At 32.9% G+C, this 72089-nt stretch overlaps 4 protein-coding genes across 9 annotated transcripts; 1 reads left to right on the top strand and 3 right to left on the bottom strand.

Moving 5' to 3' along the window:
• Positions 1–17953: 17953 nt before the first annotated feature.
• On the top strand, positions 17954–23925 carry LOC114719415 (pyrophosphate-energized vacuolar membrane proton pump-like). 2 transcript variants are annotated; one of them, XM_028904908.1, is made up of 8 exons: positions 17954–18243; positions 20130–20704; positions 20805–21184; positions 21688–21774; positions 21863–22193; positions 22285–22695; positions 23307–23366; positions 23461–23925. In XM_028904908.1, the coding sequence occupies exons 1-8, from the start codon at positions 17991–17993 to the stop codon at positions 23662–23664; spliced, it is 2301 nt and encodes a 766-aa protein (XP_028760741.1). In that variant the 5' UTR covers positions 17954–17990; the 3' UTR covers positions 23665–23925. The 2 variants fall into 2 exon arrangements, with proteins under 2 accessions (XP_028760741.1, XP_028760742.1); XM_028904909.1 differs by lacking the exon at positions 17954–18243 and adding an exon at positions 19063–19217 and having other exon boundaries at positions 23461–23819.
• Positions 23926–26473: 2548 nt separating this feature from the next.
• LOC114719425 (codeine O-demethylase) lies at positions 26474–28525 on the bottom strand. Its single transcript, XM_028904927.1, has 4 exons — positions 28287–28525; positions 27718–27965; positions 27297–27621; positions 26474–27009 (listed from the first exon to the last, which is right to left on the bottom strand). Exons 1-4 carry the CDS (start codon positions 28506–28508, stop codon positions 26764–26766), a joined length of 1041 nt encoding a protein of 346 aa, XP_028760760.1. The 5' UTR covers positions 28509–28525; the 3' UTR covers positions 26474–26763.
• Positions 28526–31079: 2554 nt separating this feature from the next.
• LOC114719435 (probable 2-oxoglutarate-dependent dioxygenase ANS) lies at positions 31080–33821 on the bottom strand. Of its 2 annotated transcripts, XM_028904939.1 has the most exons (5): positions 33745–33821; positions 33317–33617; positions 32753–33000; positions 31911–32241; positions 31080–31526 (listed from the first exon to the last, which is right to left on the bottom strand). In XM_028904939.1, exons 2-5 carry the CDS (start codon positions 33557–33559, stop codon positions 31281–31283), a joined length of 1068 nt encoding a protein of 355 aa, XP_028760772.1. In that variant the 5' UTR covers positions 33560–33617; positions 33745–33821; the 3' UTR covers positions 31080–31280. The 2 variants fall into 2 exon arrangements, with proteins under 2 accessions (XP_028760772.1, XP_028760773.1); XM_028904940.1 differs by having other exon boundaries at positions 32879–33000; positions 33317–33772.
• Positions 33822–37895: 4074 nt separating this feature from the next.
• Positions 37896–47645, bottom strand: LOC114719410 (protein S-acyltransferase 24). Of its 4 annotated transcripts, none has more exons than XM_028904898.1 (14): positions 47505–47644; positions 47099–47420; positions 46234–46374; positions 45545–45657; positions 44494–44573; positions 44190–44353; positions 42702–42840; positions 42505–42604; positions 40542–40599; positions 40320–40397; positions 40068–40166; positions 39314–39392; positions 39071–39219; positions 37896–38479 (listed from the first exon to the last, which is right to left on the bottom strand). In XM_028904898.1, the coding sequence occupies exons 2-14, from the start codon at positions 47366–47368 to the stop codon at positions 38015–38017; spliced, it is 1935 nt and encodes a 644-aa protein (XP_028760731.1). In that variant the 5' UTR covers positions 47369–47420; positions 47505–47644; the 3' UTR covers positions 37896–38014. The 4 variants fall into 4 exon arrangements, with proteins under 4 accessions (XP_028760731.1, XP_028760730.1, XP_028760732.1 ...); XM_028904897.1 differs by having other exon boundaries at positions 47099–47423; XM_028904899.1 differs by having other exon boundaries at positions 42505–42550; positions 47099–47645.
• Between the last annotated feature and the right edge of the window lie 24444 nt (positions 47646–72089).

A 72089-nucleotide genomic window follows, 5' to 3' on the forward strand; every position in this document is an offset into this window, starting at 1 on the left:
TTAACTCAAAAATTATTAATTTCAACTTGGGATCTTCGTTATTTTAAAATTTCATTAAAAAAATCAAAAGTCTTTTTTTTTTTTGCCAGAGAAATTCAAATTCTTTGATTATAAGTAATGTTACTACGGAGTCCTAAAATATTATTTAGCCTATGAAAAAGACTACAAAATAAGTGGTCGCTTTTGGAACGAACCATATCTGTGGAATCTTACTTTTGGTTCCTGGCCCCAAAAAAAAAAAGAAAAAAGAAAATCTTACTTCTGGGGGAAAACTCAAAACCTCAACAACATGATATCATTTTGAGTTTGAAAAAAAACAATATATCATATTTATACTTTAACAATTATATTTTATTACTCCTAAAACCCTTATACTAGTGTACATAAGGATCTTATATTTAGGACCAGAGGAGTAGATTTTTTTGGCCAAAATATTTTATTAGATTATATGTAATTTATGCATAAATATTTTATATACTTATGAATTAATTTTTTTAATTTAAATATTATTTTAATTATAATCAATCTAATTAAATTACTAGTCCTTAAATTACTGTCTGAACTGGTTTATTCAACTATCCACTTTCAATTTGGCCAACAAAAAAAAAAAAACTATCCGCTTTCAATACCAAAGGAATATTGGATATGACACACTAGCCATCCGACAAATTTATTCATATCTCTTAAAACAAAATGGAGAATAGGGATCTTTATCAAAAAGGAAAAAATGGAGAATAGGGATCCAATTACATACTTGTCCATAATACTCCCTCCCCTCGTGTTCAAAATATGACATTGGAGTTCATATTATTTGTCACTTGTAGGAAGAGATTTTGCTCACTTTTATTTGTCATTTGTATCTTTTTTAATGCTTTTTTTAATTATACTCCTATTAATTACAACAAAGGGAAAGAGAGAAGGAATGTGTGAGAAAAAATATATTAGTATTTAATACTTTTTTAAATAAGGGCAAAAGTGAAAGATTTTATCCATTGCTCTCATTTATATGTGAAAAGCTCCTATAAGTAACAATGCCTAGTATCCATCGTTTACAGCTAGGACTACTGCGGTATCTAATAATAAGGACCATAGTGGTAAACATTATTTAACCGATTTATGTTTATCAATAAATTCATTAAATTAATTTAAAATAATAAATATGTAAGGCATATTAAAGAAGTAATAAGTGAAAAAAAAAAGAGGGAAAAATATATAGGAGACAAAAGTAACGATAGAGAAAGTGCTAGAGAAAGAGCTAGAGGTAAAATTTTAAAAAAAACTCATTAAATGATTAGATAAAATTGAAATGTATTTTTTTAAAAAAATAAATCCTTGCAGCAAAATGTATCTTATATTTTGAATGGGAGGAAGTATAAGTCATTTGTTTATTAAATAATGTTTTAAATTATGAGATTATAAATAAGAGAAAAATATAAAAAATTATATTTAAGCATGAGTAGTTGGAATGGAGACAATAGTTTATTACCCCAGGCGGGATAAGAAATGCAACCGGACCCATTTAAGTAGCGTGAGGGAGAAGCATCGAAGCGTAACTGTTGAGCGCTGAGCTGGCGAAGACTGACAGCGTGGCAGAGCACAGTGGCATGCTTTGCCGGCCACTAAGTCACAAAGCAAAGCAGACACATAGCGTGACGTTACCCTACTTTGGTCCTTTCATATCTCACGGCGCAAACATAGACCTATTCACATTTCGTTATCATTGACCCCACTCTACTTTTTTCCAGCGACAATGCTCCTGCCATCCTCTTCATTCGCACTTATGCATAAAAATTCCTTATATAATACTCTTCTAATATTAAATATAAAATTTATTTTATAATATAATTTATATTATAAAATAAGTCTTATATTTAAAACTATATGTATTTTATTTATAGATATGTATATTTCATTTGCTAAACTTGTACAGCACAAATATATCCTTTTCTTTTTTGGATTTAGTATATATAGATATCTTTGAATTAAAGAACAATTTTAATGAGTTCAATTTTTAAAATTAGAAAAGTAAAAATATAAGATTTTAATAAAGAGAATATGTAAAATAACAGAGTAAGAAAAGCTAATTAAAAACTTTTAACTTTATTTTTGCAGTTTTTTAATTCGAATTCATTAAAAAAAATTTTCACTTCTTCCCATCCATTTTATTTCTATTTCCATCGCGCCAAACTGACCATCACTGTACGACCATCAGTGATTATTAGAATAATAAAACTATCATCCCTTATTTTGCAGATATGACATGTTCACTCTCATTTAATTTTGGTTTCAAGTTAAACCAAGCCGATTAATCTAGCCAGCTTTTTTTTTTTGGACAAATAACCAGACCTTATTATTCTTTATTTTATTTTTATTTGTGGATTTGAATATGTCGCATAATGAAAAGGGGTCATTCCAGTATATCTAAATAGATGCTATGTTTACATATAGATCCTGCGTCGTTCCATTCCGTTCCATTCCATTTAGGATTAGGAATAGGCGTAATTGGACCTGTTTTTTTTACATATCTTTCGTTATTTGGTCTAAAATTTGATCATGAAATTTTTGAATTGGGATATGGTTATTTCTATTTTATAATTTTTTATCAATCTATTTGCAAGACAAGCCCACTTTTGGATTGATAAAACTAGGTTAGTCCAATTGGACCTCTTTTTTCTTAGCTGTATGCACTGTGCTTCGCTTCTTGACTTCCTTCTCTTTTTTTTTGGTTGCCCATCCAATTCATCAGAGCTTTACTCTGATTATATCTGAATTCGACCCGCGTCGCGCATTTGGTTGTGGTGGGTGAGTCTCCCAACAAGGATTTTTGCATACGCTGAGACTCGAACTCGAGACTTCACCTAAGCGGTACCAAACCGCTTACCACTTGGACCAACTCCTGTTAGTTCCTTGACTTCCTTCTGATTCCGTGCTCTAGCCTTATGGCGTTGGATCAGTTCCCTTTTTGTTCTTCAAATTACGTGTATCATCAAGCGTATATGCTTGGTTGTAAGTTGCAAGAATTTTGCAGGGGGTAAAAGTTGATTTCGTGTAATACTTCTTTTTTGTTTTTTGGGACAAAATTTTGTGTAACACTAACCCCAATCCTAAATATAAGATATAATTTGTAGTGCAATCTTAAAATCGGATTGTACTACAAACTATATCTCATATTTAGGATTGAAGGCAATATCAAGTTTAAGTCTCATAGAAGAAATTAATTTATTATAATATGAAAAAATAAAGTTCATATTCCTCTTAGAAGAGATACCTATATTTAGTGCTTAACATGTCTTAGGGTTTTGTAAACCCAAGAATTTCAAAATGTGGCTTTAGGTCTAGACTTTTGAAGAAATGACAAAAAAATACTTACTGAATTTGAAAATGACAAATAAGTAATTTTGATAGATTTTGAATAATAAAAATAATTATAACTGTAATGAAAACCATTACAATAGTACTCAACATAACCTATTTGTCTTTCTAAAATTTAATAGATATTTTTTTTTGGGGTGATTTTTCCGACAATTTTGGTGACTTTAATGCCAATCTGAACATAATTTTTAGGTCAAAATAGCTACGGGCTTTTAAACTGGTCTTTGAGAGACTTCTAGGATTACAAAAGCCAATACGAATGAAGCTTTTATATTTTTAGAATCTTTCCGATTAATGAAGAGTTAGCTTATATCCATAAAGTTATAAGTTTGATAAAACAACCTTCCTAAATAAACCGATAAACTTAATTTTTTCATAATAACTTTAAGAAATAACTTTTTATATCCAAGCCATGCTAAATACAAATCCAAATTATATTACATTCATCTACACTAACTAATTATATAATAATGTTATCTGTGATGGAAAAGAGCAGCATCCAATTATATATCCTATCATGGATAAAAGAACTTTTCTTAATTCATGCAAATACAAACTATGTAAAAAAGGATTAATCTCGTCTAATATGGTTATAAAACAACATATAATATAGCTCATAAATCAAAATATTAATAATTAAATCTTAATTCATATTTCATAATAAATTCATAAACAAATCATATGCGATCTTAGGCCTCAAGCCAACTACTAGCATGCATATCACAACAATACAAATCAAATGACATAAAATATAATAATGCATGAATCAATTAAACACATTTTATCCTAAGGTGACAATATACAGAAAACAACATAACTCATAAATCGAGGAGACGTTACAAGTCACTAATATAGCTTTACTCCTTCTAAGCCTTCTCTGACATCCCTCCACTAAAGCTTTTACCTAGAAAATGTTAAACAACAGAGATGAGACAATATCTCAGTAAGTCAATCCCTACCTATCACACACATTAGCATAGGCTAGCGAGATGTCAAGTGGAATACACCGAGTTAATAACAGTCAATAGATATTTATCTAACAGTCAAACTCACAATAACCATATAGGTTAGATATTTTTGCCAATCTCATGTAGCTGATAATTTCAAAAGAGATAACATACTTTTGATTTTACTCAAAAGATATCAATATCAAATGTAGATACCATGTCATATGCAATCCGTGAACCCCAAATCCACCCTTATATCCTCCTTATTTTGGCCGATTGGACCCATGGGCTAAGTTCTTTTCATTTGACTGGCTACTCTGACAAACTTACCACACGAGTGATATGGACCTGCTAAAGACCACAGGGCACTCAGTGGACTATGGGTCCCCCTCAAAGAACTAATAGGGTGTCGTAGTTCCTCAAAAAACTAGTGAGACAATAATAGTGGCCAACCATAGAGCTCTGTATGGAGGCCAATACCACGTGGCATGTATATATCTGTATGCTCCAATCATCTCCTCCCCCAACCAAACTAGATGTATAAGGTTCACAATAATATATTTACATGCAAAATCAAATAAATTTTAGAATAATATCTTATAGTCATAATCATTAATTTCTAATGATATAAATGGTGTCAATTCTTTTCAAAATAGTATCTCACAAGACTGGTCATACCAAAACATAACATATGCATACTTGGTTATAAAATCACTCACCAATCTCATACCAATACATGTAACAGATAAAAATTTAGTTACCTAGGCTATTAGCTAACAGTCAAATACAAACAAAGCTCGTACTTGAGAATATCATAGTAGTATTTACATCTAATAACTTGTAACAAAGAGATCATATTGACGGAATTGACTATTTAGATGTCCCAAATGGGCTGACCAAATTTTAGTCCGATCCAACGGTTAACAAACTCAAAACTAGTACTTTTCTGATACTACCTTAGATATGTGCGAAAATTATTTGCTTACTCCAAATTCCACCCATCACCTCTTATATATAGGCTCATCAAACTCCTTCACTCTAATAACTAGTCAGTGTGGGACTTTTCATATTGGTATTTTATCTATTTTCCCATCATTTAGTCAATGTGGGGCTTCTTAATATTGTTATTTTATTCATTTATATATATTTTTTATGCATATACACAAATACATATAATTTTAATTATTTTAATTGTTTATGTATATATTTAACCTCTACATATTCTATCTTAATAAAAATTTGTTTAAATCATAGAGATATGAAAATTAGGATGTTACATTTGAATTTTGCTACTGATGTGAGGGTCTTGCTAGTGAGCTATTTACAAGTATCTTTGGAAATACTTTCTGAGTTTGGAGGTGTATATTGACTCTATTAAGTTTCTGGGGCCCAACTCATCTACATTTTTTTTGGCTAAAAAAAGTCCTTCATTTTTTTGCCAACACTTTGAATTTTTGGGTGTTGCGTAATGGGGTAAGTCCATAATTGAGTCTTTGGGTCGCCTCTAATTCTCTTTATTGGGCCCGGTTCCCCATGAGACTTTGTTCAGTAGTTGGGTTCGGATTTGTCTTAATTTGGAGTCTAGCTAGGAAGCCCAATGCAGGCTTTCAATCCTCAACATTAATCCACTGCTTCGGTTATATGTTAAACCGTGTTGTTAATTAATTTATTTATTTTAGCTGTGGGTATGACGTGCTTTTCTACCTCTAACTATGTTTAGTTGTCGATTAGTTCTAATAACTAGCCATTCTTGGGGTTGAGGACGTTCATATTAGGCTTCTAGTTCTGTAGTAACTGTAACCAAGTCACTTAACTTCCATTTTAGTCAAAGCCCTTTTGCATGTTAGATCGGCCTTTTGTTTAAGAGGGTTTGGCCATGCAACTAAAAGATGGTTGTTACAAACCGGATCTAGTGGAGAGGACTAGTTCTTTACAATGTGGTGAACTAAAGATTAAATTTCTATTGAGAGATGTGCTCACATTCAGTGTCCGATAATTTTTTGAATAGGATTACTTCCAAAAGGAAAATATCAATGCCTAAGGAAAAAAAGTTGGTTGTTGTCTTTGTCTTTAATCTCATGCAGCTTCTAGTTTGTCATTATGTACATTTGGTATGTTCATGCTCTGCTACATAATAAGTTAGCTTGCTTATATTTCTTTTCTTTCTTTTTTTAAATATGTTTCTGTTTAATTGGGGTAAATATATTACTAGTATAACTTTTTTTTGAAAAAATATGTTAAAAATGACTTTTAAAAGAATCGGTTTAGATAAAGACAATTTAGGGGGGAAAATTCTAAACCAGTTCTTAGAGACCAGTCTGAAAGGCGTCCATAAGAAAGGGGAAAAATTGGCTTCCTAGACTACTGTCATTAGAAAATGGTTATTTTTTTAAATTGGTTGTTGTCATAATGAATTTAGATGGTATACGTTCTAAATCAATTGTTGTCATAAATGTCTATGAATGATCCAAATTTATTATAATCTAATTTCTAATATCTAATTATTTTAACTAGAAAGACACCAATATAAGATAATAATTCGGATTATTAGATATACTGAGGACAAAGAGAATAAACATGTCCATCATACAATATTCCGACCCGAATCCGACCCATGACTGATATTGGGAGAATAATAACACGTGGGATAAACGGGATATTCGATTATTCCTGAATGCAACATGATCAACAACGTTGGCAGAAAAACCTCGCCCCAGTCCAACCCTACCCACCAAACATTAAAAATGACCATGATCTGAATTCCTGGATCCCACAAGAGTTTATAAACCAAACCGGGATTAGGATTATGAATCCAAATCCCCAAACAAAGCATACCAACCTGGGAGCTTTCACTAGCCAGCTAGCTTCACTAACCTCCTCTTCCCCATGACAGCACACTCCTCTCTTATTCTCAACCATATGCTCTCTCTCTCTCTCTCTCTCTCTCTAAGCTGCCACCATTATTAGTTGTTCTATCCTAAGTTTAATCACCAAATTACATCATTATTAATTCAATATCTTAAGGATTAGTGTATTATGAACTATTGGCCAAATTTTTTTTTATTGGATACGCACTATTAGTATTTCCTTTCCTATAAGAAAGTATAATAAAATTCTAGGGATGTATATATTGAGATAAATAGTTCGATCATTCTTATTTGATAGAATAGGTAAGTTATACATTATGTTGGTTTTTTTAATTCAAAATGTAGATAGATACTAATGGATTGATTTGACAAGGGAGATCAAACTCATGATTTTCTATTTATAAAGAAGCTTTCACATTATTTGACTAGGAGGAGATGGTGGGCATTATGTTGAATTTGATACCATAAGCGTTGTCATACCAAAACAGCCCAGAAGAATAATAAAAAGAAGAGAGAAGCAAGAAGAAAGAAAGGAAGTTGCTTAAGAGGAAAGTAAGAATATGTTACGTTTTCCAATACACCCTCATGCAAGAGACTTTGTCAACATCATCTAAAAATGAAGAACAAATGCTTTCTCCATCTGTTTTATTATGCTGATTCTCCTTCACATTTATATACAAGCAAAAAGAAAAAGAAAAAAGAATATACTCTTCCAGTCCTAAATATAAAATCTATTTGTAATATAAATTTATACTATAAAATATGTCTTATATTTAAAATTAGAGGAATATATATTATTTCTTTTTCATTATTTTTGAGTTTTTTTTATTTTTCTTAATAAATGATTAGCTACAAAAGGATTTTTTTAGTGAACGTCACAATCTATTACTCTTATTTTATTTTTGTAGAGACGAAGAAACAAATTTTATTTTCTCTACTCTACTGTTTACTACGGCAATGAAGAATCAAAATATTATTATATTTTTTTCCGTTTATGTAAGTTAGGAGGTGAGAACATATATAATTTGGTGGGAAGGCAGCAGTTTGGTTGAATTATTCAAACAGAATGACAGGGAAATGTCATCAATCTGAGTTGGCTTTTGGATTTGGGAATTAAAAAAAGCATTTGATAAGGTAAAGTGGAATTGAATGGAATGAACGTAACGTGGCACCAAATGCGTTTAAAACACGCTCTCTCACTCAGTGATACTAAATTTTCGGAATGGGACGCCAGCCCATCCTCCATTCACCTCCCATCGGGCGGCATTTTAGACTTCATTCCCTCTCTTCAACCCATTGCCAATTTTCTAATTAAAAAATTGACAACAAGTTTGTCTTTTGAAATCTGAATTATATCTTGGTCAAAAAAAAAAATCTAAATTATACATTACCTCCGCTTTTTAATTTAAAAGTTAGTTTAATTTTTAATTTGATCTTAAATATAAAATCATAATCTATTTTGTGCCTCATATTTATCTATTTTTTTAAGATAATCCTTTTAATAGTTACACATGTTTGATATTTCATCAAATAGTAGTTTTAACTAATATATATGATTAGCAAAGGTATTTTAAAAAATACATCACTTATTTATTAGAAATAACTAATTTAACTAATTTTTTTAATCTACTCAAATTAGTTAATTAGCTCTTATATTAAGAACTGAAAGTAATATTTAAGTAGAAAATTTTTTAACTAGTAACTTTGATCATTACTTATCGAGCACGTCTATGATAAGATTTAAGTAGAAATTTTTTAACCGGTAACTTTGTTCATTACTTATCTAGCACGTCTATGAAAGTATATAGTCTTATGGCACTACTTTCGATTCTTAATATAAATATAAAATCTCAATTTACTTTCTCTTCCAAATCCATAATGTTTTTATCTAAAAAATCCCTATTGACTATAATAATTCTCATTAAGAAATAGTTCTAGCATATATGATTAAAAATGATAGTTTAGGCGAATCAAAAAATATTTGTGATAAATAATCAATTTAACTAATTTCTTTAATATTTTTAAGTTAGTTACTTAACTCTTATATTAAGTACCGAAAGTAGTAAATAAACAATTCAAAGCCTGAAGAGATTATATATATATATATAATTAAAAGAGGCATATAATTGGTTATTGGGATTTATCAAGTTTAGTTGAATTGGTTATTTAATTATAAGAGTTATATTTGTACAAGATGCAAATATCACAAATTATTAAAGTTCAGTACATGTTTTAAATTGAATTTTTCACTTCTACTCATGCATCACCTTATTTGTTAGGTCACGTCACTTGGCTGAAGATAGGGAGAGGGAGAAGTCTAACCTTTTGTTTCTTTTAATACAACGAAAAGAAAGAGAAGTCTAACTTTTGCCTTTTAAATAAAAAAATAATATATATTTTTAAAACAAATAATTATTTATATATTGCAGTTGGCCTAAACTATTGTTTCATATAATTCCATACCCCTACTTGTTTTAGGGTGTGTTTGATACGACAGATTTAGGGTCTGTTTGGTTTGAGAGGAGGGAAGGGGAGGGAGGGGAGGGAGGGGGAGGGAAAGGGAGGGGGGGTTTTATCCTCACCTTGTTTGGTTTGATTAAAAAGGAGGGGAGGGGAGGGTATTTAATGATCCTTGTTTGGTTCAAGGAGGGGAGGGGAGGGATAGTAATAATCAATTTACCATTTTACCCTTACATATTAGTTTATGTTTTTTATTGATATATTATATAAATTAATTTACATCTTAATTTAAATTATATAATTTAATAAAAATTCAGTCTTATCATGTTAATATGTGTATTAAAAAATTGGTATAGTAATTTTTTATTCTAATTAATATAATAATATATTTAAAATAATCAAATTAACAAATTTTATATGCTCTAAGAAAATGAAATTTTATTTTCTTTAGGCTATCTTTTTTTCCATCTTTAAAATATATTTAATAAATAATATATTTATAAAAAACAATTAATTTTATATATTATAATTTTTTATTTAAATAATTTTTTATTTTTAAATAATTTTTATAATATATTTTTAATTATAATAATGTATATATTTTTTTTTTTTTACTTAGGATAATATATTTTTTATTTGAAATAAATATTATAATAATATATTTTATGGGCAGGAGTGGAATATTAAAAAAATCATAAGGGCATAATGGTCCAAAATTTTGGCTCCCCTCCAAAAACCCCCAATTTGGAGGGGAGCCAAAATGGGGGAGGGGAGGGGACATTTTAGCTCCCCTCCCCTCCAAAATTTTTAACCAAATGAGGGGAGGGGCTCATTTTTCCTCTCCTCCCCTCCTCTCCCCTCCAACCAAACACACCCTTAGGAGGGAGGGAGGGGAAGGTAGGTGAGGGGTTTTAATCATTTCTTCTTTTTTGGCAACACAAAAATTTTAGAAGGGGAGAGAAAATTTTTTAAAATTTTCCCTCCCCTCCCCTCCCCAACCTCCCCTCCAAAATTAGGAGGATTTGGAGGGAAAAGGCAATATTTTGTTATGTTGTCATCATTATGCCCATATTTTGTAATGTTGTGACTATTATGTCTATATTTTGTTATGTTGTGACTATTATACCCATATCTTAAATAAAATAAGAGCAAAATTATCCAAATTAAAATATTTTTTTCCTCCCCTCCCCTCTTTTTTTTATAAATCCAACAAGATAATATTAAAATCCTTCCACTCTTCTTCCCTTCCCTTCCCTCCATTAAAATCCCTTCCTTCCCCTTCCTCTCATTGAGCCAAACATACCCTTAAGTAAAGTCTCAAATTCAAGATTTAAATATGAAAAATAAATACCAATAGAAGATTTTTGAACTTGTCTGATTTAATATAAACTGATCAAATTAATCGATAATCAATAACTAATTTGATATCCCAAGACCCATACCTTTCTTTCTTTCTTTTCCAACTAGCTTTCTTGTTTCTTTCACACAATATATTTTAGATAAATTAAGGCTTGGAAATTTATTAAGTTAAGACGTATCACTTGTAAATATTTACCAAATTACTTACTAATAAAAAAACTGTGTAAAATATATGGACTAAAAATACTTATTCACTAAATCAACTTTTGCTGCCTAGTTGGGATGAAGTTACTTAACCTAATAATAATCCATAAATATGAATCCATTTGTAACTTACTTCAAAATAAAATGAAACAAACAAAAAATTACGAAGTGAAGAATATACTAAAGGATGAGAAATGACTGCTCTTAATTTTCTTGTATCTCATTTTGTGAATAAAAAATTATTATTTATTATAATTATACTCTATATATTAACCAAATTTAGAAAAAATATTATATTATTTATACGTCACAAATGTACAACTCACATTAAGCTTTATTTAAAATAGGAAAATTAGTATGAGGTCTGGAAAAAGATTTGATTATAAAAAAGTTCAAATAATAAATAAGCCATATAATTTTACTTTCCTTTTCTACACTTAAACTTGTCATTATATACCCACAATTGTTATCGAACTTTTGGATGATTAAATCTCTTCCTTAAAATCTTATAATAATTTTTGAAATACCGGTATAATAATATAACTAGCTAGCATGGATTTGGTAGATTACAGGAAAAAATATCTAACGAGTCATATTATTATAATACAAAAACGTGAGTTGGGTTTGAAGAATTTTTTTTAAAAAAAAATTGGGTTTGAAGATTTTTTTTAAAATTTATTTTTTGGGCGATGGAGTATGAAGATGAAAAACTGAAATAATAATCAAATAATAATAAGTAAATGAAGATGCAAGTATCATGAACGTGACAATTCACCGATGAGTTAACAGTGACGTGGATGTTAATCAAGTTGCCAACTGTCAGCAAGGAAGGTGGTAATCCCGTTTCACATTTGGTGGCCTTTACATTATTATTTATTATCAGATTAGATGCCCCTTTATTTTATTCTTTTTATTTTATGCATCCCTTTTACTTTCTTATTAAAAAATATAATATATATTTCTTCTTTCTCCATTATTTCACTTTTCTTTATTCACTTTTTTTTTTTAAAACTTCTATCACGACATGGCTCTTATACTAAAAAAGTTTATTAACCGCCGTAGAAGGGCGTGAAAAAAAACTAATCTAGAATGTGTAGGGATCTTATTTCAAGTAACACCTTATTAACCATTTAACTTCATGGTTAAGTTAAGAACTTTAATTGTTTAGCTCTAGTACTAAATTACCAATGACCACTAATAGTTGGAGGGTACAAGTCATTTCAATTAATTCATTAGTCATATTATGTAGCAATATGAACTACTTTAATATGTAGCAATATGAAGAACAAATTTAAATTAGACTGGTAAAAGGACATCCATAGTTAAATTTATTGGGGAAAAATAGTTCACTTCATTTTATCAACGTGATTGCAATTATATGGATGAAGGAGAAATTTACGTCTGGTATAATTTTGTCCATCTAAGGGCTTGTTTGAATCCATGTTGCAAAAATGCTTGTAAGCATTTTTACGCAAGTCAAGATAAAATTTCTCTCACATACTTACTTTGTATTCTGTAAATTACGTTTGAGAAGTTACTTATAAATCATTCCAAATAAGTCCTAAATATATATTATCGCTGGTCCTTAATATAAGACACTGTTTGACTTTTATTTTGATTCTAAATATAAGATCCTAATCTATTTTATCTCTCATACTTATTCATTTTTTTTCTAAGATAGTTTTTCTAATAATAATAGTTCTAGCTAATAAACTTGATTAGTAAAAATATTTTAGAAAAAATAACACTTATTTATTATAAATAATTAACTTAACTTATTTTCTTAATATATTTAAATTAGTCAATTAATTTTTATATTTAGAATCAGATGTAGTACTTGAGGGGACGGCAAAAAAAAATTCGAGGGAAAATTATAGAGTATCAAAATTTAAGTCTAGATGGGAATTTCGAAAATATAAATTATTTTATTATTAGTGTGTTTATCATGATAGCAAAAGCCGCAGGAATAACAGCCTTTTCAAAATAGGGTTAAAGTTAGATTCTCGATGTAAGCTAAAGGTATGATAGACTTCATTTTTTAAATTCATTAATTTTTTCTCACCAATTGACAAATCATTCAAACATCCATAGTTAGAATTTAGAAAGTTTACCTAATTATTTTAAAAATTTATACCCTTTTGAATTTTATTTTTGCATGCATTATTATGTGTAGATAAATCTCTTAAAGAGATTGGGTAAAAAAAATAAAGGTTAAAAGATTTTATATATTTTCATTTGTCATCTTTTTCATAATAATACTAAGTTGAGGATTTTATTAAAGTAGGTGGTAATAATGATATTAATTTCTTCATGATTTGTTGTTCTCAACTTTCAATAGTATGATTCCACTTGGAAGGAGTCTAGTTGGAAGATACAATAATTAGAAAGTATTTTAGGCTTTTAAAATTTCAAAATCCATGAACTTATTTTGATGAAATATTTTTACATGCGTATAAAGCACGTTTCACATTGTAATTAAACAGAAATTATTCTAGAAATATATTGATTAGGGAGTAGCCACTATTTAATTGCCAAAATAGAACATATTATATTGTCCAGCGAAAAAAAGAATATATGGAACAAACAATAAGATCACACTTGTATTATACAATCATGTCCTGTTAAACGAGCCACATTATTTTATAGGTAGGAATATATGCTATTCTAAAACAAATGATACAGCTCGTATCATTATTAAAGCAAACAACGAATAGTTGTTTGAGACCTACTGTTAATTAATGAATCGAATCAAATCCAATTATTTACATGTATTGATTACTTAGTTACACGAAAGGATGCCAATTATTCACAGACATGAATGTATGCAGCACATCCGAAGAAAATTTATAAATGAAAAGCTATGAGTGTAGATATGTGATGACTCCTACACACACACACATACAAGTACCTTGAATTCTTATTCGTATTCTTAGATTTTATGTTTTATCGGTAACAAAAATTGAAAACAAATTGTTTTGCAGGATATTTAGTATAATTAATTTTATCCTAATAAAAAAAGTTATTTAAATATATCTTCCAATTTTTTTAAAAATTAACTTAAGTTTTTTTGGCCAAAAAAGTTATTTTATTAATATAAAAAAAATCAATACAAACACTAATAGCCAAGAGGCCAAAGAAACGCTCAAAAAAACCTATCAGTACAAACTAACTCACACCTCACCCTTATAACAACTAAACAAAGACTAAAAAAGAAAACGAATTAAGTTATTTTGCATTATTTGCATTATAACTTGAGTTACTCGATTTTTGAGAAAATAAGAAGCCAATTGAAAGTTCTGTTTTGTGTTGTATTGAATTTCATAACTTGAGTCATCTTTCTTGATAATTCCAATCAATGTTTGTCAATCCATGTCTTATTTCACATAATTTAAGATCATTTTTCAAATAACTCAAGTTAAAGTCATCAATGGGTTGATTTTACCTAAAATTTGGCTCACTATAAATTACTTAGGGTTGAGTCTTCGGTTATCAAGTTATTTGGTTCGGTTATTAATGATAGCCGAACAACCAAAGTGTGAATATTTACAAAACTGAACCGAAACTGAAATGTAACAACCAACCGAACCGAATTAACCAAAATAAATTTAGTTAGGTTAGACAGTTTAATCAGTTAGTAGTCTTTTTTGGGCTTTTTCCGTTCCAAACAATATAAGAGTAGCCTGTACAATATAATGGAAGTCCAAACAAAAATCCAAACACTAATAATCTATTTGAATTTTGAAGGCATACAAGATCCAAAAGAAGATACGAATTGATGACAAATTTAAATTCAAACATAATAAAAGTCTAATCGGATAACATATAGATATCGTTTACTTTAGATTATTTTAAATCCAAACGCAAGATTTATACAAGATAACATATAGAGATAATTTATTTCAGATTATGTAATATACTTAATATTAATATATCGATAAAATTTAATATAAAAATTACAATTATAAATGGAATCTAAAAACAAAAAGTTTAGGAGAAGGATATTAAACACAGGGGAGGCTGGTCAAAGAAAAAAGAAAATAAGGAGAAAGACTAAAAAAATAGTTTTTTTCCAATAATTTTCAGTTATTTGGTTATAATTGAAATATTTTAAGGCGCATCAAACTGAACACCGATAACCAAAATAACCAAAAAAATTAAAAACTGAATTAATTGAATTGAAAAAATCGAATTGAGTTCGATTACGGTTCGGTTTTACTTACTCTAAAATTACTATCTTTTACCTCAACATAACTAGAAGTTATATCTTGATAACTCAAGTCAGTCTGAGTGTGGTCTTTTTAGGATATTTATAACTTCTTGTTATTCTACATACAACTTAAATCCTGTTTTTCTTTTAGAAATCCTATGCTGATGACTTGAGTCTTGAAACCTATAATTGGTTGTTATACATTTTTAAGTCAGATAATTAATTAGAAGTTATTTTTCTCACAACCAAGTTGAGTTCTACTCATTTTTAAGAAGTCTCACCATAATAATTCAATTTGTGGCAACTATAACTGAAAGTTGTTCTACCTGGAGTGAGAAAATTGAAAGTTATACTTGAGTCACACCTCATGCCAGTTTAATTAGAAATATTGTGCTATCTTACTCAAAGCTAGGGTATGTCTATCCTCCTCATCTATGGTAATACTAACTCAAGTCTATCTTTTGAAATCTTCTAAATTCACTGCCTGTGTTTTTGAATAACTTGAGTCAAACATTTATATAACTCGAGTCTTTATGGTCTGTATTCCAAACAACGCTTTGGACTTTCCAAAATAATTTCGAATACCTTCATACTTATTTAAATCTTTTGGAACTTCACTCTAAACATGTTTTAACTTAGAAGAGCCACAAAAACAAGTTTTGCGATGTAGAAAGCAACATTTAGTTACAAAATACTTCTCAACTACTTAAGATGCTTTTGGAAACTCAATAACTATTTGCTATCTCTAATGGATATACTACGTTCAGTCTTGATAATAAGATCTCGTTTTTAGATTATAAATAATGTCTTATAATTATGGCTGGAGGTAATATTAACTTTTCTAATAGGTATCGAGTTTTATCAATAGAGACGCATGCAACAATCAACTAATACCATCCAACATCTACTGACCTATGCAAAAATCTGTTGCATTCATTACTCGAAGGAGTCTCAACAGTATACATACTCTCTGTACTTAGTGTTAAGCATTTGCTTTATTTGTGAAAGCCTTGAAATGCACTTTTATTCATTATTTTGAGTTTGATTCATGAGTTTATGTGCTGGAGATGCATTGAGCGGCCAAAAATCCGAATCAATCTCAAAAAATATATGACCAATAAAGATTAGATCTAACATAATGAGCTAGTTTCCATGACGTGGTGAACAAAAGTTCAGAGAAATATCCACATTCAATGTCTGACAGTGTCTTTAATAGGATTGTCTTTAATAGGAAAATACTTATACCTATATATCAAAAAAAAAAAAGATTGGATATACTTATATATCAATATATAATACAAAAGTTTTAACAAGTAACATGAACCGTGAACCATAAGTAGTTTGGCTTTTGTCACCAAAAAAACAAAAGTTTGGCTTATCATTATTTATATTTTGGGCAACAGACTAAGCCTCCACACTACTTGATAAAAATTAAAAAAAAAAATCTATATCTATAGATCTATATAATATATAAAATCTAAAAAAAGTATTATTCACAAAGAATAAACAATACAAATATTTTTGGAACTTTATGCAACGTACAAGGCTCAAACTAATTTGAAGGTAAATAAATATACTCTTTCAGTCCTTAATATAGGATCAGATTGTTAAGTTAATTTTTGTTCCAAAAATATAAGACGTATCTCTCATACTTATCAATTTTTTAAAATTACCTTTATAGATACTTTCTCAACTATAATTAAGTAAATGAAGGAGGAAGGATATTAAAAAAGATGATTATGATGTTTTAGAAAAAATATATCATATTTCTTGTAATTAACTAACTTATCTAACTTCCGTAATCTAATTAAATTAATTAAATAGATCTTATATAGATGAGTATATTATAAAAAAAACCACCAAAGAAAAAAAAACCTAAAACAATTTATATTTGTTCAAATATTAAATAAAGTTTGAGAAATGAGATGCATTACTTATAATTTGCAAATATTTAATTGATTACATATTTTATGGTACCTTAATATAAATATATATATTTCTTCATACATTGAAAATTAAAGAAAGTTTGATATGTTGATGGGAGATATTTTGGTGACATTATATTATAATGGTGGAATATAGTACTCTACTGTTAGGCAAGAAAAAGAAATGCAACTAATTTCAGATCTAGCAATTATAAGAATCAATTTCAATACTCACCATATTCTAAAAACTCATCAGATGTGTATAGTCTATATCTAATTTGAACAATTTAGATTTAAAATATTTAATTAATTATTTTTAAATAGAAAAAATTATTTTTTTAAAAGAATAATATTTAAGAAATTATCTCTATCTTAGATTCTATACATATTAAAATAATTATTTTAAATAAATAAAAATTAAACCTAATTATTTAAATAAGATATGAATATTTCAAATCTGTCAAGTTTAGAGCAGTAAATCGTCTCCTGTTTTATGTAATATGATAACAATATTGGCCACTTCGCACCTTCCTCTGAATTCAGTTTTATTTTATATATAAATGCCACGACCAGCTCGCTCAAATCTCGTTCAATTTTACTCTCTTTTTCTCTTTCCCTCCTTTCTTTTTCTGTACAGTGATTCACCGCCATGGGGGCGTCCTTGCTCCCAGATCTTGGGACTGAGATTTTGATTCCGGTATGTGCCCTCATCGGAATCGGCTTCGCCTTGTTTCAGTGGCTGCTTGTTTCCAGAGTGAAGCTCACTGCCGAGAGGGATAGTTCTCCCTCCAACAACGGCGCCAAGAATGGTTACAATGATTCACTCATCGAAGAAGAGGAGGGTATTAACGATCACAACGTCGTCATTAAGTGCGCCGAAATTCAGAACGCCATCTCTGAAGGTATCTCTTTCTTTCCTCAATGGGTCATCAAGTGCTGCACCTGAAACTCGAAAATATGCATTTTTGATAAGTTTTTTTCAAGTTATAGTTCAGTCAATGGATTTTCCAGGTGCCTGAGCGAACAATAGGTCCGTTTCTAGATTTCAATGTATGATTTTCGTACTCTGAAAGCTACCTTCTTGCTCTTTGCATCTTTCATTCCTGTTTGTGTTCTGTTATTACTAAATCTTACGGGGTTTGTTGTGATCCTTTATTGCTCGTTGGAATTTGTATCTTTGAAGCTGTAGATTAAATTTTCCTTCTGCAGTTTTCCCTGACTGAAGCTTTTTCTTTTCTTCGGTTTCTGAACTTATTTTGGTCGTACGGTTTAGGGTGAAACAACAGCATGTTAACCAAATTGACTGTATCCATTAAGTTGGAATGCCATGATTTAATTCGCGCGGTGCGATCTCCCCCGCCGGCGAGGGAAAGAGCGATGTTTTCCCCGTTGAACTTGGTGCATATTATAATACTTTACCGTAACTTATGGTTCTGGGCGATATCTTTTAAATTAAAGTGTAAAACTGCTTTTTTTTCCCCCCCTTCCCAATACATGTTATTTTTCTCAATTGTCACTTATAAAATTATTCTCTCAGTCTGGTCCTTACTAATAAAGTATCTCAATCTGTCCTTTTATAAGTTTGATTTCTCAACTTGCCTTCCATTGGTGGACTTTTTTTTTTGGTTCTTCCTTGCTTTATCTGGCTGCTCATATATAGAAGTGTTGTCAATAAATTTTACTTTATCAAACTGGGAGATGCCTGTATTTGGGAAAGCGCTGTTCAGTTTTCCCCCCCTTCCCTTTCTTTGGGTGGGCGATTAAATTGCGCAATACTTAATATGCTATAAATCAAACTAAGAAGATGATTTTCTAAGAGAGAGACTAAATTGAGATGGTACTTCTGTGAAGAATTAAATTGAGAAATATCTCATCTGTAAGGGATCAAAATAAGCTTTTTATTCGTATGTTAAATATTTATTGTTTTGACGTATTAATTGACGATAGCAGAAACCAAGCCAATGAAATATGTTTGGTTTTCGTTTTAGATTCCGAAGTATGAACCATCGAGGGAGGTTGGTTGGTTGGTTGGTTGGTTGGTTCAAGGTTAACCTTGATCCGAGAGAGGCTAGTATGAAAACCCTTATTTGCAACGTTCTGCTTGGCTTGTTTTTTCGTCATTACTAATGCCAGTACTCTACCTGGCTTGACACATGTTTTCTAGACTGAAGTTGATTATTATTTTGACATATGCTATTTTTTTTTTTTCAATCTTTTTAATCCATGAAATCTGAAACATTCTAGAGCTCACTTGATATCTATTGCCCCTCCCATAAATTTTCAAAGACTTGCCGATGAAAAATTCTTTATTAAAAGAATGATGCCTATTTACTGGTTTTTTATTTTTTCAACAGCTTCTGGAAGCAATTTTAGGAAGGATTTTCTCGTCAGATTTTGCAAAATAGAAGTATTCTACTATTTATATATGACATCTTATTTTTTGTTACATCGCTGCATGCTTTTATTGATTTAATCTTACATTCTGGTTGTTAGTTTCGTTGCTCAGTTATCTGACGTTTCATGTTACTTTGGTTGTGATTTTTGTTTACATAATCTAGCCTTTAGTCTGTTGAACGTGAAATGTCAAACTGTTGGAATATGTTACATTTATACATAGCTTCGCTCTATTTTTTGATAGTTGGTTATTAAAGTCAGGGGTATCCTTGGACTTCTATGATATATTTTTTTAGCCACCGGTTCTGCTTCATTTTTCGAATTTTAAATTTATGCTTGTTGGTGGAAGCTTAAAGAATGGTTCAATTATTTCTTGTTGCTGGACGATTAACAGGAGCAACTTCTTTCCTTTTCACCGAATATAAGTATGTTGGAATCTTCATGGTGGCTTTTGCAATCTTGATATTCCTGTTCCTTGGTTCTGTTGAGGAATTCAGTACAAGCCACCAGCCTTGCACCTATGATCAAACTAAGATGTGTAAACCAGCCCTTGCTACAGCTTTGTTCAGCACTGTATCTTTCTTGCTTGGTGGCATTACATCAGTTGTTTCTGGTTTCCTTGGAATGAAAATTGCAACTTATGCAAATGCAAGAACTACACTGGAGGCCAGAAAGGGAGTTGGAAAGGCTTTCATTGCTGCATTCAGATCTGGTGCAGTTATGGGGTTTCTCCTTGCTGCAAATGGTCTTTTGGTTCTTTACATTGCCATTAATGTGTTTAAGATTTACTATGGTGATGACTGGGGAGGTCTTTTTGAGGCCATAACTGGTTATGGTCTTGGTGGGTCTTCTATGGCTTTGTTTGGAAGAGTTGGTGGAGGTATTTATACTAAGGCTGCTGATGTTGGTGCTGATCTTGTTGGAAAGGTTGAAAGAAACATTCCTGAGGATGACCCAAGGAATCCAGCTGTAAGGGATAACAGCCTGAAGCTAGTGCATTCTCCCCTTTTTGATCAAAATTTTACTTTGTTTATTTTGTATATACCTTACTGAATTGTTGTGTCCATAGGTGATAGCTGATAATGTTGGTGACAACGTTGGGGATATAGCTGGCATGGGATCTGATCTTTTTGGGTCATATGCTGAGTCGTCCTGTGCTGCTCTTGTTGTTGCTTCCATATCTTCATTTGGTGTGAACCATGAGTTTACAGCAATGCTTTATCCTCTCATCATCAGTTCAGTGGGCATCCTGGTCTGTTTGCTTACCACCTTATTTGCAACTGACTTCTTTGAGATCAAGGCTGTAAAGGAAATTGAGCCAGCATTGAAAAAGCAGCTTATCATTTCCACTGCTTTGATGACTGTTGGAATTGCAATTGCAACTTGGGTTGCACTTCCATCATCCTTCACTATCTTTAATTTTGGAGAGCAAAAAGTCGTCAAGAGTTGGTAAGCTTCATTCCTTTGTAGTTATGTTTCACCTTTTCAAGTGAAACTTCAGTTGAAATAATATAGCCCTTGTCGATTAGAAATCAATGAAATGATTAGAATGAGAAATATTTTATATTTGATTAAAAACAAAAAAGAAAAAAAAAAGATGTGAAATGATTAATTTTTTCTAGAAATAGCCTTTGATAAGACAACGGTTATAAAAATGGACTAAATTTGTTAAAATAACTTTATATGAGTTAGTGTAGTGAGCTACATTAATTTTATAATCTTTATTGAGGAAGGGTAATTTTGTAATATGTTTAGATATGGACATATTTAATGAGAATAACCAATTTTAACTAGTTTTCTTAATCTATGTGATAGCTGTTAAACATTTCTTGTAAAAAGGACTAGAGGGAGTATGCTTGAATGCCTGTTTTAATTTAGTCATCCTTGGCAGCCTGCTAATCTTAGTGCTTATTTTCCTATCTGAGGAGTTCTGGGATTGATTTCCTTTGCAGGCAGCTATTCTTGTGTGTTGCTGTTGGTCTGTGGGCAGGGCTTGTTATTGGATTTGTAACTGAGTACTATACCAGCAATGCTTATAGGTGAGCAAACTGGGGTCATTTTCCCCTTTCACCTCTTGGCATCTGGTTCGTATCTTGGACTTAAACTCTTTCTGTTGGCTTTTTGCAGCCCTGTACAAGATGTTGCAGACTCCTGCAGGACTGGTGCTGCTACTAATGTTATATTTGGCCTTGCCTTGGGATACAAATCTGTCATTATTCCTATTTTTGCTATTGCAGTTAGCATTTTTGTTAGTTTTAGCTTTGCTGCCATGTATGGTATTGCTGTTGCTGCCCTTGGGATGTTGAGTACCATAGCCACTGGATTGGCCATTGATGCGTATGGTCCAATTAGTGACAATGCTGGAGGTATTGCTGAAATGGCTGGCATGAGTCACAGAATTCGTGAGAGAACTGATGCCCTTGATGCCGCAGGAAATACAACTGCTGCTATTGGAAAGGTTTGTGTTTTATCTCTTACTTCCTTTTGTTAATTTTTTGGTTCATAAACACATTTGTCAGCCTTCTCGGATTTCTTGTTTAATGTTGCAGGGGTTTGCAATTGGTTCTGCTGCTCTAGTTTCTCTTGCCCTGTTTGGTGCCTTTGTGAGCCGAGCTAATATTTCTACAGTTGATGTGCTGACTCCAAAGGTCTTTATTGGCTTACTCGTGGGTGCAATGCTTCCTTACTGGTTTTCTGCCATGACAATGAAGAGTGTAGGAAGTGCAGCTCTGAAGATGGTTGAGGAAGTACGCAGGCAATTCAATACAATCCCTGGCTTGCTGGAGGGCTCTGGCAAGCCTGACTATGCTACGTGTGTTAAGATCTCCACTGATGCTTCTATCAGAGAGATGATACCACCTGGTGCTCTTGTTATGCTTACACCACTTATTGTTGGGATATTTTTTGGTGTAGAAACACTTTCTGGTGTGCTTGCTGGATCCCTTGTGTCTGGGGTACAGGTAATGTTTTTGTATCCTTTCTGGGAGTATGGTTGATGGAATACTTCCTTTCCCATCTCTTTTAAAATTTGAAATTTAGATTTAGGCCTGTCTTCAATCCCTCTTCTGTGGTCCAATGTCTGCATTCTGTATTCCCATGATAAAAGGCTTGCTGGTTTTAATGTTAATCTCATCATATTTGCTATCATCATGCTTCCCTTTCTAGCCACTGTTTGCATAAATCCTTGATTTTTAGCCTCCAGATCTTTTTGGTCATTGTTGTCAATGTCATGGTCCCTAGATATTGGTCCATTTCATTTAAATAGCCCCAGCTATACTAAAAAAGTGTTTGGGAAGCTGTAAAAGTGCTTCTCAAAAGTACTTTTCCGCAAATCAAGACAAACTCTTCACATATTTACTTCATATACCGTAAAATCACTTTTAAAGCTTATGGTTTTGTTTCCATCCAAACACTATTCCACAATGTTGTATGTGATTGATGCTGCTATTTTCCTTACATATTTGCCATAAATTCTTCATGAGATTATTAAAACTTAAAGTTTCTTGTCGATCTTCGCCTGTTCATTTTTCTGTTGCTCTGATCTTAACTTGTTTCTGTACCCTCTTTACAGATTGCTATTTCTGCATCCAACACTGGCGGTGCTTGGGATAATGCCAAGAAGTACATTGAGGTGAGCGTGGGGCTCGATATTTATAATCAGCAGACATAGTAGAGTATGGTCATGGTCTAATGACTGATTTTGTTATAAATTTTTGGTGTGATAGGCTGGTGCGACAGAGCATGCAAGAAACCTTGGTCCTAAAGGATCTGATCCACACAAGGCAGCTGTTATTGGTGACACCATTGGTGACCCTCTCAAGGATACGTCTGGACCATCACTTAACATTCTTATCAAGCTGATGGCTGTTGAGTCTCTTGTGTTTGCCCCATTCTTTGCTACGCACGGTGGTCTTCTCTTCAAGCTTTAATTTTCCTGCTTTGTTGGAAGAAAAAGGAAAATCCCAGTGTCTTTTCATTGTTACTCTTAACACGGCTGTCATGCAGACATTTTTTTTTTTTCACTTTCAAACTTTTTCTCCCCTCTCCAATCAAAATGTGCCTAGTTTATCGTTCTTTGCTTTGATATACCACGTAGGCTATTTCAGGAAAGAAAAATTTTCGTTGTAAAGAGGTTGACAATGATGATGGTGGTGATGATAATGACAATACTTATCAATCTCTTCTGCAAATATTCTGGCTTTTAGACATGCTTGGCTGTTTAATTACTTTATGGCTTGTCTTCTTTGGCCCTTTGAATATTGTAAATGCTGCTCATACAATTTTATTGTTTGCCTTTTTGATGAGCTTTGGTGGGGTTAAAAAAAAGGGGGGAAAGAATTAGAGGAAGGCTGTGAAGATACCATTTGCTTCTTGGTAGATTTGGGTTCCATTATTTTTGGCAACACATATCCTTAGATATGATTAATACAAGGACGAAAATAGAGAATGTGGAGGATCTGTGGTTTTGAAACGAGAGGTAGTTGTGATCAAAGATTGCTGGATATAAGCGAAACCATGCTGATCTAAGCGCAAAAGAGAAGAGGTGATAGGGCCAACATGATAAAGAAGAAAGGGATTGAAGAGCCTGATTGGCTCATTTCAGGAACCCATTAAAACATAGTTTTGAGTTCTGACCGGTTCTTCCCCCAAAAACATGCTTTTGGTGCTTTTTAATGTGAAATTAAACATGCACAGTAGTAAGTTCAATTTATTTCGGATTTGGGATTATGGAATGTAGGGGGTAGTGCCTTTGGAGCAGGACACGACCAACTGAAGGCCCCTACCATCCCAAGCTTTTTTTTTAAAAAAAAAAAAAAAATTGGCGGGCCACACATTAATAACGTTGAGGTTACAAGTAAGATAAGACCTGTAACCTTTCACTTTTCTTTGAGGTTACAAGTAAGATAAGACCTGTAACCTTTCACTTTTCATTTCATTAAGCTACAAGGCCATTGGTTCCGAAGTTATTCCTAGTCTACCCTTCATCCAATTATTGTATTTTATAACTACTCCGCATGGAGACTTTTGACCTGAAGAGTGTATGGACCCAGTAAAAGTTTTGTTACTCAAATGAGACTTTACACATGTAGCCTCTTCCACTGATTTGCCTTTCCCCTGCACTCAAGCTTCTGTGACTGTGACGACATAGAATTCTGATATCTCTGTAACATTCACATGTCCAAGATTGATTCAGGTTCTCCCACGGCAAAGGAAGCAGACCAAAGTTCAGGAACATGCTGCGGAATGTGGACTGGTTATGAAAGAATGGTAATGCTTCCACATGGACAGTAGAAGTAACATGGGGTTTGTATTTTCTGATCTTATCCTTTAAACACAAGATGGTTTCTTTCCGATATTATCTCATCAACTTGTTGCTTCTTGCTGTTTACTGCCCTTTGCAACTTTAAAAAATCCTATGGAACAATTCAAAATCACGGTTTGGCCAAAAACAGTGTGCTGTTGCTTCTGCCAACATGTGATTTTGATTTGTTCTAATATTTTTCCCAAACAACCCAAGACAGCAACCATCCATGCCATGCCTTCAGATTTTGCCATTTCGAACTTATCCTGCACGAGGTTTAAGTGAATTTGCTCATTCTTACCACAACTTTGAGGCTCATAAGGTGGCGACGACAATGGCCCATCAAAACGTGCTAAGTGACAAGAGATCTCAGTCATTATGTTATCTGATGCACTATTCAATTTATGAACCTTTCCTGGGAAAACCTGAGGCATTATCACTACTCTGTAAGGGTGTGATGGTGCTTAAATAGGTTTCTCCACTCAATAAATCACACCCATAGATCCATTTAGGTGTAATGTCACTTTCTATACAAATGAGAGGGACCAAGACTAATTTTAATTTTAAAATCAAATTTAGGAAAAATTAGGGAAAATTTTATGAAAAGAAGCTTGAAATAACTAAATCCCAAATAAGGAATTCTTACAAAAATAATGTGTTATTTGCAAGTCCAATATTATCAAAACCTATTAAAGTATTGTCACCGAATCTGATTTGAGATTCAGTAATTTTAAGTTTGTTTTTGTGAAATCTTCCCAAAAATTAATATGCAAGTTTCTATAATGCCATCTAATTTTATATCAAGTCTTTGTATTTTTCTTTTTCTTCTCATTAGGTCTTTATAAGTTTTTTAAATTATAGGTATCAGTTACATGTCTTTGCAAAATGAAGTATAGCAACATAAATTTAAAACCTTGTTATTTGCTGGCATGGGAAGAAATTGAAAATTTTTAACTACGTTGGCTTGTTTTTATTGTGCATGCGACTGTATTTCTCTTTTTGACTCTTTTTGTTAGCTCAAGTTAACATCTTAACTTCTATAAAGGCTCAGTTTAACTTGAAATATCAAACTTTTTCAACACACATAAAACTACAACAGGAATATCTACTCCTTGTCTCATGAAGTGTACAATTTAAGCTCAATAATACATTTGAGAGAGATGCCTACTAGCAAGGGATTGTTTTATAAACAGGCAAAATTTACAATACATGCAACATAGTCCTGGAGTTAATTTTTTCCCCCCCATTTTTGGTAATGAGTTAATATTTCTAGAAAGTTGTTCCATCTACAAGCATGGAAAGAAATTAGATCAGCCCAAATAGAATTTATGTGCACACATTCTAAAGGAGACAACACTAAAAGACAGGACACAGATAGCAATACATGAACAAAAGACAAGACGCAATTTACAATACATACAACATACTCCCATCTATACTTTATCCAGAGTTAAATTTTTACTGCAACTTCTAATTTTTTAGAAAAAATTTTCCATGTACAAGCATGGGATATTAAAGGACATTGATAGTTTCATAACATATTTAACTTCATTTAGAATTGATACAACATAAAATTGAGAAAATAAATGAGAATGAGAAAACTCTCCCACAAATATTGGCAGCCCTATTTCAAGAAACCTACTTTATCATTTGCTAAACATAATAAAAGTACTTTTCCTTAACTTCTCCATTTCTCAAATCCATCTTCTATATGCCAAATAGCACTCTAACAGGGTTGAATCTTTGCAGCATCAATGGCTCTTTTATTTTGCTGATAGTATTGGAAATAGGTCTTAACGTAGTTCTTTATTGATTTGTATAACTTTGGCCTTGACTCATCAACCAGTTCTTTAACTGGTTCAATCTCTGCTTCTGTATCAGGAGCACAAAACATAGCTAATGTGTGCCTCTCCTTTTCTGAGTTTATTACTGCTCTGTGCATGGGGCTCTCGAATATTCCATTGCTCATTATCTGTTCACATCAAACAAGTTCCTTCAATTATGGTTAAGAGATCACAAGGTTATATAAATTTCAATCAAGGGTGGTCTAGTGCATAAGGCTACCACTAGGCAAGGTTTGGGGAGGGATAAAATGCACATAGTTTTACTCTTTCTAGTGGAGAGATTCTTTTCAGGATTTGAACCTGTTGCCTTCAGGTCACATGGCAACAACCTTGCCATTTCTCCGAGGCCAACCCTTTATGTGTTTTACTTACATTATACCCTCAGTAATTTTATAGTCTTTTAAATAATTGTTACCTCCATTTGATCACCAACGTTGACAACAAGGGCCTCAGGGATGATAGGAACTTTAAGCCAGTTGTTGTCTTTGAAGATTTGAAGACCTTCAACATTTTCATCCTGCAGAAGCAAAGTGATTGCGGATCCATCTGAATGAGGCTTTAGGCCTAGAACGAGTTCAGGTCTTGTGCATGGAGGATAGTAGTTGAATCTTGCAAACATGTTTGAGTCTCCACATTGCTTCAAGAAGCTATCCTCTTGCAAGTTCAATGACATAGCCATGGCCTTCAGAATCACTTCATATAACCGTTTTAGCTTCTCCGTATAATCTATCAGCATATCCCTAATATGTCCATATCAAAATTAAATAGTAAAAACTTGCAATGCTTAAAAAAAAGGGCAACATCATGATAAGTAAAACTGGCGAATGGGAAAGTACCTGAATTCATGGGGTTGTTTGGGCCAAAGTTTAAATTTTCTCTGGTGCTCAGGGTGCACTTTGAGGTAAACACGATCGGTCCAATCAAGCCTTTGATCTTCTGTGAAAATTATGTCACTTCCATATCCTTCATGATCACCTTCTTCTCTCTCATATTTTTGCTTTTCTTCTTTCGGAAGTTCAAAGAATTTCTTTGAAAGTTCCCTCACTTTGCCCAGAAACCCACTTGTCATCCCATGGTTTATTGCCTGAGTTTCATAAAACTCAATAATATAATTTACAAATTTAGCTGAAGTAAATCTTGGAACAAATTTAGATGTTAGCCCAATCCTGCCTAATGCTTTGTTCCCTTTCATTTGATGATATAACCTTTCGACATAATCAGAACCAATCAACAAACAACTTGGGAACATCCCTGGTTCTAAGACTGCTTCTGGAATCACGAGGGATTGAATTATGCCTTTAATTCATTTTCTAATTGGTTGATGTGAGAATTGATATATTCTAATAAAATCAGCAAACAATTTGTGAGGAAGAAAGAGATACAGAAAGAATCAGGGAGGAAGAACCTGGAAGCAACCCCATGTAGTGAGTGCTGAGCGAAGATTGTGCAACTCAAGCTGTTGTTGCTGTGAGGAAGGAGATAGCAGAAGAGAAATATCAATGATTGGAATCTGCAACGATAGAAGAAGAGCACTAACTTCACCATCTTTGTAAATATACTGCTCTGGTAAATCCTTTGACCCCAAGAACAGTTCTTGGACAGATTTACCCACCACAGATTCACCCATAATGTTAATGCTTATGACCTTCAAGCTGGAGAAGATAGATATATACATAAGTGAGTTAGATCTGCTCAACAAATATATGGTGATATATTCATAAACAATGAGCTGGTGAAGTGGTTTGTTTTGACGTTGCAATCAGTGACGCATCGGCTGCCGCCTATAAAACAATGAAACATGTACATAATTTTTAATTATTAAATGTGGCAAAAAATTTAATTATTAAATATAGATTGAAAATGAATGAATTGAATAAAATCATTAGCTCGGTCCGCCAGGAAAAAAAAAAGGGGAAATTTTGTTGAAAATTCTTATTGTTAAGTTTATTGCCTAAAAGTTTTAAGGACCCACTTGTTTAAACAATTGCAATTAATTTTCTATAGTCCAACTTTCCTGTAATGGACAAATTTTTTTTTTTTGGTTTTATATATAATTAAAAATATGTTGTACATAGTAGAAAAACACTTGCACCCGGTGAGATGGGTTGCAATGAAATTGGATTGGATAGATGTTCCCATTTCTAATAAATCATATTTGATAGATATTGACAAATTTTAAGTAATTTCCTTTTTTAATGATTTGACCCACAATGGCGCGGGATTCCGGATGTGGACTTTAGTGCCTCTGACATCAAGATAAGATTATAGTGTTTGGTAAAAAAACCAAAGTGTGTTTTAGAAAACGATGGGACCAACTAGAAGGCCCTATCTTCCCAATACTTTTACCAGACTACCCCTAATACAAGGTGAGAAGACTGTTGAGCTGGCTTGGTAAAAGTGAGATTTTCGTTACCAAAATGAGATTTCCTAAACGAAGCCTCTTCCATTGATTCACCTTTCCCCTGCACTAAAGCTGCTGAATTCTGATATCTTTGTAACACTGACCTGTCCAAGATTGATTCAGGTTCCTTCAGAGTTCAGGAACATGCTGCAGAGAGTGGTGGACTTGTTTTGAGAACAGGGCAGTGCTTCAACATGGACCATATGTATAAAAAATAACTTGGGGTTTGTTTTTCTGATTATCTCCTTTAAACACAAAATCACCCATTGGGAATGTTCTTGCTGATATTCTCATATCAACTTGTTGCTTCTTGCTCTTCACTGCCCTTTGCAGCTGCTTTTGTCAAGCACTTCAGGCTGTGACTCCTCTGGTAAGGAAGGCAGATAAAATGAGGCAGATTGACCACACACAAGCGGTAAATGGTAGCGTGTTGTGCCACTGCTGAAGGGTGAAGTGTCCGTTTGGAAAAATATTATTCCTCTTATTCCTAATGCAAGAGATCCTTAGTTAATTTGAACAGATTAAGAAGACTAAATAAGTTTCTTAATCATAACAAATGTGACATGATCTTCTAAAAATATTCTTTTGTAATATTAGATTCTATATTGTTTTATAAGCTAGATATATTAGTTTGAAGAAAAGTAATAAATGTGAGAGATAAAATGAATCAATATTTTACAGCTGAGATTAAGAAACAAATCCCTAACTAGTTCTTACAAGAAAGATAGAACAAAATCACATTTTCATGAGAGCATATGTTGCTTTGGCAAAGAACGTAGTTCTAGCTTGTTCTTCTCCCAAACATAAGAGAGGTTCAAAAACTTGGTAAGTTTTAGGTATTCAGTTGCTCACTCTCTGCATAATGTTGAGGCTGATAGGATGATGACAAATGTTTGTTTCCACTATTCTAACAGCAGCAAGCCCCATGCATAGAACCTGATATGAAATTCACACTATTTGCAACTCAAACAATAATATTACACTATTTCTATTTTTTAATATAAGTTCTGGTTTGTAGTTTATATGACCTCTGATTCTTAATATAATATTTGAATTACAAATTAAATCTTATATTAATTAACTGGAGGTACCATGTTTTATACTGAGAGGTTATAGTAAAAAGCCATTTCATGAGCAAGAGGGACTAAGGTATGATCTTCAACATATGAGACTTCATTCGAGTTTAGGGAGGACCGCTGAAGTCAAGATGTGTCACTGACAGGGTATGAGGACCACTTGACCGAGCTTTCACCTCTTTACAACTGTTCAGTTTGAGTTTATAATTTTTTTTTTTTACCAGAATTTGAGTTTATAAATTGCATGCTGGAAGATGCAACAAATGTATGCGAGCTTTTTTTTTTTTTTTTTTTTTTAAATTTTACAATCTAAGCATAAAAGCGTATACAAATATGTCAACACCAAGTTTAAATTCACTACCTCATCTAAACATGAGGTGTCACATTGGCAAATGCTAAATTTAAGATCCAATAACTTTTATCAACTAATAAAACATTTTTCAAGTCAATATATTTGTGTGTATATCATAAATGTAGAATATTATATCAAAAATGAAAAAAAAAAATTATTTGATCTTTATAGTTTTGTTTTAATTGAAATTTAGTTCCTAAATCTTGACTTAATTCAACTCAATACCTATAGTTCAACAATTTGAAACATTAGTCCTTGTAGTTTTATTTTCTAAAATGTAGGTATTAATATTTTAAATAATTAAAACTCTAATGATTGAATTACACCAAGACAAAATTCATTGATTACGAGTCAAAACTACAGGAACTAGGAGGAAAAACCACTTTAAATTCAAATTTAAATCCAATAATTAACAGATTTTGTTCATTTATATTATACATAACTGTGGACCATGTTTGGGAATTGGAATAAGATACAAATAGGAATAGGCGATCCTGCTCCAATCAAAGGGGTCTTATTTAATTAATCCAATGATGATATCTAAAACAGTCTCATTTCTGCTTGATCAGATTAATTATGAGCCACTCTAACAGTCTCAAGTGCTACCTTACCTTCCTGATAGCACTGGTAATTGATAACACCATAATTCTTGACATTTCTGTACATTCTCGGTCTTGTCCCATTAATAAGGGCTTCCACAGGTCCTACTTCTGCCTCTGCATCTGGCTCGTTAAACATGGCCACCGACATCCTTAACTTCTCTCTGTTTGTTATAACCCTGTGCATTGGGCTCTTGAAAATTCCATTACTCATTATCTGCAACGTATATAATAGGATTAAGCATCCAAGAAGGCATGATGGATTATAAAAACAATCTAATTTCCCATATGCTTGAACACTTCTAGCAAAATAATAAGAAGAACTAATCATTTATTTGATCTGTCTCAATTGTAACTCTTTCACTGAGCCCTTGAAGACGAAGAATTAGCATATATGCTACTCATATCTTCCAAAGCCAGGTTTGAATCCTTATCCTTGTTATGAGGACCTTATTATTGGGGTTATCTATAAGTTCATCTTTAAGTAATCTTAGGATTTAAGACGCACCCTATCTCAAAGATCCAACTCACCTTAAAATGTCCAGTGAGTTGTATTTAAAGAGGGGAAAAAAAAAAAAAGGCACAGGATGAATATATGTACCTGCATTTGATCGCCAAGGTTGACAACAAGAGCATCAGGAATTGCGGGGACATTGATCCAAGTGTCATGGATCAGAACTTGAAGGCCTTCCACTTGCGCGTCTTGCAAGAGAGCCGTGATTCCTGATCTGTCAGTGTGAGGCTTCACGCCAAGAACCATATCAGGTCTGCTACATGGAGGATAGAAGTTAAACCTAGCTTGCATCATCGCACTGTCCCCCCCAAACTGCTTTAAGAAGCTGTTCTCTTCCACGTTCAATGACCTTGCCATGCTTCTCAACAGTTGATCCATCATTGCCTTTGTTTTAATGGAAAACTCCTCCAGTGTCTCCCTGCATTATTTAATCACAATAAAGTAATGCTCCGTCCACATTGATCCCCCTGTCAAATCAGTAACTATGATTTGATTTTTCTCAGTGTTAAAATAGTTGATTGTTTGAAGAAATCTTTCTATCAATAAATCATCTATCCTGCTTGGCAACTAAAATGGAAAACGAATTCTTTTGTATTGCATAAAAAATAAGGCATACTCAATGTTTGTAATACCTTTGTTATCACTACTCAATAGTAGCTATCATTATTATGATTTGAGATAAGATTTATAAAACACCCATAAATTTTTTCAGGTACGTCTAACATTCTAGTAATTAGTGATTCATCAAGCATCTTGAAATAAGTGCGTCATCTTAGAAGTATTTTTTGATTCATTCAATACTAAAAGAATGGATGAACTATTTTTAGCCAAAACTAATTTGCTAACTTTTAAGAATTGGGAAATGTATGATTATGCTGATTATACTGCTGAATTTCACTTGTTTTTCATTCTTTCCTTCTTGCTAGTACCTGAAATCAGCAGGATTTTCAGGCCAGAAAGCAAGCCTTCTTTTGTGCTCTGGAAAAACTCTAAGAGTTAACCGATAGCACCAATCTAAGACCTGCTTCTCTGAAACTATTCTGTCATTGCCATACCCTTCGGATTCATTAACAGCTCTTGCGTACTTCTGCTTCTCTTCCACTGGAAGTGCAAAAAACTGCTTTGCAACTTCACGTACCTTTTCAAGAAATGAACTTGACATTCCATGACCTACCGCCTGTCAGCTGAATTTCAGTTTACAAGATTCATAGAACTTGAAAGGAGGAAAAAAGACAACTGAAATTCCCAACATAGTCGGATTCTCAAAACTGAAATATACATGATTCTCTGAGCAGCAACTTCAAGGATGATTTTAGTTTTTTATAGCTTCTCATAATCAATCTTTGAGAAAAACCTTAATACCGCAGCAAAACTGACGATTGAAGTGGGATTGAAGTGAGGAACAGATACATATCAAGTGAGCAGCAACAATCTGGATCACGAAAAGTGTTGAGTTTTGAGGAATAAAAGGAAGAACAGGAAACAAATCGCACCTGGAAGCATCCAGAAGAGGCAAGAGCAGATCTGAGCTGGAGAAGCTCTTGTTCTGAAGATAAGAGGAGACTGACATCGATGATAGGTATGTGAATCGATTCTGAAGAAGAATTACACTGCTTGGAACCAAAGGGATGTTCCTTCACAACAAACTGCGGTGGCGGTTCATCGCCATCCATAGACATCTCTTGAACGCTCTTCCCCACTGATTTTCCCTCTGAAACAACCACATTTCCGGACATTTCTCGGTCTCTCTCTCTGCGACTTCGAGCATTCCATCCGTCTGGAGGATCCGCGTCACTGTTTTATACAAAGAGGAAGAGGTCTCATGGCCCACGCCTTTGTTATTTAATCAGAAAAAAGGAAATACAGAAACACTCAAATTATCAAACAGTAACTCAGAAGGCTTCATCGACATCAAGCATACCTCTGAGACGCATGCACCTTAATTGGATTCCAGACAGGCCATCGAAAGCCATGCAAAAGCCCATGTTTTCAGAATTGACCGGCATTGAATTGAAACCGCAAGACATTTGTTGAAGGTCTAAGGGATTGCAGGTTTAAGGCTCTCCTTTCCTGGCTTTTTGCCCGGAGGGGAGCTAATGATTGACCGTTTTACCCTTATAAGTTTTTATTATATTCTAAGTCCTAAGATATATTATTATAAATTTAAAATAAAAAATATATTGTAATAAAAATAAATATGTTTTATAAATTTATAAAATTATTTATAAAATTATTTAATTTTTACACATATATGATTTTAATTAGAAATTTCAATTCCATATAAAATTTGTTAGTTTGATTATTTAAAATACATTATCATATTAGTTAGAACAAAAAATTACTTAACCAACTTTTAAATACATATATTAATATGATAATACTGAATCTTCACTGAATTAAGTAATTTGAATTAAGATGTAGATGAAATTATATAATACTACCTCCGGTCTTTAATATAAGATTTTGTTTGACTTTTATTTTGATCCTAAATATAAAACCTCAATCCACTTTGTCTCTAATATTTATGTATTTTTTTCCAAGATAGTCATTCTAACAATGATAGTTCTAGCCAATACACTTGATTAGCAAGGATATTTTAGAAAAAACAACACCTATTTATTACAAATAATTAACTTAACTTCTTTCCTTAATCTTCTCAAATTAGTTAACTAGTTCTTATAATTAGGACCAGAGGTAGTACATAGATAAAAATATAAATATAAACTAACATATAAAGATAAAATGATAAATTGATTATTATTATCTCTCCCACCAAACAAAAAATCATTACATACCCCTCCTTCCCCTTCTTTTTAATAAAATCTTCCCACTCTACACCTTCCCTCAAACTAAAGAGGCCCTAAATGGTAGGAAATTAATACTATGTCTTTGATATTTAACATAAAAGCTAAATAACTAATCTATGGATGTTAAGAAAATTAGTTAAATTAATTATTTATAATAAATAGATGTTGTCTTTTTTAAAATACCCCATCAATTATGTGTATTAAAGCTACCTTTGACGAAAATTTCTTAACATGTGTCATTATTGCAGTGATTGCTTGAATGGCAGAATTGATAAATATTGGAGACAAGGTTAATTAAGGTCTTATATTTAGAACCAAACTGAATCTCCAACCAGCTTTATATTAAGGACAAGGTAGTATAATTTAAAGAACATGTGTGAAAAAATAAAAATATCTTTGATAACATTTTTCATATCCTTATTGTAAATGTTAAATTTATAGTTCATCACATTACTATAGCAATAAAAATATTTATTATCTATTACAAATTGATTAAATGTCGAACCAAACAAACCAGAGATTTCATAATTAACCAAAGCCATCTGTGGACACTGAAGAAAAAACTTAGAAAAATAAGAACACGAAATAATGTTTTGAGTCATTAAAAAATCGAAAAAGAAACAGAGAAAAATTAGTTTCCGTTGATTCTCCACTGATCCAATTTTTAACCGATTTTCAGGTGGTGTGGACTGGACATATCGCGGATTCTTCAATCATTAATATATATGACAAATTCATACCTTTGGTGAATTTGGTTCGATTTGGTTTCGACCTTGTAACTTATGGAAAATTACAACAGAATCAGGTCAGAAAGTTACTCAACAATAACCCTCCAAGGATGTAAGCTATAACCGGAATGAAAATCCTTGCTTCATGTTCAAAAAAATGAATTATAAATTAACTACGTTTTTGAGAGAGAGAGAACTGTAATCATCAACTATCAATCAATCAACTATATTCTTGAAAACTTATAATTCCTAATTAATTAATGAGATCTGAATATAGTTAGTTAATGAGATTTAAATAATCTTTTGATTGGAATTTAGGTATATTGATTTAAATGAAGAGTATCATTATTACATGAAATTTCAATTGGAAATTCAGATGAAGAAACTACTAATTAATTTTAAATTTGAATGATATCTTAATTGAGATTTGAATATATTGAATTAAATAAAAAGTACCATGTCAATTAGAGGCCTAAATGGATAGATAAATAATTAATTTTAAATTTCAATTCTATTATGGCATGTAAAATTTGTTAGTTTTATTATTTAAAAGATATTATCATATTAATTAGAACAAAAAATTACTTTACCGACTTTTAAATATATTTATTAATATGATAATACCGAATCTTTATTGAATTAAGTAATTTGAATTTATAAATAATTTATATAATATATAGATAAAAATATAAATATAAACTAACATATAAAGATAAAATGATAAAATGATTATTTTTATTCCTCCCACCAAACAAGAGATCATTGCATACCCCTCATTCCCTTTTTTTTAATCAAGCCAAATAAGGTAAGGTTAAAACCTCACCACTCCACCCTTCCCTCAAACTAAAGAGGCCCTCAGCGGGGGGAAATTACCCTCAATGGTGGGAAATTAATACTATATCTCTGATATTTAATATAAGAAAAAATTAGTTAAATTAATTATTTATAATGAATAGATGTTGTTTTTTTTAAAATATCTTATCAATCATGTGCATTAAAGCTACTCTTGATGAAAATTTCTTAACATGTGTTATTACCACAGCAATTGTTTGAATGGCAAAATTGATAAATATTGGAGACAAGATTAATTAAGGTCTTATATTTAAAACCAAACTGAATCTCCAACTAGTTTTTATACTAAGAACGGGGGTAGTATAATTGAAAGAACATGTGTGAAAAAAATAAAAATATCTTTGATAATATTTTTCATATCCTTATTGTAAATGTTAAATTTATAGTTAATCACATTAATATAGCAATAAAAATATTTATTATCTATTACAAATTGATTAAATGTCGAACCAAACTAACCAGAGATTTCATAATTAACCAAAGCTATCTGTGGACACTGAAGAAAAAACTTAGAAAAATAAAAACACAAATAATGTAACTTTGAGTCATTAAAAAATCGAAAAAGAAACAAAGAAAAATTAGTTTTAATTGATTCTCCACTGATCCAATTTTTAACCGATTTTCAGGTGGTTTGGACTGGACATATGGCGGATTCTTCAATCATTAATACATATGATAAATTCATGCCTTTGGTGAATTTGGTTCGATTTGGTTTCGACCTTGTAACTTTTGGAAAATTACAACAGAATCAGGTCAGAAAGTTACTCAACAATAACCCTCTAAGCATGTAAGCTATGAACGGAATGAAAATCCTTGCTTCATGTTCAAACAAATGAATTATAAATTAACTATGTTTTTGAGAGAGGGAGAACTGTAATCATCAACTATCAACTATATTCTTAAAAACCTGTAACACCCGATTAATTAATGAAATCTGAATATAGTTAGTTAATGAGATCTGAATAATCTTTTGATTAGAATTTAAGTATGTTAAATTAAACAAGGAACATCATTAGATAAATAATTAATTTTAAATTTTCATTTTTTTTCTTCTAAATTCTGCATATCTAATTCAAATCTCATTTGAATGAATAAAAAAAATCACACTTCAATAAGAAATAAACATTGATTAGAATTTAAAATCTAATCAAATATCCTAACCCTTGCATTGCAGGAGAAGAAATTTCTGGTTGAGTACAAACGGTGTAAACCGATTTTTTTTTTTGGGGGGGGGGGACTAGCTACAGTATACATGGATATTAACCATAGGAAGAGATTCATCGTAACTTTGATTGTGTCTTGAACGAGTGAGATGATACGTGACTTTCTATTTCTCTCTTTTCTCGCTTGCTCGTTCGATCCATAAGGAACAATTCCATTCTATTCCCACCTAAATCTTGTTTCTTAATATGCTAAAGAAATAAGAGAGAATTACTGAAGCCCCAAGGAAGTAATATAATTATTTAAAAAAAAAAAACAAATGAGCAGCATGTAATAACAGATATCAGCGCACCAAATGACAAGTTCATGCTACTCACTTGTTATTAAGATTGTTAAAGATCTCCCTCAAGACCTCGGTGATCTTCCCAGGAAACAGCACTTTATCAGGGTCTCATGTTATGTGATAAAGCTTCACAGACCGCAAATAAAGCCCTGATAAAAAAGGGAGATAGGAGCAAAATACAGCGCCACAATTGCACACCGGGAGATGGATTAGAGCCACAATAAATTGAATTGACAAAAAGACTAACCTAGTTGTATCCCTATGGTACAATACACTTTAGTACAACCAGGCGAGTAATTATCATGATGAGGAAGCACCAGATCTGGTGTTCCGACCAAGACCAAGACCTAAGCCCAAAGGAATACTCTCAGTTTTTGTTTTGCCGTGGGCATTATGGTGGGAACAATGAGTGGAATGAGTATGACCATTGCTGTGACCATGATGAGCGCGAGCATGGCGCGTATTAGAGCTGGTGCTGCGGGAACCGACATCAATGACAAAATGGCCGTTGCCCTTCGCAGTATGAGAGTGCGAGTCTCCGTTGGCTAGGTTTGAGCTCCTTGACATGTTCATCATTCCTATACCCTCAGAGTTGTCAAATTCTTCAATCAACTGGACATCTTCACTGTATCCGTTGATCAAGAAATCTGTACAATTCTTCTTGATCCCATGATCATAGGGATTTCTGAATCTACCACCCGCACCTCTAAGGTAGCTATATCGCATTGCATTTGCAAGTTCATTTGTTGTAATATTACGTGATATCTGCAGGAAGAAAAAGATATCATATGTAAATATAAATTTGACGGCAGGGAGATCAATTAATTCTTTTGCGTTTATATAAAAGAGAAAAGCATACTTCCAATATGTTCTAAAATAAGAGTTCAAATATGGCATCATGGGCAGGAATTTACGAGTATTATTCTTGTTTTTGTGACTAAGGTATTTCATTTACTTCCTTGTGGATCCTTGATCACATGGTTAATATTAATCAACGTCAAACTACATCAAATTCATAGAGAAGATGACAGAGCTGCAGTAACTTTTAACCAAGTTCAGACATGTTATGAGCTACGAGCCGAACTCCATGATTTTTATTTTTTTTATTTTTCCCTTGGCGTAGAAATCATGTTGGTTTAAGTCAAACTACAGACAATTACAATCCAGACTGCAAAGCTACTGTCACTGGCACGAATGGTGATGCCTGACTTTGAACTAGGGTGCGGCAAACGAGATATGGACAAGGGGAATTGGAATTTGCAATGAACAAAAATGGTTCCATAAAATCATTGGCTTTGCAACGGTTTGACCGCATTCTTTCTACCCATAATACTGAATGAGACTTTCAATGCATACCTGATTAGCTTGAAGAACTGTCAAAACGAACACACTAAAGAAGAGGAAAAAATCAACGACTAGAAATGATGTAGCCCCCACTAGATGTGTAAATGCGTATTGAATCCGTGCTCCAAATGATGAAGGAGCAAGTGGATCAGTTAATATTCCTGTACGCCAAAAATAAGTTCCCGTTAGCAACTTAAACACCCCAAAAGAATGGGGAATGAAAACGAAGCTTATCAAGAGTCGAAGTTCACATACTCGTAAGAGTAACCCCACCAGTGATCAACATTGCCGAAACTTCAAGAACAAGAAAAATGAAGAATTCCCATTTGTTCCTCTGCAATCATATATTTTAGTTTACACCACAAGCAGGTCAATTTAATGAGAACTAAATTAAAGAACTTGCACGCCAAGAAATAGGAAAAGAAGAAAAGTTGGTAGTTCATTAGATGCTATTAGGATTAGTCACCATTCATGCCAATACTTTTACAAAAGGAAATGAGATGAGATTGACAGTCCAAACTAACTTTACAGGATTTCATAAATCATGTTTAGTGACAAAATCTTACATAAACCTTCTCAGGAGACCGGGGGGGGGGGGGGCCTGCAATTTTATTACTTACAACTAAATTTTCACTCACAAGCTCAATCAGTCTCTCAACATGTACCAACAACGACTGCTCACAAAATCCACCGCCAAATAAAAATGTCCAAAAAAGGGTTCCCCGCATAGTTTATACTTGAGGTGCCTCAGGTGAAATCACGGTCATTAATACCATTGTATAGCTTGTTGGTCAACACCATGGCTCGTAGCACAGGGCCACATTTGTAGTTTTTCAACTTCCACTAGCCTGTGCTACAATAGCTATTTCGTGTAGCTGTAGCTTGTACTACATAATAGGGCACCAACAGCCCAAAATTAAGTAAAAATGAAAAGACTAATTTACAGTCAGAGAAGTTCAAATAGAACAATGTTTCAAACACACTACTAAAGCACTCATTCAGAAAATACCTTGCCGATGCAATTGGATACCCAAGGACAATGATGATCAAATTGCTCCACACAACGATTACAGGTAGAACAGTGTTTTGCACGAAGGGGCCTGACAATCTAAAGGGGAAAAAAACATAATTTAAGAGGGCATGAATCGTATAAAGCTATAGATAGATGAGTATGTGCATCTGAGTGTGCGCAAGTCAGAGATAGCTGAAGAAGAATGCTTCACAGTAAGAGGTCTGAGAATCTAAATAAAGCAGGGTGAACCTTGCATGTTGCACAAAGCTGGGACCAATTGCCAGCCAGCAATGCAGGATGATTTATCTCAATCTTTAAGAGAGCTTCCTGCAGCAAATTGTTTAAATACATCATTGATAGCTAATACTAGATCTTTATAGCACGCATACATAAACAAAAAAGGACAAAATTATAAATTCTTTGAGAAAATGAAATCTAAAGAGAAATTCAACAGAAGAGAAAAGAACTCACATCATCTTTACTATTCTCAGAGTCATGCAAGTTCATTCTGATGAAACCTGGATCTTTACTGCAAAAAGACAAGAAAGAAAATGAAGTAAAATACCAAGGCAACTGAACACTAACAAATCTCTCGGTCCTAGGATATCCTCATCAAGGACAACATGCAATCAAAAATTTCAAAATTTAACCTAAATTGCTTCGTGGAGGATAATCTCTTTTTATATTGGGTAAACACATGAAGAATAACCCTTGGCAATACACAATTGCAAGCAAATTGAAATAGAAATACCATCAACAATAATATTAATAAATAACCATTATGACTTTACCCACCCCTCTCAAATTAACAAGTCAGATTGAAAACATCATTTCCAACTTAATTTTTATGATTCACAGTTTCAAACAGCGGAAATAATTCCGACCTATACTTTTGCTTTGTACATTTTGTGTGAGCGTACATGCATGCAAAGCTGCATGATATGATTCAGCTCTCCCAAACAACTCAAGTACTAGCTTCAAGATAATGACAAATGACATGGAAAATCCACCGTAGAAAAAGACCCCCCCTTTTTCAATTGAAACAGCGTTGTTTCGTTAAGTAACACTAGGCCTTGTGAGTCATGATTGCAGCACAGTGAAGAAAACCTCACTTGTGGTAACAACTGATTCCAATTACTTGCAGGCGCATCCATTTCTCAAATAGGTTTGCAATTTTAAAGAATAAAAAAGTAAAGGAGCCCTATATAAAAAAACAAAGCATGTTCACCAAAATACAGTTAAATAATTACTCATTTCAACCAAAAGCAACACACTGTTGTCCTCTGCATCACGTTTTGCCCATGCACTTTGGTTTTGGCACTAAAGCAATTAAATTAGAATTTGGACAAGGTGGATCACAAGCAGTTTTTAATTTTGTGCTCTTATTATAAGCTATGGGTCCAATTAGAAATTGGAGAAGGTGGATCCCTCCTGAGACTTGGTCAGTATATGTAACTATTGGCCCAAAATGATATAAGGAGGGGCATTTAGGATGAAAAGTAATCTAGCCAGAGCACACAAGGAAATGATGATATATTGTGTTTTGAGTGATGAAGTCAAGAACAGGAGACGCAAAAGAAGGGATCCATGTTAGACATAGGAAGTAGAAGATGTAGCTCAGACTTCCTTAAAGCCTAATATTAAGCAACTACTATTGAAATGGTAAAGGATAGAGATCTAACGGTTAGCAATATTTGTAGATGCGTACATAGAAATCTGTTGCCATCTAATTTGGCGAAGGGCCCCTTATTTAATATTGTGAAATATATCAGTGAATGCAGTAGCGGCTTGAAATCATCACTAATCATGACAGGAAAAGAAGGTATATTAATTGCACTGGCAATCTTAAGTATGAATTTTTTTATTTTGTAATTTTTAAATGTTTTCTTATATTAATCACTCGTTGTAATAATGCGTCTACTTTTTGGTCCATGAAATCTTATTGCAGACAATAAAGAAAAGGACACAGGCATTTATGTACAAGTTAATGTTGAACAACACGTCAAAGATGATGGTTATTACAGAAAGGAATAAGAGAATGGCAGAATTGTCTTGTGGGAAGATGACAAGTGATGACATCAGCCACAATGAATAGGAAAATGATTAATTTTGGACAATTATTTAACTTGAGAAACTTGTATGAGTTATCAGTTTGATAATTATTGGGTTATTATTATTACAAGTGATTTTGTTTTCCAAGTCTTGTAATTTAAAATTTGTGGTTCCCTCTTAAAATTATTATCTGAGCACATTTTGATAGTGTACATTTCTATACGATATAATTCAAACTATTTTATTGTGTCTCCAAAATTGCATAGTTCAATACAATTTATGATCCATGATTAAACACTTAACCTCCCGATTTACATCTTGAATGGTGATTCAATTACCGTGCTTGTTAGAAACAGCTTATTTTTAAACCCAGGTTGCCTACCTGCTACACTTGTAAAACATAAACAATCCAGCACTTGCAACGAAAACTCCAAACCATGCAAGAAGACCAGAGGCAGCCGTTAGTTTTGGCAGATTTGTTGCTGTATAAGTTGTAAGAATAAAAATTAGAGGATACAAAAGAAAATACATCATTGTAAGAAAAATTGTCACATGAAGAAATACAGGCAAGATAGATACCCAAGATGACCGAGTGAACATAAGTGAGCAGGAGCACTAAAATTATACACCAAAGTACAGGAGCAAGTCCTATTTTGGAGACTTTTCCAAAGCGGCTATTCCCATCACAACGTCTATCAAGCAACCTTCTGGCATTACCCTATAGAACATATTTAGCATCACAATAAAAGCTCTTATTCATTCTTGTTCAGAAAATAAACCTCAGTAAGGGGAAATACTCAGCCACTTTGGCATCATTCATTACAAAATGGGGGTGATCTCTGAAACGAATTTTATATCTTCAGAAGCATCAAATGATGGCATAAATAGGTTCATTCATTTAGGGGGGAAAACAACTGACAGGAGGGGGGGAAACAAGACACAATCATGAGTAAGGTGCCAGCCCCTTTCAAACATACCAAGTACCTACTTTACTTCAATCTCTCGAACAATCACATTCACATGCAAACAGGCAAGAGAATCTTACAATGGTGCATGACCCTATGATCAGCCACTATGTGGCACTTGGAGTGAGAAGGCAGTTTTTGCATTCTCAGCAATTACAGATTTTTCAGAATAAAATGACCATTGCATGCTGCAAAGGTTGCTCAGTCGTGCCATCAAGAATTGTGTACAAAAAGGTTTCGTTAAGTAATTGATTAAAATCTCAAGGTGCTTTTATGCATGGACAGAACAAGACTTCCCTACAATTTTGTCAGCATTTGGTAAGCATTACTCAATCCTTTATCCACACATTCTCTGATTGATAAAACTAAAACCAAGTTATTGGACTTGCTGGAAGTTTTAGAAATAATAAGTGAATATTCATTAGATAATCCAAATGTGAATATGCATTATTATCAGCACTCCTATGATTCAGATATCCCATATGTACTGTGGCAGAGTCAAAAAAAAAAAACACATCGATAATACAAGAAAGAAAATATATGGATGTCTAGGATAACCATGTGACTACCGACTGTTTTCATCAGCATACTAAGAGCTCCACGTAAGCACCTAGAATACAAAATGGTAAACATGCATGACTTACACAATTCACAGAGAAAAAAGGCGTCCCGTGTATTAGGCAGAGTTCTATATGTTCACATGAAGAATATAGCATATCTAAAATCACATCTACAAACGAATCCTCAAATTATAAGAACAGACTATTAAAAGCAAGGTACGGAAGTTTCATAGCAGATATTCAAATGAAGTTATGAAAAATATTCCAAATACATATCTATGGCAAAGGCTCCTCTTATAGGTTAAGATTCCAAAGTTACAGCTTTGCAAAGAGGAAAAAGGGAACTGATGAGCAAATAATAACTTCCATCAAACAGTACTCGGACATTCTTTGTAAAACAACTACCAGTAACAAAGGAAAAATGACCCCCAGAAAAATCAATCAGCCAAAAACAAAAAGAGGCCAATTTAAATTAATGCCCAACTACCACTAAGGAGACATTAGTAAACAAATAAATAATATTTTAATTATAAAACACCTACCAGGAAGAAAGCAACTTGTCTATGATTCTTATTAGAAGCAAGCTGTGCAGGTGTGAGGCCAGTATTATCAGTAACCATCAGGTCCTCTTTCTTTCCAGCCTGTACTAGCACAGTACATGCCTCCAAATTACCCTTGATAGCAGCCCAGTGGAGAGGGGTGCAACCTGAGGAGAATTCAGGGAAATAGAAATTACTAAAAGGCTTCAAAATCAAGAAAAGATTCACCCTATATAAATATCAATGCTTATACTATTTTAGAACAATGATATCAGGGAGGAAATTCAGATTAGAGCATTAAACTTACCCTCCTTGTCCTGACGCCCCCTGTATGCATCTAGGAATATCAAAAGACGAATGCAATCAGCAAAGCCTTTGTATGCAGCCCTGATATTCAAATGACTAGTTCAGTTAAGCAGAGCATTCAAAATGTAGGGACAGGATTTCTTTCTTTTGCCTTCCTTTATCCTTTTGGGCATTCAGGCAAAACCAGTGGGGAAAAATTAAATTTATCGATAACAGAAACAAAGATGAGTAAAGTTGAACCAACAAGCCACCTCTAAAGTTCAAGAAAAAAATAACAGATAGTAAGAAAAAAAGGGTCAATTTTTTTTCAATACAAAATAAATTTATGCAATCTGTCGGGCGGCACACCTAGGATGCAATTTTAACATCTGTCTTTCACAATGGACAATGCTATAAGTACAGAAACAAAAATAACTTACAAAACGTTCATTGATAGGTTGCAACTGGAAAAATGTGAGTAAACATTTATTTCCAAATTAAAAATCTCTAGAAATACGAACATTCTAAGCTGTCATCATTTCCTAAATTAAACTTGCTGTCTGTAGTAAGAAACATGTAACATCATCAGACTCATAATTCACTAGAACATCCAATATACTCAATTTGATGCATCATCTTAAGCCGATTCATCAAGTGATTCATTAGTCCACATAAGCTCCACCAAGGATTTGACTCCTAATAATGTGATCCACTCCTTCAATTCATTAGATTTAAATTTGCTACACAATTGTTATAGTAATTATTCTGCCTTTCTTCCAGCTTTTACACTTGAGAGAACCATACAACCAGTAATACCCAAGAAAATGTAAGTTTCCAGGGAAATTGGAAATATCAAGATAGAGAAAACAATAGGCAGGTCTCTAGCTTATGCTTCATGGTGACACGTCATAGTGAACATTGAAATGATAACACTGTAATGATTCACTGAATTCTACCAGAAATATATTCATCAAGAGTTCAAACCAAATTTTCAGTTTCCAATGTTCTCCTGGGAAACAACCTATGTGAACATGTTAAAGGAAAAAAAGTGGGTGAATATAATTATAAATTACCAATGCAAGGGGCTTCTTCCATCATTATCAGGAATATCAGGGTCAGCATTCCATTTTGAAACAATGTAGTAGAGGAAAGCTGTCTGACCAAACTGAGCTGCAGCATGCGTTGCCTGCATATATTTACTTTATTCATATCGCCATCTATCAAAGTACTCATGTGCTCCAGGCAAAACAAAATTGGGACTTCCAATTTTAGTTTGTATAAGCACATTACATCACTGTGCAGTTATTAACAGATGGAACAAAACTTTATGGAATAAATATTCTAATATTATGAATATTAATAGGAGAAGACTTGGGTCTGTTTGGTTATGTCCATTACAACCAATTCTCCAATCAAATCTCAACATTTGGTCTTTTTTTCTTCACTTCATTGTTTACATAAATATAATGGGCTATCATTACATCTATGATAAAATCCAAGTGCTGATATTTGATTGTAAAAGTGGTTGTAATGGGCATAATAAGCAAATGGAACTAAGTTCTATCGTTATTGAATATATATATATATATATATACTGGCAGCTTTTATTGAACAAATAATTGTTGGTATCAGCACAGTGACTAACTTAATTGTTGCTTACGCTGTGTCCAACAGACTTTTCGCACTACCATCTAACTATTTATCACATGAAACGTTATCTTAATCTTAAATTAAAAAAATAAAAGGAACAGATAAAACTAACCTGAAACCCATACATATCAGTAGCAGTGACTCTTGCACCTTCTTGAAGCAAAAGCTCTGCAACCTGGATGGCACCCCCAATTGCACTCCAATGTAATGCCGTCTGGCCAGTATGATCTGTTGCATTTATATCTGCTCCATGCTGGCAATCAATACACCGATATTTATTGAGCTGATGTTAAAACCTCACAGTTTCATATATTGCATAGACGGATTGAAAATTTGAAATTAACATTCACTATCTACCATAAAGCCTCACTATGGAATTATATGGATGATAAATTTAATTGCATCAGTATACAGGGGATTTTACATTCTGTCATGAGCAGATGGATGTGGATGATAGTTATGTGACGAGAGAGATGGCCACCAAAAAAAAAAAATTGTTAAGCATCAGGCTCTCTCCTTAAATGAAATGTAAATCCCAAACAGATTATTAACAAGAAGAGAGAAGGATTTTTTTTTTTTTGGCCTGAAGACACCAGCAGTAACTCTCGTTTGTATGAATCCTTAATTATATTTTTTTGGCCAATGCATGAATCCTTAATTATCAAACAGACTCAGTAAATGCGAAATCCAGGTGCATTCACACTCAGAAGAACATCGTGCAAGCCAAATCTAGGCACCATAGTGAATAGGACGATTCAAAAGAACAAAAGAGCAACGGGGAAAGAACTGAGTTCTAATGCCTCCGATAGCATATATAATAAGTAATAAAACAAATATATTGATCAAGAAAAAATGTTGTAAGAATTGAAATAAGCCAAACGGAATGTGGAATACCAAGGAAGGCGAATGAGACCAGCTCAAATGAAAATAAATCAAACACAATTCAACAAGCCCATCAAAGAAGCAACGCATAGAACCTCAATAATGTATTGAGCAGCGGCAGCACGATTGTTAAGTGCGGCCCACTGCAGAGCGTAGTATCCGAGACCATCAGGCTCGGAGACGGAGCAACCCTCCTGGTCTACCAATCTATGTAGCTTCTCCAAATCCCCATAAGCCGCAGCGGTGTAGACGTCGTTCCGCAAGCCCTCCTCCCCCACTTCATAAGCGCTGGACGCAGTGCCGGGAGCCGCCAGCGGCTGATTCCGCGATTGGACCTCTTCAACGACCTCGATCTCGGATGACATGTCTCTCAGGCAACGTCTGGTTCAACGCCAATGCAGTGTCTCTTGAATTGACCTCCTTAATATATCGACGGAGTTTAGCAGACCGTGGGTATTCTCCAATTTAATTTGTATTTCAATTACACAAATAGATTGGTACCTTGATTGGTTCGTTGACCTTGTGGGGTTTCCTATCAAAGAATGAGAAACGGAGAATGATTCTTAGGGTTTTTCCGCGAAAGCAAGGAGGAGGGTTTGGGTCGGGGCCGTCCCTGTTGACCCTGAGAACGATGACGCGACGATACACAGCTTGAGAGGATTGGCTAATAGTATTCTGGTACCAGGAACTTATTTTTATTTTGATCTTAAATATAAAATCCTAATCTACTTTATCTCTCATATTTACTCAATTTTTTCTAAAATAATCCTTCTAACAATTATAGTTCTAGTCAATACACTTGATTAGTAAGAATATTTTAAGAAAGACAACACATATTTAGGACAAATAACTAATTCAACTTACTTTCTTAATCATCTCAAATTAGTCGACTGATTCTTATAATTAGGATCGGAAGTAGTATTTTGCTAGCAGGGCCTGCGTTGATGGGATTTGCTGATATCACGCTGGCTTGATTTGGAAGATTCTTTGACATTAACAAGGATATTTGGACGAAGAAACCAATATCTGAAATTAGTTCAGTAATGTTACCTCTAGTTCTAATTATAAAAACTGGTTGATTAATTTAAGAAGATTAAAAAAAATTAAATTAGTTGTAATAAAGGAGTGTTTTCTTTTGTAACGTATCCTTACTAATCAAATAGATTGGCAAGAACACTATTATTAGAAGGAATATCTGGAAAAAAAATACATAAATATGAGAGACAAAGTAGACTGAGGTCTTCTATTTAGGACCAAAATAAAAATAAAATAAGGTCTTATATTAAGAACCGGAGGTAGTATGATTTTAATTCTATATCCATTTATAAGGTAATTTTAAAATTAAGAAAAACTGTAAATATTATTAACTAAATTTTAAAATTTTATAGTGTTAATATCATTGTTGATAGCCATATGTTGATTCAATTTTAGTTTTGATCGCTATAATTTTAAATAATTAATTTTGATTTTTATAATTTCATGAGAATTTACACTCCGTTTGGATGAGAATAAAAATTGAGAGGAAAGAAAATGGAAAGAAGAGAAAACTATAGAGAAAATGTTATCACTTTTGCTGTTTGGATGGACGGAAAAAAACAGAGAGAAAAGAAAATAAGCAAATATCTAAATAGCCAAAATACCCTTCCATATGAAAATATATCATTTTTAAAATCAAATTAAATATTAGAGTAGCAAAATTAGATCAACATAAGCATTGTAAAATAATTGATAATTAAATAGGATTAAACTTAGGTCAAGTTAGTTAGATCAAGTATATCCAAGTAACAAATTAGCTTTTACCATGTGTTTTAATTAGACACATCATGACTTGACCCACTTAACTCTGTTAGCCACAATTCTCTAAGGGGACCACCATTGAAGACTTGCACCAAAGAAATCAGAAGGCAGTTGATTGTTTCATATATACATTGTTTTCATCCCTAAAAGCTAACAACCGTTGCGTGCCCAAAAATTCAAAGTGGGAAATTTAAGAACCAAGGGATTTGATTGAAAATTCAATGATGCAATGATTGTTTCGTATTTGGTTTGTTTCACAATAAGCCCAAGGACTTGCACTGTACCAATCAATAGCAGTCGAAATCAATCAAGAGTTGGAAAACTCAAGAACTCTTGCGTGTAAAAATTATCTGGTGATCACCTGTGCTCGGACTCACACCCTCAAACTTGATTGAGCAAATTGAAATTGAAGAGGTGAGCGCATAACTTAAAGCTATGAAAATTTTTTATACCACTTGTGACTTAGAGGCAGAGAAGCTCGATGACGAACTTCATTGTAAGATAGAGAGAGAAAATGAAGACTAATGAAAGAGTGTGAAATCAAAGAAATTAAAACACTCATTCAATGGGGACACATTGTGCATTTTTAAAAGAACAAGAAGAAACTGATTGAATGGCTTGTTCTTGCACCCAAAACCTCGACAATTGGTCCTTACCACCATTTTTTAAGCTTTGTTGATAGGCACGTATGGTTCTAGGGTTATGGAATTGAAATGAAAACAATCAACCATCATTTTCTTAGCTACTAGTTTATCGTTGTTAACAGAGTTAAATGGGATTAAATGATTATGTATCTAATTAAAACACGTGGCAAAACCTAATTTGCTACTTGGATGTACTTGACCTAAGTTTGGTCCAATTAAATAATTTCATAAAATATAATTTCATATTATTATATTTTAAACCAAATAATTTTCAAAAAAATATTATTTTTTGAAGTTTAAAAGTGAATAATTTTTCAAAATTAAATATAATAAAAAATAAATAAATGATATATTATCCAACATTATTAATAAATGATAAAAAAATTAAAGGATTAAACTAGAACATAACAACTATAGAAATTGATTCCATGAAAATATCCAACATCATGACTATGATCATGGAGTATTGTAAATAAGAAAGAGAATGGTTTATGTTCCCTCAACAAAAAATTGCCAACATATCTATGCATTGCAAAAATCATAACAAAAAGTTATATGTTTCCTAAACAAAAGAGTACAATACACTTTCGTTTTACAGAAGACCTATATTTGTTAAACCAATAAAAGTCCAATACTTCATTGAACCCCAATAGCAGTCATCATCTTCAGCAATGTTTGTACTCGTATATGAGGTAGAACCCCAAAAAAATTTAGCTTGTGTCTTTCTTCATTACACAAGAAGTAACATTTTAGTTTATACTCTTCAGGTATCCTAATTTCCTCAATTGCATTCCACACTTCATTCATTGTAATGACAAGGCTTACTCTTTTCAAGTATTGAAATAACTTTCTCGGCAATTTAAGCATGCTTCTCAGTAACATCACCACCTCGCATGACATCAACTAATTCTTTTATTCCTAACATCATTTTCTCACACCTTTCCTCAATAGATTCAGCCATTGAAGCCCTACGCTTGTGTCCTCTAACTGATGTAGTTTCTCCTGATGCCCCACATGATGGGCTAGAGTCCAAATTAACTAGTGAGTTTGGTGACTCATTTGGAAAATTACAATTAATTTCAATGTTAGTTGCTCCTGCCATAGATTCATTTAATTGATTGTCCCCTTGATCCCATTGTGTAACTCTTTCCTTGGCATTTTTGGAGTATTTTTTGGTTGTCCTGTCTGCACTAAATAGCTCATATAACTTGTCATAATGTAATACAAGTGTATTCTTTCACTTTTTTGCATTTGGTTTTTTCTGCAAAGATAAAAGAAGATATATGAATCTCATTAGTTATAAATAAGTATAAATCATACAAGTTACTCACCTCAATTAAATCATTCCAAACTTGATTATCAACTTTAAACAATTTTGTAATAGGACTCCATGAGAAGCCACTCAATCCATTAAACAAATCATAAAGCTTTGCAAATCATTATGATAAAGTTTTCTTTCTATTTTTTAAATGCTGCTTGGCAATGTGAGAACCAAAAATATCATTGAGAGTTTGGACCCTATTATCATATGCAAATGTTGAAAATGTGTCATCTGGATGATTTCCTTTCATCATATCTTCCAATAAGGTGTCAATAAAAGATTCATCCATTTCAAGAGTGCAACGCAAATTATCCTTCATTGATTCTCTCCTTTTCTGTGTCATTGTTCAATCTACATAAAAAAAAAAATCAACTAGATATTATGCAATCAACTACATATCAACTAGACAATATAAGGAAACACATGCTTTCAAGCAATACAAGGCATGCTAAGATCAATTTCATACTCATACAACTCAAATAACTAGTTCAAATTACAATTAGTCAAATGCTATATGTCAACTGATACAAGGAAACACATACTTTCAAGCAATATAAGACAAGATAAATTTCATATTCATACAACTTAAATAAATAGCTCAAATCACAATCCATGTGACATATGAGTTGAGTAGTCATGCCGCATATGGGCTGCTATATTATCTTGTAAAATTGATCCTTGTCTATAGTCTTCCTCTTGACTGTATGCAAGTTGATCATCTATGTTGGGATAGCGTGATAGTTCATTATCAACATTAGAGATTAGGTTTTTATCAGGGTCAACACCCATTAAGAAATTATGTAATATGCAATAGGCTATCACAATATTCAACCATTGTTTCCAATGAAAAATGTGGCTCAATACTGCTACTAATGATGGAAATTTTTTTTTTTGAAACACCAAATGTTTTTTCAATAACATTCCACAAGGATGCATGTTGATGGTTAAAAATTTTCCTTGCATTTTATGGTAGTCTTATGAAATATTCCTTTTAGTGATAATGAACTCCTCTATAAGGTGTTAGCAGACTATGCTTTAGTGGGAAGCCAGCATCCCCAAGATAAAATTTTCCTAGAAAATATAAATTAGTTCATAAGCCCAAAGTATGTATAAATAAAATAAAACAATCATTTGTAGTTTCTTATTAACCTTGAGAAATTATAATTTTATCGTCTCTTAATAAAGTATTTTTTAGGATTTTTGCATTGGAGGCAGTTCCTTCCCAACCAACTAATATGTATGTAAATTTCATGTCAAATGAACATGCAATGAAAACATTTTGAGCAGGGTAATCTTTACATCCTCGAAATTGACCAGCTTCTCTTCTAGGTTCTTTTGCCCAAACATGAGTTATATATATTACTCCAATGCAATCCTATTATAAAATTTGGTTACACATAATGTATATGCTATAAAATTCAAGAAGCATGAACAAATATAAAAGCATACCTTAAAATATCAATAGAATCTTTGGTTATTGAGAAGTTTTGAAGGAACCTCTGATCCAGAAGGTTGGGCAAGATATTAGGCCTCAAGAGAAAGAATAGCTCGCAACACATTATGAAAATGATGACTAATAGTTTCCCCGGACCGATTAAAGTAAAAAGTCATTGTTCTATTTCTTACATTATGTGCTAATATGTGAAGAAATTTTGCCACCTGCTCTTTAATTGTAATATTTCTAGAATCTTTTACTCTATCAATGTTTCTAAGTTTAGCACATAGCTGTAGAAATGTTTGTGGTCCCATGCGAATAACATCACCTCATTTATGTCTTTTCTAATTGTTTCATAAATATTCTCTATATGCTCTCTTTCGACATTACCATAATTTATTGGCCTATCAACTATTGTTGTCATCTCTCCCAATAAATAAGTTGCGTGTACAATGGAGCAAACAAGTTGTACAATACGCATTCATTTACATAATTCCTAATCCAATAACACATGATTCAAGTTTGTCACCTTGAAATTTAGCAACTATTTAACTTCATGCTCAAAAGCCAACATTTCTCCCTGAAGATCCTTGTTCAATTCTTCATTATTATGATTGCTCATCTATATAACAAACTACATAGATTAATAAAACATACTACAAATATGAAGTAGTTAGTCTAGTTTTCAAATTTATGACAACAGCTAGGGGAATTAAGTAGTAACATTTTGATGATTGTGTTTTATGTTCCATCATATGCATTGACTTAATATGCAGCTCATAATATTGACTCTTATCCCCAATTACCAATTAAGATCTACCCATTCAAATCCAAACTTATTAATATAACATGCAGTACTTTAAGATTATTTGATAAAATAAAAATATTAACACAACAATCACTTAATCAAAACAAGTTATACAAATATATGAACCAAAATTGAAGTTGAAGAATGTAGTAAAGAACACGTGTTCCCTACTTATTTCTTCATTCAACTTTTTAGCTTCTTCTACTCTCTCACACCTCGCCACTTTATCAATATTGCCTATTGAAATCCTTTGCACTTCCCTAGCTTATCTAATCATCTCTTTTTCTCAAATATTTTATTCAAACTATTTGTCTATTTCATGGCTCAAATTCATTTGTATTCTTCCATGTCTTAAATTATTTTAGATAGCACTTAGCTCCTATATTGTTAGTGTTATATTAAAAATATAAGAAATAGTTAGTTAGTTAGTTAGTTACAATTATATTTTAGATAGTTTATTTCCATTTCTGTACAGAACTAGCCGTTATATTCTAAGGAAGCTAACCTATAAATAGGGCTTCCTAGATCATTTTGTACGTGTGATGTTTTTCCAGAATTGAATATACTTTTGAATTCTTTAGTCTTTCCTGATCTCTCTATTCTCTCCTTCTCTTTCCCTCTCTTTACTCTTCTTTCTCAAATTCCATAACAAGTGGCATCTAGAGCCACAGGTTCTCAGCCTACCCACTATGACTCCACATCCTTATGCCAGAAACAAGAATAATATTGAATAATAGAGCATTGGACAAACGCTTACAATTGATTGAAGAACAACTAGGTTTAGTCACGATGTTACAAGAAACAGTCAATGGGGTCACCGATCAATTGCAAGCTTTAACGTGAAGCATGGAAGATGTGCGACTGTTGGTAGGAACACAGAATGATAATCGTGAGCAATGAGGAATCTTGCATTGAAATCAAGAACTGAGGAATCAAGATGCGATGCGACCTCGACAGATGCAGCTTATACAAATGGAGTTATCAAAATTTGCCAAAACCGATGTGTTGGCCTAGATTTTATGATATGAGCATTTCTTTGAACTGGATGATATCCCCGAGGATATGAAAGTGAAGATGGCAAGTCTACATATGGATGAGGAAGCCTTTCGATAGCATCTCGCACGTGAGAAGCAGTGGCGGGGAAATCTGCCAGAGGGGGAGGACTATATTGCCAAAATCAAGGATTGCTTCAATCCTACCTATGAATCCCCGATAGGCAACCTACTTCTCCTTCGACAACGTGGCACCTTACTAGAGTTCAAAGCTGAGTTTGATCTCCACACATCCAAGATCAATATATCAGAGGAGTTACTCATGGATGCCTACCTGTCACTGATAAGAGCAGACACATCTGGGCTAGTTCACATGCTCAAGCCTAAAACTCTTCGAGAGACCAAAAGTTTGGCCTGGATGCAAGAAATCACTAATGACCGGTTAAAGGACCCATGAAACAGAGATAGAAATGTAAGATATGAGCATCAGAGTTCATCCATTGCTACTATGGCTCTAGCAACTCCTAACTCGTACAAAAATGCTCTGCTAAATGGTAATATCTAGGGAAAAAAAGAGATAAGTTGGTCATCACTGCACACAAGAGTGCTAATGGTGCTTTTAAGAATCCTAACAAAAATGCCAAGATCCTCACGGCTAAAGAAGAGGTTGATCATAGGGCTAAGAACCTATGTTTCTACTGTCATGAGAAGTTCTCTAGAGATCATAAGTGCCCACAAAGACAGAAAATGCAGCTCGACTTTATTGATTTGGAAGAATTCTGTGAAACTAATGACCATAAAGAGGTAGAGCCAGAGGAAGAAGAGGACTTTACACCTCTTATTTCTCTTCTTGCCATTGATGGCATTGACAGTACAGAAGCTATGAGAATCCAAGGATTTGTGGGCAAAAGGAGTATTCAAGTCTTAGTTGATAATGGGAGTACCCATGATTTTTTAGATTTTGATCTTGCTCAAAAATTAGGTTGGAAGGACAATGGCACTGATTATTCTTTTGTTCAAGTTGCAGGTGGAAGGAGATTGAAAGTGCATGGGATTTGTCATGGTTTTAGGTGGCATATTCAGGGAATGGACTTTACATGTGATTTGAGAATCATAGAATTATAGACTTATGATATTGTTTTAGGTCTAAAAGGGCTTAAGACTATTAAAAGTGCTTTTTGGGAATATGAGACTCTTACTATGCATTTCTGGTACAATAGATAGCTTTGCAAACTTCAAGCTACCCCTCCTGATTCCATGATGGTAGTGCCACCAAAGAAGCTTGGTCACAAGAAGGATCAATAGTAGTAAATATTTTTGATTCACTTGCTGCAACCCCAAAGATAGCAATTACAGCAGTGTTTTTCAATTCAGGACATGGTAGAAGGGGTCCCAAAGGATGTACAAAAGGCCCTGGATGACTTTTCTTATCTGTTTGAAGAGCCTAAGGGTCTTCCCCCATTACGTGAGGGTCACAATCACCCTATTATTCTGCAAAAAAGAGCTAACCTTATAAGTTTAAAACCCTATAGATATCCTTCAGCTTAAAAGGATGTTATTGAGAAATTAGCTGGGGAACTACTATAGAATCGGGTTATACAAGACAGCTACTCACCATTTTCAGCACCCATTGTTTTAGTTAAGAAAAAGGATGGCACATGGAGGATGTGCATTGATTATAGGGAGCTGAATAAGAAAACTATTAAGAATCAATATCTAATTCTTCTTATTGAAGATTTGCTGGATGAATTACATGCTACCAAATGGTTTACCAAACTGAATTTAAGGGCTGGGTACCATCAGATCAGAATAGTGCCTGAAGATATGGAGAAAACTGCCTTTAAAACTCATATAGGGCATGATGAATGGCTAGTAATGCCATTTGGGTTACCTAATGGCCCTGCAACTTTTTAGGGAGCTATGAACAGTATTTTTAAACCATTTTAAAGAAAATTTATTTTAGTTTTCTTTGATGATATACTGATTTATAGTTCTTCCTTGACAGATCATATGGAGCACCTGATTCAAGCTTTGAAAACCTTAAGGGAGCACCACTATTTTGTGAAGAAATCTAAGTGCACCTTTACTGCCAAGAATGTTAAGTATTTAGGACATATCATAAGCAATAGAAAAGTTTCTATAGACCCTAAAAAGATTCAAGTGGTTGCTGATTGGCCTACTCCTCAGTCTATTAAACAGTTAAGGGCTTTCCTAGGCTTGCCCAGCTATTATAGGCGATTTATTAAGGGACATAGGGGATTGGCTAAACCCCTAACTCAACTTCTCAAGAAGAATGACTTTAAGTAGCATGAATTAACCACTACAGCTTTCAATAAGCGAAAGAATGCCCTAGTTACAGTCTTATTCTTGCTCTACCAGAATTTTCTAAGCAATTTATTATTGAGACTAATTCATGTGACTTGGGTATAGGTGTTGTCCTTATACAACAAGGCCAACCAATAGCTTTTTTCAGTAAAGCTTTGTCTCCCAAGCACTTAAATCTTTCTATTTATGAAAAAGAATTGCTAGCTGTGGTGTAAGCAATGGAACATTGGCATCAATATCTAGAAAGAACCATATTTGTGATTAGAACAGACTAACAAAGTCTCAAGTATTTGCTTGGACAGAAGCTAAAGACCCTTTTTCAAAAGTATTAGATTGCTAAATTGATAGGGTATGACTATGAGATTCAGTACAAAAAGGGGAACGACAACTCAGTAGGTGATGCATTGTTAAGACTACCTAGTTCGTTGCAAATGTCCTTTAACACTACGTACGTCTCCAGAGTTAATGAACCAGATTCAGGAAAGGTAGAACAAAGATGTTGATTTGGTTGCTATTATTTCTGAAATTGAGATAAAGGGGTTTGCTCTTGGGAAGTACACATGGGATGGCACTTATTTGAGAAGAAAAGATAAACTTCTAGTGGGAAATGATGTTGCATTAAGGCAGAAACTATTGGAATGACTTCATGCTAGTCCACAAGGTGGTCATTTAGGACTTCAATCCACCTATCAAAGGGTTAGAGGACTGTTTTGGTGGAAGCATTTACATAGGGATGTATAAGATTTTGTTAAGGTATGTGACACTTGTGCTCGTTACAAGTATGAGACCATTGCATCTCCTAGTTTGCTGCAGCCTTTACCTGTCCCTAGCAAGGTTTGGGAAAGTGTTTCAATAGACTTTATTGAGGGTCTACCCAAATCTAGAAATAAAGAGGTTATTTGGGTTATAGTGGACAGAATGACTAAATATGCCTACTTTATTCCCCTTTCTCATCCCTATATAGCATTTACCCTTGCTCATTGTTTTTTAGACCAAGTGTATAAGTTACATGGAGCCCCGGTCGAAATAATAAGCGATAGGGATCCTATCTTTATTAGTAACTTTTGGAAGGAGTTCCTTAAAGTTTTAAAGGTAGAACAGAAGCTTATATCTGCTTACCATCCTCTAAGTGATGGTTAAACAGAGGCCTTAAACAGATGTTTAGAAGCCTATTTACGTTGTATGTGTTGGGAAAGCCCTAGGAAGTGGAGTTCTTGGGTATCTTTAGCGGAATGGTGGCATAATACTAATTTCCACACTTCTACTAAAGCTACACCACATGAATTTTTGTATGGGCAGAAACCTCTAATTTACATTCCCTACATCCCTAGATTTGCCGTGATTGAAACTGTTAATAGAAGCTTTGAAGCTAGGGAGAGAATGATAGCTATTCTAAAGCATCATTTACACAAAGCTGCCAATACTATGAAACAAAGGGCATATTTGAAACGTTGATGTAGAGAGTTTTAGGAAGGCCAATAGGTATTTCTTAAATTGCAACCCTATTTGCAGATTTCAGCTGCAACTAGGAGCTCTCAAAAGCTAGCTCCTTGGTTCTTTAGACCCTACAAAATTCTGAAAAAATTTGGTGTTGTTGTTTACCATTTGGAATTACCTCCCGAATCCAAAATTCATCCTACATTCCATGTCTTAATAGTTAAACTCTACCCAGATCCAAGTGTAAAGCAAAGGCACCCACCTATTGATTAGCAAGCAATCCCTACTACTCTTTACCTAGAGAAAATATTAAACAAAAGGGTTGGCAGAAAGAAAAGAAGGATTATTACATAAGTTCTAGTTCAATGAAAAGGACTCCCTGATAAAGAGGCAACTTGGGTTTCATTATTCGGCTTGTAGAACCAGTTTCCAAATTATTGATCCTTGAGGGCAAGGATCTTTTGAAGGGGGGCATTGTTATATTAAAAATATAAGAAGTAGTTAGTTAGTTAGTTAGTTAGTTACAGTTATATTTTAGACAGTTTATTTCTATTTCCCTATAGAACTAGCCGTTGTATTCTAAGGCAACTAAGCTATAAATAGGGTTCCTAGATCATTTGTACATCTGATGTTTTTCCAGAATTGAATATACTTTTGAATTCTTTAGTCTCTCCCTGATCTCTCTGTTCTCTCCTTCTCTTTCCCTCTCTTCCCTCTTCTTTCTCAAATTCCATAACAGTCACACTACTAGAAGAAAGACTTTTAACATCGCCAAATAACGGCGGTTAAGAAGAAAAATGCCGTGAGAAAAAAGGCGGTGGCATTTTCATAAATAAGTGCTGTGACGGTTGATTTTCCATGGCGGTTTTCTAAATAACTGCTGTGGAAAGTGTTAAAATAACCCTACCATGGGTTCAGTTTCTTTCATTTTCACAATTTCGTTTCAGTACGCCGTGGTCCCCCTCTATCCCACCACCAATGACCTTTCATTGCCAGCCATTCCCCCCTTTTTCCCATCATTTAAACTCCTCCATTTAGCTTGTGGTTTCTTGCCGCCGTTTGAACATCCTCCTTATCGCATTTGAATCGTCTCTACTGAGTGAGTATCCTCTTCTTTCATTCTTTTCAATTGTTTTTGGTTTCTTAAATGTTTTGACCATAAAAATCTATTGCATTTCAAATGGGTTTGTTAGTTTTATATTGTGGTTGGTTTGCATTGTTGATTTTGCATTTTTTATGTGCTTGAAGTGTTGCTTGGTGGCATTTGGTGTGAAAAAACCTCAATTCCTTCATATATATAGTATTAGAAATATGTTTAAATGTTTGAAGTTGATTAGTTTTGAAGTTTTTTTTTGTTTTTTTATATTTTTTTGATATTTATTTCGAATTTTTAGTAATTTTTTGATAATAAATTTGAGAATTTAGTAATAAATAATCTGTTCAGTATTTTGTGAATTTTTTTTTTGTTATGAACTTTAATCGATGATAAAGTGTTGTTTAAAATTTCATTGTCAATGGATATCATTTGTGTTTCCTTTTTGGATTCAGAAGTTTTAGCTTTAAGAATCTTTATTCATTGAATTGGTTTGAAATTGAATTTTTATTTTTGTTTTATTTATTATATTTTTTCAAATTTATCTTGTCTTTAATTTATTTATTACATTGTTAAGTGGATTTGGTTGATTAATTGATTTGTTTATATTTTAAATAATTTAGGATTTGTTATAGGAAAAATTAGAATAGAAGACCTAAAGGAAATAATATTTTTACAAAAATTTACTTTTTTAAAGTGTATATGTGTTTTAATTTATTTTTACAAAAAGCTAAATTTTATATACAAATCTATTTTTATTTTTTTCTATAACTTTAAATTAGAAACAAGTGTTTAAAAAGAAATTATATCAAATTAATTGAATATTTTTATAAAACTTTATGCATGTTGAAATATATTATGAAGAATAGTTTTAATGTTGATTAAAATAATTTTTGTTTAACTATTTTACAACACTTATATATATTTGTTTGACTTTTTATTTTTATCAACATTTTCACTCATTCGCTATATATACCATTTTTTAAGAAATTACTTAATCTAATTTTTAAAAGTAATTATACATTTTATTTTTTATTATTTTTAAAAAAGACATTTCTTTTAATTTGTAATTAAGTATTAGTCAATTTTAATTTATTGACTAATATTTAATTATTTAATTATTTATTATTTGAATTAAGGAGTTAGAATTGAGCTTGACAACTATGTTCGTTGACTCTGTAGAGTAATGGATCGTAGTTGGAAGAAAGTTAAAAAAATTAGCAAAGAATATGAGGATGGGGTTGAAAGGTTTCTTGAGTTTGCTCAGAGAAATATTCCTAGTAAAAGAGATAGATTGTACTATTGTCTTTATATCAAATGCTTAAACAATAGTCGGTGGAGTATTTCTGAGATAAAAGAACATCTTATTTATGATGGAATAAATTTGAGGTATACAAATTGGATATGACATGGAGAAATTAGAAAGACTACACTGTCTGGAAAGGAGAAGGTTGTAAATAAAGAATTTGGTGATAGAGTTTCGGATATGTTTCGTGACATAAGGTTTGAATCCTCTACACAGTTTTCTTCCACTTTTGAAACTTTGTGTAGTGATGCAGAGACGCCTTTATACTTAGGGTGTAAAGATGATTACACAAGGTTGAAACCATGTTGAAATTGATGAACTTAAAGGCAAGAAATGATTAGACCGATGCCAGTTTCACGGAATTGCTTGAACTGCTAAGTGATATTCTTCCAAAAGGGAATTCACTTCTGAAACGAATGTATGAGGCAAAAAATTTTTGTTTCTGATGGGTTTGGAATATGAGAAGATACATGCGTGTCCTAATGACTGTATATTATTTAGAAATGAGTATGAAGAGTTAAATAAGTTCCCTAAATGTGGGACTTCAAGATATAAAGTTAAGAAAGATGATGGTGATTATAATGAGATGACCAAAGGTTCTCCTTTGAAGGTTCTGTGGTATCTTCTAATAATACCACGATTTAAACGTCTATTTGCTAATGCCACAGATGCAAAGAACTTAAGATGGCATTTTGATGAGAAAATATGTGATGGAAAGCTTCGTCACCCAGCAGATTCTCCTCAATAGAAAACAATAGATCAAAAATTTCCTCAATTTGGTAGCGAGCTAAGAAACCTTCAGCTAAAGCTTTGTACGGACGGAATTAACCCATATGGTAATCTTAGTAGCACACACAATGCTTGGCCGGTGCTCCTTGTAATTTACAACTTGCCTCCTTAGTTATGTATGAAAAGAAAGTATATCATGCTATCTTTAATGATCTCAGGGCAAAAACAACCGGGAAACAACATCGATGTGTATTTGGCACCTTTAATTGAGGATCTAAAGAAATTATGGGAGGAAGGTGTTGATGTGTTTGATGCATATAAACAAGAGACCTTCAATTTATGTGCCATGATCTTCACCACGATAAATGACTTTCCGAGCATACGGAAATTTGTCAGGATACAGTGTTAAGGGGTATAAAGCATGTCTGATATACGAAGAAGGCACCCACTATATGCAACTTAAACATGGCAGGAAGACGGTCCATCTTGGTCACAGAAGGTTTCTTAGTCGACACCACCCTTACCGTAGGTTGAAGAAGGCTTTTAACAGCTCATAAGAATATGAAATGGCTCCAATACCATTAACTGGAGAAGAAGTTTATCAATGTGATTTTCAGTAGAAAGAAGATGAAGACTGTCGGTGAGAGGAATATATGGGAAAAAAGATCTATCTTTTTCAATCTTCCATATTGGCAAAGTCTTGATGTGAGGCATAGTCTAGATGTGATGCATGTGGAGAAGAATGTATGTGAGAGCTTTGTTGGTACACTTTTACATATAAATAGAAAGACTAAGGATGGAATTAATGCAAGACAAGACTTAGTTGAAGTTCAAATAAGAAAAGTCCTCCCCCCACAAGAAAGAGATGGTAAGAGGGCTTATTTACATCCAGCTGCGCACACATTATCAAAAAAAGAGAAAAGAAGTTTCTGTGGTTTTGTTAATAGCATTAAAGTGCCACAAGGTTATTCTTCTAATTTGAGCAAACTTGTTTCAATGCAAGATTTGAAGATAACAGGGCTGAAGTCTCATGATTGTCACGTGTTGATGCAACAATATTCGAGGCATTATGAAAACCGATACGAGAAGTATTATTACAAGACTTTGTAAGTTTTTTAGTGTCATTTGCAACAAAGTCATTGATCCTGCTGAGTTAGATGAATTAGAAAATGAAGGTTATGTGACCCTCTCCCAATTGGAAATGCACTTTCCGCCATCATTTTTTGACATTATGGTCTACTTGATACTCATCTTGTGCGAGAGATAAGACTTTGTGGCCCTGTGTGTTTAAGATGGATGTACCCTTTTGAGAGATACATAAAAATCCTAAAACAATACTCTAAGAATCCTTATCAGCCTAAGACATCAATTGTTGAGAGATATGTAGCTAAGGAGGTAGTTGAGTTTTGTAACGCATATCTTGATAGGGTAAAGGCAGTTGGACTTCCTCAATCTCGACATGATAGGGGAGAAGCAAGGGAACACGGGGTGTCATAGTGAGGTCTATATCAAGAGAAATTGTAATGCAGGCACATCTATACATTTTAAACAACACAGATGAAGCTTTGCCTTACTTGAATGCTCACAAGAATATGCTAAAGAACTTGAATCCAAGAAAGAATGATATACAACTAGCTAATGCACATAATAAGTCATTTGTAGAGTAGTTCAAGCAAGAAGTGTTAAAAGATGGCAATCCTTCTGAGACAATATAGAGGCTAGCTGCAAGGCCTTGTTTTGAGGTTTTGTGTTGGGATGGATATAACATAAATGGTTATTCATTTTACACAAAAACCCAAGACAATAAGAATACCATGCAGAATAGTGGGGTGATAGTAGTAGCTGAAACTATGCATTTTCCTAGTTCTAAAGATAGAAACCTAATGTTGGCGGCAATGTCCTATTATGGAATAATAGAAGAGATATGAGAAGTTAGTTATACCAAGTTTAAAGTTCTCGTCTTCAAATATAAGTGGGTTAATAGTAATGCTGTGCAAGTAGATGAAGAATTTGGATTTGTTTCAGTCAATCTTGAGAGGTTTGGATATGGAGATAAGCCATTTATTTTAGCAAGTCAAGCGAAACAAGTATTTTATGTTCCCGATCTAGCAAATAAGAAATTGTCTATCGTGTTTCAAGGTAAGAGGTAAAGAGTTGGTGGAGATGATGATGACTTAGAGTTTACTCTTGATGAAACCCCTATTTCACAGCTACTCGACCTAAAATAGTTGAATTAGATTTGGTAAATGATGACTATGATGTTAGAGATGATCATTGTGAAGGAATTTGGAAGGATAATCATTGTGAGGCTTAAATAAATTATTTGATGTTTCTTATTAAATTCATTTCATATTTATTATTATTCATAATATGATTTTTTTTGTTAAATATACTTAATGTTTTATATTAATTTGATATTTCTTATTCTTATATTTATTAATTGATTGTTCTCTGAACAGGAAATAGACTGATCCGATCAACAGGATTCTGGTGACGACAGCTCCTTTACTAACCAGAGAAAGGGTAGAGGGCCAACCCGTATGAGGCATTTGGCTTTACATGATGAGACCACACAACCCATGAAAATCACAGTGAAATTTGATGATGATTTGAAGCCTACAGGAAAGACTGGGGCTCAATTTACTAGTTATGTGGGTTATGTCGCATGCAGTAAGATTCCAATTAACATTCCTAGCTGGAAGAAGGTGGATAAAGATTTGAAGCAAAACATTTGGGAGGATATTTTGGTACATTACGAATTCTTTTCTCTATTTGTTTCAATTATAATTGCTTATTTACTTATAATCCTATGCTATTGTATTGCAGCTGACATTTGATATTCCCGCCACTAAGCAAATGAGAGACCATCTGTTTAAGCAACTTGATGAACGGTGAATGGATTTTAAATCCATGTTGACAAAACACTATATCCATCAAAAAAGAAAGGGTGAGCATCCTAAGGAACGACACTGGTTCATTAGTGACGAGGCATGGGAGCATTTTGTGAAGCAACATGAAGACCCTACATTTCAGGTTTGGTTTCTTCAAACTTAGTTTTTAATCAGCTCATATTTTATCTAACTAAACTAACTTTGTTGAATTTCCGTCATTGTCATAGGCATTGAGTCAGAAGAACAAACAAATATCTAAGCAGAATGTGTACCCATATACCATGTCTCGTGCAGGGTATGGTGGGTTGGAAAGAAATATGATGGAGGAGCGGATGAAGAATGCACAGATGGCTGCTGCTTCAGATCCTACTAGCTACATTCCACCCATTGAGCGTCCTTCTCGCTAAGAAAAATGGAAGGCAACAAGGATTAAAAAGGGTTAATACATTACTCCAGAGTCTGCTACTGTTGCTGAGTGGATTGTAAGTAATATTTAAGAATTATGCTTCATTAATTGCTTTTTTCAATTATCTCAAATTGAATTTGTTGCTTTAATATTACAGGATACACTTGAGGAGCAATTATCCCAAGGTATATTCCTTCCTCAAGGACAGATGAATATCTGGCCACTGCTATTAGAAAGGCTGACCATCCCGACAGAGTTAGAGGGACCCCTAAAGGGATTGGTATTAAAGAATTTTTTGGCTCTGGTTCTCGAAGAAGCGTTGGATCATCCTCCGTTGACATGGTATCTAAAGAGGAGCTCGACCAGCGATTACAGGAAGAAATGGAGAGAGTTCGAGCTGAACTCAGTGAACAACACGTGGCGGAGCTGCGAAAGATACGTGAGGAATTCGATGCCAAGTTTCAACAAGCAATGATGATGATGGGCATGACCAGATTCCAGATGTCCCGAGTGTCTGAACCTTTCCAGGTAATAATCACACATATTTTTCAAATCTTATAAAGGTTCATTTGATCCATTTAAACTTATTTAATGTCCTTAACTAATTTCATATGATGTTTCAGGGTTCACCTATAATGAAAAGTAGGAAGGGTAGTAATAATCAGACGCAACAACTAATAGTGTCTGACCCTAACCCTAGCCCTGACCCTGTCAAAGACAATAGAATGTCGTGTGCTCTCTATGTGGATTATGAAAATTCAGCTGTTCATGTTGCTAATGGTTGAGCATTCTTGGGCACAACGATCCACGACAAGAAAGTTCTAAGCGATCAAGCGAGGGTGACGATGGATAGGATTCTTCATAGTCATGGCAATACACCAGTGCCCAATCCTACTGATGAGGTTCGACTATCGCTCAGGCTAAAGGACATTTCATTTTGTGGCCAAAGAAACTTATTGCAAAGCCAGTGGTGAAGAAGGCCATAAAAGAGTATCATCAGATCTTGTATTCCTGCCTTTTCATGGTGATGTTGCACTTATGTATTCCAATTTGGAGGTTCTTCATTCTGTGGCAAACATAAATAAGCTCATTACTCTCAAGATGCCACTGGAAACTGTGGGTTCAAATATGACATAGGACTTTACCATTGACAAGAAGGACCTCGTTCAGTTCCTCAACTTTGAGAAGCTGGATATAGTCTTCATGCATATGTCTATTTTGTAAGTTGCAATATCATTTTCTTATCTCATGTTATACTTTATGCATGCCCTAATGTTTCTTATTTGAATAATAGGCACTTTACTCAAATCTGTCGGAACATAGGACTTGAGGGAACATATGGTTTTATGTGTCCTCAAAAGGTGCAGAAAGAGCTTAATACTATGGAAGTGAGGTCGATCTACATGATGACTATAATGACTCAGATAAGAAAGCAAATATATTTTGCACCCTAAGTGGAAGGGTAATTATATTATTGTATTTGAGATACACAATTTGTATGTATAGGATTATAATTAACATAGTTCATATTTTACAGTTATCATTAGACTCTAATTGTTTGTGCCCCTTTTAATAACAAAGTCTATTGGTTCGATTCCTTTTGTGGAAGTCCATCCGAAGAAACCAGAGATGTCATCGACATGTTAGTTTATGTTTATATATTTATTACGTGAAGTTTATAAAAACATACTCTAATATCATTTTTTTAATAGTGTTGATATAGTTTCAATGTTGTGGCGATTAAGCAAAATAGACAACCACCAACATGGATTCTTCCAAGAGTATGCTGTTTTGAGCTAAATATATACTTTTAAATATTTTTCAATAATTAAAGTTAATGTTTATAATCAAAGTCTAACATTCAATTTTATATTCCATTTTGTTAGTACCTTTGTCAACAAGGGCATGTTGAATGTAGATATTATGTTATCCGCTACATGGATGACATCATTGAGATAGGGGAAACTGAGAAATTAGACGAGATAAAGATAAGTTACATTGCATGTCATTCTTCAATTCATTTCACATTTTTGATTAAGTTCACTATGTTATTTTTTATTTATTTACAGGTATTTCAAAATGTTGCGTCATATCCTATAGATGACATCAACTTGATGAGGGACACTTTGTCAACAACATTGCTACAGAATTTTGAGCATATTTGAAATAGTTAGGTCATTCCTCAAAAAATTCCTTGTTAGATTTTTTCTCTTAGTTCCTATACATGTTCTTTACTTCTATTGTACAGACAGAATTTAGTTGTTACTTTTCTTTAAAGATGCAGACTCTACTTTGCCTCTCTATTTTGCTTTTGTGCCTATGTTAAAAGAAATTTCAATGCTTGTTGTATATGTTAACTAGCTAGTTGATGTTCATATGGTCTTGTTTTGCATATTCTGTGCTGCCTATATTTATTTGGAACTGTAAATTACAGGAAGGTGAAAAAAAAAGTCACGCAATATTATAAAAAAAATTGTGTTTTTAATGACAATTATTTTAATAACCACTGTTAAAAAAAATTTTCACGGCTGTTATTAACTAAAACGCCATGGAAAATTATCATATAATGGCAGTTATGTAAAAAACCGCAGTGGAAAGTTCAATGGAAAGTCAATTTTCCACGGTAGTTTTCAACCGCCGTATTTTCTTTACCTTTCAATATCGACTATATCCATCTCACCTCTAAAACTGCCGTGAAAAACCCTTAATAACTGCCGTTAAAAGCCTTTTTTCTAGCAGTGTCAGTGTCTAATTTATGTTTTGTTGTCTTTGGCCAAATGGGATTTTTATGGTATACACTTACTACTATTGTTTGCCTAAGTAAATATTGAACAAAATAGCATAACAAAATTATACTTGCATCCATCAAATCAAACACAAGAATTTAACATAGCAAAATGACAAAATATGGGTTTTAGAACAAAACATTAGACTTATGATTAGGTATAATTGATCAGTGGAATAATTGGGTATAATTGGCTAACCATGTGGATGTTCTTGATCGGTAGGTAAAATGATTTTTTTTTCTTGAAACTTAAAAGCAAATTTTGGCCAATACCATAAGACTCGATATAATAGAAAACCAAGAAGTTTGATTATATTATAGTTTAATGCTATGCATGCACACAACAGAGACCCTAAAAAATTTCAAAAATAAAAAGCTAGTACCCATTGATTTCATCTATATCTTAGCATCCAGAACCAAAAGGGAGAAAAAACACTATGCAAAAGAAAAAAGCACACCTCAATAAAGAAAGTTGATGATAAGATGAGGAGGCATTGCAAGAGAGAAGCTGCAAGGTTGAGTGGAGATCAAATAGAAGCATAATTTTCACTTGAGTGGAGTTAAGGAGGAGATCGAAGGCGCGGCTAGATTTGAGAGTTATGTGTGAAAATATTCAGAGCAAAAAAGAAGAACGCACGAAGCAGGCCAAGGGCAAGCACGAGAAAATGGGTTTTCTTTCCATTTTCTCTCCATATGCAAAGAGAAAATTTGGAAGGAAAATGGGGTGGGTCTCACACCTTATTTTCTTCTCAGCTTTTTTTTCCTCTCATTTTTCTTCCTCTATTCAAATAAGGGAAAACACATTTTTCTCCTATTTTCTTCTCTAGTTTTCTTTCCTCTCTCTTTTTCTTTCCATCCAAATAAGGGGTTTAATCTAAAAGTTTAAATATAAAAAATGAAACCAAAACTAAATGAAAATGAAAATGAAAATAGAGACCATTCATCAAACTAATATCAAAAAAATGATAAAACTTAAGACAAGAACCATTGATTTAAAATTACAAAAAGTAAAACCAAAATTTGATCAAATTATAAAGATTGATAAAGGTATTAATCCAATTTTTATAATTTTTAAATTTTACCACCATCTAGTACATATATATATAAAAGTAAAAATAACAAGTTCCAAAACAATAAATTAAGGGCAAAATTATCTATTTATATAATAAATTTTATAAGGTGATAGATATTAAGGACAAAAAAATATTCTACTTTATATATATACATATATGATAGGTGTTGATTTGAAATAATTCTTACAATTCTGTGTTTTGGTTTCAAAGTCAAATTGGTTCACATTGATATCAACTAGTGATCATCAAATATAATTAATTCTTTTATTTTGAGAATCATATGCTCCTAATTATAGTAAAAAATATAATTGTGAAATATAATCATTGTTGAGATTGGATTTAAAATCTGTATGTAATTTTTAATTGCAAAGAAAGGTAAAAATGCATCAGCACCCCAATTTTATTTTTTAGATGAATTCAGCAATCAATATCCTAATCTTATTTTTCTAATGCATCCAACACAACAATATTATTTTTATCCATTACATACAACACTCTAATCTTTATTATGGTGGATGCATTAAGGTCTTAAATGTGCTAAAAATAATATTAAGGTATTGGCTACACACAAAAAAAAAAGATCAAGGTGTTGAATGCACTATAAAAAAAGACCAAGATGCTAAATACATCGATACTGAATTCAACTTTATCCAAAGAAAATTCTTGGATTTATAATACTACCTCAAGTTCTTAATATAAAAGCTAGTTGACTAATTTAAACAGATTAAAGAAGTTTGTTAAATTAGTTATTTGTAATAAATAAGTGTTGTCTTCTCTAAAATATCCTTGCTAATCATGTGTATTGACTATAACTACTATTTGATAGAACATTTAACATGTGCAACTACTATAAGGACCACTTTAGGAAAAATAAATAAATATGACAAACAAAATGAATTAGGATGTTATATTTAGAACCAAATTAAAAGTTAAATTAGCTCTTATATTAAAGAGCAGATGTAGAGCTAGTAAGTTGATAATAACTAAGGCTTAGACTATAGTACTTACTTGGGAACATTTTTTCCCGTTTGGTCCATATGAAGCATGGAAATAGAATCAAAAATGGATTCCAAGTGATGTAAAGGAGTTTGTAACGTTGGCAAAAAAAAAAAACCAAAGGAGCTTTTGTGGCATTAAATGTCAATTTGGGTCATATTAGTAAGAAAAAAAATTCATTCAGGGCTTTTCTCTCTTGAAGAAGAGTGTCGTCTCTCTTATCGGCACTGGTAGTGGTACTTTTCTGGCATTATTTATTTGGATGTTTTTCTATAGCTTTTGCTCCATTCCTAATTGCTCTTGGTCGCTTTTTCTTCTTATTCCTCTATCTCTCTATCTCATCTTAGATTCTTTTTTATTATTTTTAATTCTTCTAACCTTTCTTCTTCTTCTTTTTTTCACTGTCTTTTTTCAACCCCACTGCCTTTCCTTCTTTTGTTCCTCTTTATTCGGTTGTTCTTCATCTTCACCTCTCCTTTTTTGATGTTTTCAAAGAACAAAAGATCAAACCAACCACTAAACCCGTCAAGATAGTGGGTCAAAAGTCAATAAGTAGGAACAGGGGTTGGACTGGTCATATTAAAATAATATAATTTAATTAACAATGCAAAATAGAACAACAATCATAAATAATAATCACCCAACAAAATACAGGAAACAATAAAAGTAGTTTAAATATTTAATTGTACCATATAAACATTAATAAAATATATATCTTCATCACTATGCAAAATCAAAATCACCATTAAATTCATTAGCAGGGCCAAGGACTGAGATATCAATAGTTGCAAGAGGAAAAGTAGCAACATTATTTTGTAGAGGTGGAGGTTTAATAATATCCATATCATCATCACCTAAGTAACACAATAATAAAATTTCAATTAAATGTAAATCCATATCAAAATAAAAGTATTTATAACTTCTAACACAATAATAAAATTTCAACAATACTTTCATTATTCCTCCCAAAAGTTGTTGAATTTGCAATGCCTTTATTGTTGAGAACACTTTTAAATGTTGCCACATCTCTATCATCAAACTCTGGAATGGGATCTTCCTCAGTCACCTAATGTCAATGTTTTCATAGTCAATAGGGGCTTGTCTTCTATTTCTTCAATATACTTCTTTAATAACAAATAAAATTTTAATTAAATGTAAATCCATATTAAAATAAAAGTATTCATAACTTTTAAGATTACCTATACTTCAATCGCAAATTATAGTTTGTGAAGACCAAATCATTTAGCCTGTTATGCTCCAATCTATTTCTTCTTTTGGTATAAATGCATTCCAATAAACTCCAATTCCTCTTATAGTGAGAAGAAGAAGAAGTTTGACTAAGTATACACATTGTCACACATTGCAATTCTGAAAACTAAACATCCATAATATGCCCACCATTTATGTACATCATAAAAATATAAAATGCATTTAGTATACAATATTATATAGAACTAGTGAATGATCATGAATATACTATTAAGTATAACCACTTACAATGATCTAGTTTTTGTGTTGCTTTTTGACATGATGGTCTATTGAAAGATTCTTTGCCTTCATGATAAGTAGTCACTTGTTTCATTACTAAGAAGCCATCAACATCTTTGTCTAAGCAAGACTCCACTACATCAATTAAAACCATTATTAACTTTGATTTGTTAGGACAGTCTGGACTATATGTGATTGCAGGGTTCAACAAATATGATTCTGCATAAAGATCGATCTCAAATGCCTATCCAGTCAAGCTTGAATGATTCTTGTATAGTGCTTATACAAGTCCTTATTCTTCTTTAGGATCTCCTTAATTACCATTTTTTCCCTTCGTATACCTTTATAAATATAAGGCAATGAAGTCTTATCTGAGTCAACAATTCTCAACAATTTTATGAGAGGAATTACAATCTTCACAACTTGATAATAGTCATTTCTAAACTGATTATCTAATACGATTGCACTAATTTTTTTTTTGGCTTTAACGATTCATAAAGTGCTTATCAACAACTAGAGCTTGTAAGTCATTCTTGTGCATATATATATATATATTGTGCAATATAATAAATGTAGTAGCAAATCTTTTGACTCCAAAACGTACAATTTCTTTCCAACTCGGTCTTTTTCTCAACCATAATAAGAAAACCATATGATTGTATGCAAAGCTGGTTATTTTTTATGCTTTTGATGCATGGTCTGGCACATGAGGCATGCTTGAAAAGTCTTTTAGTACAAGATTCAAACAATAAGCAACACAAGGTAACCAATAAATATTTTCATACTTCTCCTTAATCAATCTACCATATGCTGTATAGTTGGTTGTATCGTCAATCACCACATAAACAATATTCTTATGACCAATCCACTAAATGACTTTATAGAATAGTGTGAATAGAGTTTTGGCATCTTTGACTAGATATAATGCATCAACAGACTTTACAAATACCATACCATGTGTTGAATACACTAAGAAGTTTATCAATGTTGTCTAACATCAATCCATTCATCAATCGCGAGTGTGCAATCATTGTTTTTCCTTTTAGCTCGATGGCTATCAGTGAGTAAATGACCTTCTTTTCTCCAATCGCTCAACAAGTTAATTTTAAAATCATAAGCACTAGAGGCTTTAAACCCAGACCCAATTGAAATAATACCATCCACAACTTTTTAAAATAAAAGGCATTAAAATGCCTTAAACAGAATATAGTTCACAACAGTCCATCCAACAATCAACATCTTCTCATTATGTTTTACTTTCTTAATCGCTAATGCACTCTTAATGCCTAGTTGTGAATTATACTCTTAATACCTGATTGTGAATCAAGAGTTGTTCTAGAATTAAAAGAATTGTCCGTACATCATGAGTTTTCCTTTTCTTTACAAGCGTAGTTTCTTTTTTCTTCTTCTATGCGCTTGTTTTCATTTAGTTAGAAATGTTCTGGGTCTCTGAAATTGTTCTTACATTGGTTGGATTATATTATAGGTCATGCCATTGGGATCCTACGAGTCTCTAGCCATGAAGAACATGCAAATTATGATTGGATTAAAGAATAGAGA

The sequence above is a fragment of the Neltuma alba genome, unplaced genomic scaffold (genome assembly GCF_004799145.2).
Source record: "Neltuma alba isolate B1F8T4 unplaced genomic scaffold, ASM479914v2 tig00011916_pilon, whole genome shotgun sequence".
Classification (NCBI taxonomy): domain Eukaryota; kingdom Viridiplantae; phylum Streptophyta; class Magnoliopsida; order Fabales; family Fabaceae; genus Neltuma; species Neltuma alba.

Bases quoted from the DNA above. Each gene is read 5' to 3' on its own strand.
- LOC114719410 (XM_028904898.1), bottom strand. From the start codon at position 47,368: ATGTCATCCGAGATCGAGGTCGTTGAAGAGGTCCAATCGCGGAATCAG. The intron at 42,841-44,189 runs GTAGGTGTTTTA...TATGTTCTATAG, and splicing joins GACAAGTTGCTTTCTTCCTG to GGTAATGCCAGAAGGTTGCT. The intron at 40,600-42,504 runs GTAGGCAACCTG...GTCTTTTTGCAG, and splicing joins ATGTTTTACAAGTGTAGCAG to TAAAGATCCAGGTTTCATCA.
- LOC114719425 (XM_028904927.1), bottom strand. From the start codon at position 28,508: ATGGGTGAATCTGTGGTGGGTAAATCTGTCCAAGAACTGTTCTTGGGG. The intron at 27,622-27,717 runs GTACTTTCCCAT...TGGACATATTAG, and splicing joins AAACAACCCCATGAATTCAG to GGATATGCTGATAGATTATA. The intron at 27,010-27,296 runs GTAACAATTATT...TGATGTGAACAG, and splicing joins ACGTTGGTGATCAAATGGAG to ATAATGAGCAATGGAATATT.
- LOC114719415 (XM_028904908.1), top strand. From the start codon at position 17,991: ATGGGGGCGTCCTTGCTCCCAGATCTTGGGACTGAGATTTTGATTCCG. The intron at 18,244-20,129 runs GTATCTCTTTCT...GACGATTAACAG, and splicing joins TCAGAACGCCATCTCTGAAG to GAGCAACTTCTTTCCTTTTC. The intron at 21,185-21,687 runs GTAAGCTTCATT...TTTCCTTTGCAG, and splicing joins CAAAAAGTCGTCAAGAGTTG to GCAGCTATTCTTGTGTGTTG.
- LOC114719435 (XM_028904939.1), bottom strand. From the start codon at position 33,559: ATGTCCGGAAATGTGGTTGTTTCAGAGGGAAAATCAGTGGGGAAGAGC. The intron at 33,001-33,316 runs GTGCGATTTGTT...TTCAGCTGACAG, and splicing joins CCTCTTCTGGATGCTTCCAG to GCGGTAGGTCATGGAATGTC. The intron at 31,527-31,910 runs GTACATATATTC...TATACGTTGCAG, and splicing joins ACCTTGGCGATCAAATGCAG to ATAATGAGTAATGGAATTTT.